This window comes from Rhamphochromis longiceps, linkage group LG3, assembly GCF_057381845.1.
Source record: "Rhamphochromis longiceps isolate RC_006_pf linkage group LG3, R_longiceps_female_GT1.1, whole genome shotgun sequence".
Lineage (NCBI taxonomy): Eukaryota > Metazoa > Chordata > Actinopteri > Cichliformes > Cichlidae > Rhamphochromis > Rhamphochromis longiceps.
The window spans coordinates 34264346-34336048 of NC_140559.1; the positions used below are offsets into that span (position 1 = coordinate 34264346).

General features: G+C 41.3%; 4 protein-coding genes, 2 long non-coding RNA genes and 2 pseudogenes across 7 annotated transcripts; 2 read left to right on the plus strand and 6 right to left on the minus strand.

Moving 5' to 3' along the window:
* Positions 1–6543: 6543 nt before the first annotated feature.
* Positions 6544–8317, plus strand: LOC146674234 (uncharacterized; annotated as a pseudogene). The gene is made up of 2 exons (XR_014910619.1): positions 6544–7267; positions 7667–8317. The product of XR_014910619.1 is annotated as an uncharacterized LOC146674234 (transcript).
* A 3699-nt stretch (positions 8318–12016) lies between these two features.
* Positions 12017–12542, minus strand: LOC146674235 (uncharacterized). The gene is made up of 3 exons (XR_014910620.1): positions 12422–12542; positions 12259–12348; positions 12017–12181 (listed from the first exon to the last, which is right to left on the minus strand). It is a non-coding gene; the product is annotated as an uncharacterized LOC146674235 (long non-coding RNA).
* A 513-nt stretch (positions 12543–13055) lies between these two features.
* LOC146674236 (uncharacterized) lies at positions 13056–13766 on the plus strand (annotated as a pseudogene).
* A 1276-nt stretch (positions 13767–15042) lies between these two features.
* On the minus strand, positions 15043–23645 carry LOC146674237 (uncharacterized). Its single transcript, XR_014909222.1, has 2 exons — positions 22815–23645; positions 15043–17577 (listed from the first exon to the last, which is right to left on the minus strand). It is a non-coding gene; the product is annotated as an uncharacterized LOC146674237 (long non-coding RNA).
* On the minus strand, positions 18564–22219 carry LOC146674238 (histone H1.5-like). The gene has a single exon (XM_085395280.1). It carries the CDS (start codon positions 20634–20636, stop codon positions 20049–20051), a length of 588 nt encoding a protein of 195 aa, XP_085251406.1. The 5' UTR covers positions 20637–22219; the 3' UTR covers positions 18564–20048.
* Positions 23646–25390: 1745 nt separating the features above from the next.
* Positions 25391–26472, minus strand: LOC146674239 (uncharacterized). The gene is made up of 2 exons (XM_085402375.1): positions 25727–26472; positions 25391–25633 (listed from the first exon to the last, which is right to left on the minus strand). Exon 1 carries the CDS (start codon positions 26445–26447, stop codon positions 25761–25763), a length of 687 nt encoding a protein of 228 aa, XP_085258501.1. The 5' UTR covers positions 26448–26472; the 3' UTR covers positions 25391–25633; positions 25727–25760.
* Positions 26473–37661: 11189 nt separating this feature from the next.
* On the minus strand, positions 37662–39787 carry LOC146674240 (uncharacterized). Its single transcript, XM_085402376.1, has 2 exons — positions 38500–39787; positions 37662–38057 (listed from the first exon to the last, which is right to left on the minus strand). The coding sequence occupies exons 1-2, from the start codon at positions 39163–39165 to the stop codon at positions 37938–37940; spliced, it is 786 nt and encodes a 261-aa protein (XP_085258502.1). The 5' UTR covers positions 39166–39787; the 3' UTR covers positions 37662–37937.
* Positions 39788–62458: 22671 nt separating this feature from the next.
* On the minus strand, positions 62459–64264 carry LOC146674241 (uncharacterized). Its single transcript, XM_085402377.1, has 2 exons — positions 63484–64264; positions 62459–63041 (listed from the first exon to the last, which is right to left on the minus strand). The coding sequence occupies exons 1-2, from the start codon at positions 64147–64149 to the stop codon at positions 62922–62924; spliced, it is 786 nt and encodes a 261-aa protein (XP_085258503.1). The 5' UTR covers positions 64150–64264; the 3' UTR covers positions 62459–62921.
* Positions 64265–71703: the final 7439 nt, after the last annotated feature.

Consider the following 71703-nt stretch of genomic DNA (forward strand, 5'->3'; position numbering starts at 1 on the left):
ATTATTGATTAGTCTATTGGAAACATATAAGCACTGTCATGGATAAATCCGTCGAGAGATACCTTCTGTTTTAGTAAGCAAGACGCATCCAAAGATGGACTTTGTAACCAGCTGATTAGGATCTTTTTAGATTTCTGGGTAATATGCTCAAAATTTAGATTTTCTCTATTATTTGTATTCTTTGAGATTTATAATACCCAAATATTTAATTTCACTTTTAATAGCCATGTTAAGAGACATACTGGGTTTACAATCATGGATAGTTAATAATTCGCATTTTCTAATATTCAGGTACAAACCAGAGGCCTTTGAAAATAGTGAAATTTCATTTAGTGTGAGAGGAACCTGTGACATGTTCTTTAAAAACAGTGTAGTATCATCTGCTAATTGACTTATGATCAATGGGGCTCCCATCAAATTCAGTGGTTGAATATTTGGATTGTGTTTCATCAAAATAGCTAAAAGTTCTGTTACAATAATGAAAAGTAACGGAGAAGCTGGACACCCCTGACGGATTCCTCGACTGATGTTAAATTGTTTAGACGTTCCAAAAGGTAAAGAAATAGAACTATTGATGTCAGAGTATAATAAAGAAATTAAATCTATGAATTTTTTTACCAAAACCAAAATACTGTAAAGCTTTTAAAATGAAAGGATGTTCGACCATATCAAATGCTTTATAAAAGTCTAAAAAAAGAATCACACCATCATCTTAAATTAAGTGATTATAATCCAGTAGATCTAAAACCAATCTATTATTATTGTGGATAGAACGATTTTTAAGGAACCCAGATTGTGTTTCACTAATAATCTGATCTAAGCCGTCCTTTAATCTGTTTGCAATAACACGAGCAAGAATTTTATAATCTGTATTCAATAGAGTAATTGGTCGTAGATTATCGATTAATCTTTTATCTTTACCAGGTTTGGGAATAAGGGAGATAAGACCCTGTTTCATTGTCGTTGCTAATGTTTCATTACTAATGATTTCCCTAATAGTTTTGAAGAAAAATTATTTTATTTCTTTTCAGAAGAAATAAAAGATGGCAGTCAAGCCATCCTGACCAGGAGCTTTGTCCATTTTCAGTTTGTTTAAGGCTTGATCTAAGTCATCCAGTGATATATCAGAATCACAAATTTCTCTGAATACAGAATCGATTTTTGGAATGTAAGGTTCAATCTGATCAAAAAAGGTAAATGAATCGGTAATTAAATGTTTAGATGAGTATAAATTTGAATAAAATTTATGTATTTCTTCTGCTAGTCTTATGATTTGTGCATTCCTCCCCATTTACAATTAATGTATTAATAGATTTCTTCTCTTGCGTCCGTTTCTCCTGTAGAAATATGAAGTACTTTTTTCACCTTCTTCTATCCATTTTGTACGAGCTCTAATGTATGCTCCGTGAGCCTTTTTCTTGTATAAATCATCTAATTGAGCCTATAAAGACAAAAGGGAATTTCTTAGCCTCTGACATAAACTGTCTATTACAATAGTTATTTATATTGTAAAGTAATTTACTTTCAAATTCCTTTTGTTGTCTACTTTTCATTTTACTAAACTTTAAATTAAAAAAATTCCCATCTGTGTGTGTAAGTACCAATTGTTCCATCATTGCAAATTTTATGGAGGAGGTCTTTAACCATCTTAACATACCCATCATCAATTAACAGATCTGCATTGAATTTCCAGTAATCTTTTTTAAATTGTGTTTTATTTTCAGGGTTAAGTTTAAGAGTAATAATACTGTGATCTGTCAACGGGGCTGCTGAGATGGAAACATGTGAAACATATCTATATAGTAAAGTCGAGCCCAACCACAGATCTAATCTGGACATATTATTACCATTTGGTTTAATCCAAGAGAATTGAGTAACTCCAGGGTTTCTCTCTCTCCATATATCACTTAAATTGTTTGAATCAATGAACTTTGTTAGAATTGGATTCCACTGATTAATACTGTATCTGGGAGGATTTCTATCCTGCCATTCATTTGGAACAAAATTAAAGTCACCGCCTAGTAATACATGGTCTGTGTGGTATAAAAGTTTATACTCGGAAAGGATATCTGTTATTTTTTCCAACGTGAGCTTATTTAGAGTTACAGAGGAGTACCCATAAACATTTACTAGAATCACAAATGAACCATCAATATTCAATACAACTGCCAGCCAGTGTCCTAAATTATCAGCCTGAAAAGTCATGACCTTCCCTGGACATCGGTAGAAACAGAGAGCTACTCCAGCAGAGTGGTTGGATCCGTGGCTGAAGAGGATTTTTTCACCCCACTGATTTGACCAGAAGGTGGCATCAGCGTCACTTGAATGAGTTTCTTGTAGTAAGGCGCAATTCGCTTTTAGCCCTTTGATAAACATAAATATTGCTTTTCTTTTAACTTTATCCTTGAGACCTCTAACATTCAACAAAGGATAAACACGTGCGTAGCATTAAAAATAAACAAAAATAGAGTTTAAAATATTAAGAATATCAAACTTGAATATAGGGATGGGTACCGGTATCCGATGCCATCGTGGCACCGGATACCGGTACCCAAGTCCGGTCTTGCCGAGAACGTGAGCACGTACTCGCGTACTTAGAATTGAGAAAGGAACCTTGTGTCCTCTCACCAGCATCTCCCGCCAAAAGCATGTGTGCCATAAGCACAATCATAAGTCCACCAGTAGTTGGCAACAACACAACATGAAACCAGTTTAAATACCTCATTTTGAACTTGAAATGTAATTATGTGACTGCAATGCAACATCTAAAAATACTTTAAATTGTATTTTTTATTTTATGAATATTTACGCTGTCAAAAGAAAAGTGTCTTTCAATCAGTGGTTTGTTGTGCTGATTATTGACAAGAGCGTTTGTATATATCTCAAAAGAAAATATTCACAAATCAATCAACAATGACCAAAGAGGATTTCTGATTAAAGCTTTAATTTACTGTTTTTATTTAAACTTCTGGCACAGTGGCACGGTGGTTAGCACTGTTGCCTCACAGCAAGAAGGTCCTGAGTTCAATTCCACCATCAGGCCGGGGTCTTTCTGTGTGGAGTTTGCATGTTCTCCCCGTGTTTGCGTGGGTTCTCTCCGGGTACTCCGGCTTCCTCCCACCGTCCAAATAGGTTAGGGATAGGTTAATTGGATAATCCAAATTGTCACTAGGTGTGAATGTGAGTGCGAATGGTTGTCTGTCCCTGTGTGTTGGCCCTGCGACAGACTGGCGACCTGTCCAGGGTGTACCCCGCCTTTCGCCCTATGACAGCTGGGATAGGCTCCAGCGCCCCCCGCGACCCTGAAAAGGATAAGCGGAAGCGAATGGATGGATGGATATTTAAACTTCTGTCATTTTATGTTTATATTATTAGCATTTATTTGTATGCATGTAAGTGAATAAATAGATTTCTTACAATGCTGGGATGCTCGTTTCTTCTGTCACTACAGCAGCAGTCCACTCCACAGTGAGTCAGGCTGTGACGTTACTGTCAATCCTGAAGCCAAGTAGGTTGAAGGTGAAGATGCTGGGAAACTTTCTGATTCTCTCTGCATTTCTTATCATATCTCTGATTTGTCTGTGAGGGGTTTTCTCTTTGCGTGGCACTCGTTTTGCCATCTTTTGACTTTTTGTCCTTCTTCATTCTTCAGCTGCATGTTTCTGGCCTGCTGTGTGTGACAGTGCTCATCTCTTGGCTTTGTTCTTTGCAAAAATAAAAAATGTCCGCAGTCTAACCAGTTCGTCCACATTCAAGCCACTGTTTGTCTTCACTACAAACAGTGATTTAAAAAAAAGAACAAGTCTTGACATAACTGATGAGGTAAATCCCAGTTTAGCACCAGCTGTGTATGAGAAAACCATCAGTAGCTATGATCTGGCAGCCTGTCACATAGTCCCTTTTATCACCTGAACTCAGTGAACGTGTCTCTGAATAGTTGATGACCTTGAAAATAAAAACTGGACTTCAGACTCGCTTTTCAAAATCCCACAACAAAGGGAACAGAATAATCACTGTGATTGAGACAAAGATTTATTTAACATGACTGTTACTGCGGCTTACTGATTCACTAAAAGATCTTGAATCTTCTCAGTATTATTGACATGGAACTGACACATGTGATGCACTGACCAGGGCAGAATTACAGATGAAGGGTTTGCACTGTGCAAAGCAGCTGATGAGCCACATTTAGCCCTCTCCACCTCAGCCTCTCATTAGCAGATACAGCTCATCTCACAGTTACTGTGTGATACCTGTTATTTTTATCTGAGGTTTTAGATTTTGTCACAGCAGCTGATGAAAGGAAGCAAGGTTGGTTATATCTGACCAAATCTGCACTTCATGTTCTGTGGCTAAACTCACCACCAAGCTGTTATTATACATATTAATGGGTACATCACTTTACCTGTAAATAATAAATAATGAAGTATTTGAGTAAATGTACTCAGTTACATCCCACAGGTGGTTCTGTTCATGCCTGAAGGGGGCCAATCATATTTTGAGGGGCTTGTGGTGCCGCACAGTGTAGCAGCACCTCAGATTTTACATGTTGTTTTATTTCCTGATGCATGCTCAATGCAGTCAAACAATATCTCCAAAAGTTGATTCTGTTCATCTGGACGTAGCGTTTTATAAAGATGAACAGAATCAACTTTTGGAGATATTGTTTGACTAAAACAACACTAACACAATGTTTCCTGTTAGAAATAAAGGTAACTAATACTCCAACTATAAGTTTAATTTCCACCAGTGTTGCTTACCTTCTTTGAAACCCTGACTTCATTTTTCACGGAGCCATCCTACCATCATCATCTGGCTAAGAGCGCGTGCACCTTGGACCAAACCAAAACAGGAAATAAAAAGGTGGATGCGAGGTCAGACAGTCAGAGAGACTTTATTTATCCCCAAGGGGCAATTAAGATAGACGTACATACAATACACAAACATGACATTGGGGAGACAGGCCAGGCTAGGTGGCAGCGACCTGGTCGGCAGAGGATTGGATTTTATTCTTTATTACCAAAAATAAAAACTGATGCTAGCAAACAAACATGTTGTTTGTGAAGCAAACATACAGCGATAAGCTTAAAAAAAGAGTAATTCACTTTTGTTTTGTTTTTTTAGGGTTCCTAGACCATTAGGTCTGACATTTATCTCATATATTCTGTGGTTACTCTTCAGTGGGACTTTAAAAACTTTTAAATCTGAATCATTATTTCAGGAAAAGCGGTTAATAACATTTGAATGATTTGATTTGAATAAAACTATGATCATCAGGCTGGGAATACATATTAGCTGAGCAAAAAAAAGTTCTTGAAAAGTTTTTGAAAGTCACACCAACATGAATTCTGTCATCCCCGTCTGCATTCTCACTCTCAGCACGTTATCTCTGGGAGTGTGTGTGTCTTGAACCTGGCTGAGTTATGAAGTCACCTGAATCTGTCACACCCTGGTGCTAAACCTGGCTGTATTTGTGTGTGACCTGTGATGTGATACACTCTTTGTAGTTTTTGGCATCTCACTCCTTGCTTTGGCCGCACTGACTGTTTCTGTAGGTTATAAGTTTTATAAGATAAAATCAGCTTTTCTGCAAATAAATATCTGAGACTTGAATGTTTGATTATGTTTGTCTCAAGTTTTCGTGTCTTCTAGAAGGTCTCTTTGCTTCTTCTCCTGAAATCTGAAGTACATAAATAAATAAAAAAAAGCTTGTAAAAACAAAAATCAGTCAGGTGGAAATTTGGAAAAACTGATCTAAGAAAGAAATCCGAGAATTTTACTTTCAAGCTAGAAATCAGTGTGACGGCCTGACAACGTTGCTTTGGTCGAGCTGGAGGCAGCCACACCTGCCGCTTGTCACCCACAGCCAGTGGATTTCTCTCATCAGGAGCAACTTGTTTAAGAGTTTGGCTGAGCCCCAGGCAGTGTAGTATTCTTGAGTTAAACCTGTTGTTCACTTATATGTATGAATGAGTAAAGCGCTTGCTTCCAATTGTGGATTACCTGCTGAGCTATGTATTTGTGTGTTTTTGTGTCACCAGAATTGGGGTTTTGAAGTTGCCATCTTTTGCTTTCAGGAATATTTGCACTGTGTGGGATTCATGGAGATATTGCCATGGGAGCCCAAGTTTTGAAGAGAGATGGCACGATACCACTCTTTTATGTCCGATTATGTCATAAATTTGGATATCTGCCGATAAGATGTGAATCCGATTTAGTGTATTTTATAATCAATAAAACTTGTTTAAAAATATCTTGCTGCATTTCGTATAAGTTCATACTCCATTCTAAACACTAAAGCTATTATGTTAAACCTGTAGGCAACAAATGCAATGCACACAAAATATTTCATAGTTCAGCAATACTGATCAACTCCCAGCAAAAAAAAAAAAAAATGCTTTCAGTGTGACGTAACTCCAGACCGCATTCATATTCTAACCCAAACACACACACAGGCACTAACATTAATGAATGACTCATAAGAAGGGCGGCGCACAGAGGCTGCCGTATAAGGCATTAGCAGATAAAAAGAGTCAGCTGCTGTGCGGCTCACTTTGCTGCCACACTGACAAGATGACACGTTTTTCGGTCTCTACGCTCATTCCTCTTCTTTTTATCAGCGGCGTTTCTGGGAAACTGATTCAAGCCGCTGCAGGAGACGATGTAACGTTTCCCCTCACAGAGGAGTGCATGAAAGGAAGAGGCACGCTGAAACGTCGCCTGCAGGACAACAGCCTCCATTCGGTCGGGGATCTCGACGGCAGCTGGAAGCGCTCCAGGTTATATTAGCAGGTTTTTCCAAAGCAGCGACTCTGTGATACTGACAAGTGCAGATATCAGTGATGAAGGCTATTACGAGTTTGACTGCAACAACAAGAAAGAAGAGAGTGCACAGCTGCAGGTATTCATACCTTCTGATGTTTTTGTACACGAGGGCGAGGATGCCATCCTCCCGTGCCGCTCCATCACAGCAGGTCAGTGGGTGAAGTCTGTGCGCTGGAGGAGAGATGGAGAGGTGGTGCTGGATGTCCAGTCGGGGAAAACCACATATGGGAACGGCTTTGATGAAAGCCGGGTCTCAATACCATCAGACTGGGACCAACGAGCAAACCTGTCCCTCATCATAAAGCGAGCCGAGGCGAGAGACGGAGGAGTTTATTACTGTGACATCGACAAAGTGGAGAAACACCGCTCCGCTGTCCGCCTGCACGTCTCCACACCACCAACACCACCGAGCACCACATCACAGCCTACAACCACAGAGAGGGTAAGAACACAGACTGCATTTAAATGGTTCACATTTGACAGTAAGCATTAAAAGTCCACTCAGTTACTCTTCCGCATGCAAAATCCCACATTCAGAGACACACAGTGCAGATAACAGCCCAGATCAGCAAGCACACAGACAACAGTGACTACAAATGTAGTTAGTCACTGCTGAGCTATTATAAGGTTGTAAAGTGGAATGCAGGTGCACAGATCTACTAAGGCGGGCAGGGGGTGGTGGGGTGGAGACACTGTAGGAATGAGGTAATATAGGTTATGAGGGTAGCCGGGTCCCTGTAATTTAGTGGAAGCTTTAGCAGAGCCTCACAGTCCACGTCATAACAGACGCCAGTTAAAACTGCTCACTAACATTTCTGCTCTGTCTTCTTGTCCTCTGCAGCCATCAGAGTGCTCCAACTGGTCATGGAGCACTTTCTCCATAACGGCAGCTGTATTTGTGATCGTTGCCCTGCTTGTTTGGCTCTGCTGGTTTCTGAGGAACAGGATATTCAATGTGTGCTCTCGAGGTTTTCTCTGCAACGGCACAGAGGAGGGAGGAGGAGGGGCTGAAGAGGGCAGACGGGAACCCTTACTTTAACCACCACTGATGAGTGAAAAACAACAACAGCTCATCCCTTTAAGTATTTGAACTCGCCACCTTTATGACGGCACCACTGTGCAACTCCACTTTCTCAGGTTTAGAAATCCTCCGTTTTCCTTCTGCTGAGGCTGACTGCTGTTACAATGTTTGAGATTGTCTTTATTATTTTGTGTTTGTCTTCCAATCAATGAAGTAATGCCTGTAAATCATCTGCTTACATAATCAATGCATAATTTAGCTTCAAGATGGATGAATGAGAGCTCTTCAGTAACAGAATCAGAATCGTGTTTATTGGCCAAGTATATGTGCAGACACATACAGGGAATTTGTATATTGTCCTGCCTGTTTGTACAGATTTAGTCTTTACTGTGTTTACTTTGCTTTTTGTAAAAAGCTCAGGGAAGCTGCTGTGTGCCAATAAAGTTTTAAGTGGATAATAAAGTGACCTGATGCAGATTACAGTCATGATTTTATTCATTTTGCACATGAAATGACTTCAAATGTTTGATGGAATAAACACTGAAAACCTTTAACAAAAGCACATTAACATACAATTAATATACAACAAAGTAAGAAGCATTAATCTGCTGCCATAATCCCAGTTAAACCTGAAGCTTCATCTAAACTCAGTCCAGGTGTTTCTCTGCAGTCGGCTCTGTTATCCTGACAAAACTGTTTCCAGCCAGAAAGGCTGCAGGTATTTGTGTGAAAGAAAGACAGCGAGGGAAAAATTCACACCAAAGACATTTGAATAAATAACAAGTGAGAGAAAACAATGAATCCTTCATTGTTTGTTTGTCTGCCGTGACGTCTGAATAACTCTTTTGCACTAGCAAAAAGAAGGGAGAGGCTGCCATCCCGAGCCAAGAAACTTTCAGGCTGATCGCTTTACAAACTCGTGAATCCTGTGATGTGACATTGTTCATCCTGTCACAGCCTCTTGCCATCCCTCTCATATGTCATTAGCCCTCACTCTTCTGAAGTCGTGTAAACATAAGGTTTATCAGAGCAAAGAGGTGAACGGCGCTGTTTTAAAACATGGTAATTTAAAAAATATATCTACAGGAGATTTTAAAAAAGGGAGAATTAATACATGTTCATCTGATCCCAGTTTTGATAAGTACAATATACAAAACAGACTTATTTACTTTGAATATGACTTTTTTTAGTAACTTGTTCAAATAATGCTAGCGAATTATTTTACCCATATTATTGTAAAATTGCCATACACGTAAAATAATATGGGTACAGGTAATCACAGAATTCTTTTGCATTTTTGTAAAATTCTGTTTTACTGGGTTTTTTTTTTTTTTTTTACTTTTTGATGTATGTATGTACGCACAGCCTTTGTATTGCACATAAGGATGAGAGCGCGATGGTAGAGGGAGATTGCTCCAGGACAGATACAACAGCAGTATAATGTTAACGCAGCTTGCAAGCACCGGCACAGACAGCATGCTAACGCTAAGGTAGCCAGAAATCCAGATTGGTTAAAGCTCAGTAAATGCTGATACCAGAGCAGCAACGAGATAAAGTGATTTGCTGTAAAACCAGACGCTGCTGAACTTCAACAGGTCGAAGAAATGAACTTCTAATGACGTCATCTAGAATTACAAATGACTGCTGAGCTTAAAGACAATCAGCACACGCTGCGTGAGTGATGTTTCACCGCTGAGGCGGATTTTGCGGTGAATCTTAACAAACACAGAGGAGTGTTGTAGTTATGATAACACCCCGAGGCTGTTCTGGAGCTTCAGTGAAGATTATACGGTCTGTCAGCGTATACTTAGTAAAATAATGTGACTTAAAGCATAGGTTAAATATTATAATATGAATCATTCATTCTAATGAGAAATGAAATCAACAACTGAAAAGGGGATTTAAAAGGAAAATCGACATTAAATCGTCTATCCCTCACGCCACTGTTTGTGTGTAGTACAAAGCCGAACACACACAAGAGGACGGAGAGAGCCAAAAAACAAATGTTATCGTTTGGGCTTGATGTCACGCTTTGATAAAGACTGGCATGATGCCCGGTAAGAGAGTCTGACTGAAAACTGATCATGCTCAATGTCATCAGAGGAGGTTTGTGTTGTTGAAAAGTGGCATCCACAAAGCTTTCTATTGAGTTAACCTAAAGTAAGTGAGCCAAGAGAACAAGGACATATTTGGTGTTGTGACAGCGTCATGTTTCCACAAGTTGTGTGATCGTTTTACTGTGGTGGATGAGTAATTTAGAATCTGCACTCCGTCAACATCATTTTCTGTTTGTTTGTTTGTTCAAATGTTTCTCGTCTCTTTGGTGAAAAGTGAGTTTACAAGGACATGATATGTAAACGATAATTTAAACGAACCATGTACCAAACACAGAGAAAGCAGTTTGTGACAAAAGTACTGATAGCTCAGCAGACTGCAACCGGACATTGAACTAAACTTGAGGGAGAAGAAATCCCCCCAACCCTCGGTGAAATTTGTGCTCTGAGTTTATTTCAAGCACAGACAAAAATCCCCCAATCTAAGAGGACAACACTGATGAGAGAGAGGTTATCACAGCCTAACCCACAGCAGAGTGCAGCATGCATCTCTCAGGTTGGTGCGTCCCTTTGCTTTTTCCCTTTGAATCAAGCAAGTGTCGTCAGTCCTCCACGTTTCTCTCTCTCCGTTACTCTGTGACTGTTGGCGACTTGTGGTTGTTTGTCTGCACGGTTTGTTAACCATCAAGCTCTCCGGGATTTGACTCGCACATGCCCAACTTAGTTCAATAAACATTCCAACGTCAGGTATTTGACAGGTAACCTGTCATCTTATCTGGATTAATTACATCAATTACGTTTCATATTTGAATGTGAATAGTTTAGACTGAAGAGGATTAACAGCTAGTTACAACAATATTACCGCCCATCCCTCACTGCTGCTGTTTTTCTATTGTTTTTAATCAGTAACAAGAAAAACTTATTGGAATGTGAGCAAAAGAAAGCGCCAAATGTCATCACTTAGTCTTGGTAAACCTTTGATAATGACTCTGGCAGGCTGCCCAGTGAGGGAGTGGCTTTGACTGAGAACAAGCAATCGTGTGCAGGAGGTCACCGGAGACATGTTGTTTTGTTGTGTTTTATTTATTTAATTTTGTATTTGATTCATTTATACAACACGGACGATACATGTTAACATGACTGCTGCATTGAAAGCTAAGTAGAAGACCTTGTTGCAAGATAGAGCACATGTATTTCTTGAAAAGGGGAGCAATGGATGACCCATGTAGTCACAGAGAAGGTACAGAGTACGACAAATGAAGCAAGCACATTCCTCAGCAGCTCTAACACCGCATGGACTTGCAGGTGTGACCTGCACGTCAATGAATTTAAGTTTGTTGTTGTGGCCAGTGCTGTCGTCTGCATGCTGGGGGACCCGGTTGAGGATTGCTGAAACCAACAGACTCAATCACCTGATCCACAAGGCCAGTAACAATAATAATAATAATAAAGATTGATTGCATTTATATAACGCTTTTCGGAGACCCTTAAAGCACTTGTGGGGATGGAGCTGGACTCCATTAGGATGGTGTCTGAGAGGTGGATGTTGTCCAAGATAAAGACAATGTTGGAAAATACCTCCCATCCACTCCATGATGTGCTGGCTAGCCACAGGAGCACATTCAGTGAGAGACCGAGATTACCAAAAAGCACCACCACGACATACGTAATCATTCCTGTACAACTCCTCCATCTAACACACTGTAAACACTGTGTGACCCGTGGTAGGTACCTATTTAAAATAGGACAGAGCCGTAGGCGCACAGTCAGTTTAAAAGAGTTTAATTTTTAATACAAAATAAAACAGTGTAACAGCAGCACCTAAAAACAATTAAAAACATTACCTTATTAAAAAACGATAAGACTGTACGATTGCCCGTGAGGCAGGACAAGCGCTGCGGAGAACAGTTTAAAAACAAATCGACATAGCACACAGGTTAAAAATGGACGGCAACTCACACATGACCCCAAATGGGTAAAACACTATAGAAAAAAAAAAGGCAAATCTTCGGTGCCGTCTTCACTCGGGCCCCCCGCTGTGCATGCAAGAGCGGGGAGACAAAAAAGGATTTGTTTTCCCTGCAGCGCCTTCACCGCCTGCGAATCAATATCTGTGGTGCCTACTGATACAGAAAAAGTAAAACAAAAAACCAAAACCATCGACAGCCGCAGCAGTCAGTCTGTCGGCTTACACCAGTTTAAAACAAATTAAAACACACTGATGTGTCGGGTCCTTTGCCCGCAGCCAGAAATCCACCTGGCAAAGCAGCAGCTCGGTACTCTGTGAATAAAAGGCAGGAGATCACTAGCTGGACAATAAAACACAGGAATATTCCTCCACTGAATTGGTTTTGTTACCTGTCCACAAGTTCGTGTCACACCCTAATAAATGTGGGTCAGTGGCGATGAAGTCCACTATACCGTTCTCACGGGAGCAATGTTTCCCACCTACAAGGGTGCAAATAACTGTAAACCTCTGCCAACAGCCAGAGCTCAAGTGGTACATTTCTGTGTAACCTACCGTTCTAACAGAAGTTTAGGGGAGGACGCGTATCAGACTTTCATAGTTAAGAAACACCAACTTGCCCAACTCGGACCAAGCACTCGCAGCTTCAGGTTTGCAAAGGAATACCCAATTGCCCACACCTGCGCTTATGAAAGGAGCGAAGACCAGCTCCGCCCACCAGGGGCGGTCCCAAATCTCCAGGTCTCACCTGTCACAACTGCAATAGTTACACCCTTTTTAACATGCTCTTTTCTATTTAGTGCTGCTGTAAATATTTCTGACATTTATATCACATCTGTCAGTTCTTGATATTTATTATAGAACGGTTTGTATATATTATTACTCTTTCTTAAATCTGTAATATATTGTATTGTTAAATAGTCTGTTTCTGTTACTGTACTGGAGCAACTGCAACCCATCATTTCCTTAGAGATTATTAAAGTATTCTGATTCTGATAGATTGAAACTGGGCGTTCACAATCTTGCTCCTGACAAATCCAAGAGCTGCCAGATTCTTACATGAATATTATATGTGGCTGGGAGACCGACAGGATCGATGCAGGACACAGAGAGCACCGTTATGGAACTGCTTCAGCTGCTCTTACCTGCAATCTTCTTCGTGAGTGTTTTCAGTGAGGGGAGTATACCATATGTGAAAGTAATGTTGGGAGACTCTTTTATTCTTCCTGGAAACTGTTAGAATGAAGTAGATGGATAACTTTGTCAAATACAGCTTCAGTCCCGGGATGTCGCTGCGCACCGACACGGAGTTTGGAGACCAGAGGAAAGTTTCAGAGATCGCATGAGTCCCAACTCTTCTCCCGTCTTTAACCGCTCAGTTTACACGGACAGTGGAGTTTATGGGTTCATGTGCGATGGTCGGGAGGTGTCTGCTGTCCATGTGGAGGTTGTCGTGTTCTCTGAAACATCCGTCACAGAGGGAGAAGCGAGCAGCCTGTCCTGCTACTATCCAACTACAGCTGGCACCTGCTGGTCTGTGCGCTGGGTTGAAGACGGGGAAGATGTGTTAAGGAGAGACTCGTGCGGTGGTAACAGTAACTGGGCTGCTGATGGTCGACTGTCTGTCAGCTGATTGGCTCTCACACGGAGACCTGTCCTTAAACTTGCAGTGGGCTCAGAGGGAAGATCCAAGGAAGATCAGGGGGATTATTTCTGTTACATCCAAAAAGAAGTTAGAGGGGAACAGAGGGGGACACCAGCTGCTGCGAGGCTGAAGGTCAGTGAGAGCAGCCCGGATCAGACCACCAGCACTCCTCCCCCTACATCTGTGTCTGCGAGTATTCACACGGACCCGGTCTATGCAAAAGTATCTGACAATTCACCGTCTGAAGAATTTTAAGTTTTAAATACTTTAAATTGTATTTTCTTATTTTATGAATATTTACGTTGTCAAAAGAAAAGTGTATTTCGATCAGTGGTTTGTTCTGCAGATTATTGACAAGAGCGTTTGTATAAATCACAACAGAAAATATTCACAAATCAGTGAACAATGACCAAAGAGGATTTCTGATTAAAGCCAGGGGCAATTCTAGGATCAGAGCTTTGGGGGTGCTGAGCACCCCGAGAGCTGCCCAGCCAGGCAAGATAAAGCTGTCTCTGTCAGTTCCTGCATCCTTAAATGTTGTCCCGAGTTCTCTCTGTCACTTTGGTGCAGTTAAACCCCTGTTCCTCCCTGTCCTCGTCGTCTGTTGTCTTCGTCTCCGTTATCAGTCATCATCATTTTACCATCTCTGTGTAAGTCTGCAAACTTCTTTATTAAATCATAAGATTCTTAAATTCATCAAGTCTCTCTGTGCCTGGGTCCTCGTCTCAAAACATGACATCACTGTTTTGTACATTTTAACACAACTTAACCCCCACATTTGTGAAACAAAAGCAAAACACTTGTTTTGAAAAGTCTGTAACAAAACCATGAAATCTGATCAAGGTTATTTAAATGCTGCAAAAGAAGAATGGATTGGAATAAAAAAATACATATCCTAACCTTAATTACTGGTGAGTAAAAAGTAAACTGACTGCATTTTTTGGACAGAGATTCACTTTTAATTTGTATGTATAATATAATACAGATGCATAAAAAACCCTCCCAAAACAGAATAAATTATTACAAAATATTAATAAAAACTATAAAAATGGAGGCAACTTTGCCTGTGTTAGAATGTATACAATGTATAAAAAAAACTTTATTGCAGTTACTAATTTTACTCATTTAATATTAATAATTTTGTGTTGTAAGATTTATGACTTTCATGCTTTCATAGTGGTACTTAGGAGAGCTTGACATTTTTATCAGGTGGTACACACTGTAAAAAGTTTGAGAAACACTGATAAGTGTATGTGTGCTTTTGGAAAACATTTAAAGCTGCTGTACAGAATCTTTGAAACAAGCTTAAAACATTTTTAGAATATAAACAGAGTGATAGGTTTGTAGCATAAACCTATTCGCTGGAACGTTGAAGGCAATATAATTACACTGCAAAGCAAGACACAAGTAGGCAAGCTTCTTCATGTTTCTCGTGCACGGGAGAGAACCGGACAGGCACCGTTCCTTCGCTTGACCCCAGTTGCTCTCGTCCGTTCTCCCGTACCACTGTTCTTTTATTGAGGTTACATGAATATGCATAAGTTCATTAACATATGACGTCTACATACACACAAAGAGTACCTTGCCTGTGTGTGTGTGTGTGTGTGTGTGTGTGTGTGTGTGTGTGTGTGTGTGTGTGTGTGTGTGTGTGTGTGTGTGTGTGTGTGTGTGTACTGCTGATCAAAGGGTCAAACATCCTTGGTCAGGAAGAGGGTAGCCTCCCCCTCACCCTAGATGGTTCATCCTAGATAACACGGTGAGGAAGTCCTGCAGTTCATCTAAACAAAGAGCACTTAGACTAGAACAGACGCAACTACGTTAATCCTACCATAAAATAATAAGACACGGTATGACCTCTCATGCTCCCAAAGTGCTGTCTAATACACACAAAGTTTGCAGACTATCAAGGATCAAAACCTCTACCAATCTACAACTAATTACAAAACTCTAAGCATATATAAGTAAATATTTCTAAGCATAAATGACAATCAACAATACAAATCTAACATTTCCCCCCTTTTTGACCTTTATGCCTGAAAAGTTCCCAGGTATGAATACCTCATGTCTGACAGTTTCAATGCAAACATTTTTATACTCAGCATATGTCAAATCACCCTAAATTACTGAAAAGGTACACAGTTCAACAAATGTATTAGCAGTTATCCCATTCATTGAGCTCATCTCATGGCAAACTGCATCTTACGAGCAAACAAAGAAATTGTTAATTTAATAGTGAAAATAAGAAGATAACATTTTCAAAAACATCTCAGCTTGGTGATGCTTCCTCTGGGTGTGCAAATCACATGTCTCTCTGCAGAGTGGTTTAAGCTCTGCAGGGCGTCATGAATGTCTCTTCCAGTTGTTTCCATCACTGTCCATAGGACCAGAGTCCAAATGTATGTAGAATAAACATTCAAACATACCAGTTAGTTTTGTTGTTCGTCAACATGGGTCTCAGCTATTTCCAAGCTGCAGACCTCTCAGCACTCTAGTTTTATGGCCTCCACCAACCCCCATCACCTCATTCAAGCCTTCGTCCTGTGAGGGGGATATTTATGACTCCTTAATTGTCCACGCTCTGCAGAGAAACACCTCTGTGGAAAGGGTGCAGGGTTCAGTTGTCTTACTGCTGTTATGATCCCAGCAGCCTTCAGAGTGTCATCGTATGCACAGTACAGTGGCACAGCGTTAGGTGATGTTCATAGGAAACTGCTGTTATCACCACCATAGCTTCTGGTTCCTGTGCTTTTCACAGAATCATGATGTCATCCTCGAACTGCTTCTACGCTGTCGATGGAGCCCTCATCCCTCGAGTTTTCATATCCCAACGCTGCTGAAGATTTAAGGCAGGGCACGTCGTACACCTTAATTGTCTTTCTCAGCGTCAATATTGAATCTTTCATTTTATTTAAAATCTTGCTGTGGGAAGTCTCCTCTTGATCTCCTGGAAGCTCAGTAGCACAGCTCTCTGTGTGATGTCTGCTGTGCTGAAGATGACCGCTGATCCTCCTGAAGCCTCTCTCCTGGCCTCAGCTCCCATCCTGTGGACGATCCTCTCAGGCACTCCTTCTCGTAATGCATAGTCCTGATTTTGGGCCTGCTGGATCTGTCTCTCTTAGGTGAGAGTCATGTGTCCATCTCCTCTGCCTTCCTCCTGGTTCAGCTGTTTCCGGCACCAGCTGGGGTCCTATAAGGATAAGTGTCGTAGTCAAGGTAACCAAGAGGGTCCTGGTCGCACACAGGTCCGTCACGCCTCGCACTTGGTTGCCCTAGAGTTGATCAGAGGCTGGAGGTTGAAGTGCGAGCTTACCCTACGGGGGCTCAATCAGCACTCCCCCCTCACCACTGAAACAACCAAGTGTGAGATTTCTCTATTGTGCTGTCTTGAGGGTGCCGGGGTTTCCTGGGACCTCGACCTCTTGCAGTGGCTCTGATAAATCCAGGAGGGTCTCTCGCTATTTTGCAGGCAGTTAAAATGGTCCTTGCTGTGGCTCCAAGGTCTGATCTCATGATGGGCCCCAACCAGCTTGACCTTTGACCTCAACCACTGCCTGGTCCTGTCAGCTATGCGCTTCTCACTGGGCCTCTGAAGATTTCTCAGGAGATTACTGCTGCACCTGTATTTCCTTGCTAGGAAGACAAACTATTTGGAGAGCATGTCAACAGTCATCAAACCACATTCTTTAGTTCAGTGAACTTCACTTATAGGCCATCAAAGCCTCATCTGAACATGGGTGCACCACTTGCATAGGTTTAATATTTGTAAATAAAACGGCTAATCACACAAATCACTGCAACAATAATAAAAAACATTGTTTAATGTTAATCCTTGGACCCCTCCTCTTGACGCATGGACACACCCATGCGTCAACTCACCAAACCTGGATTCCAGTCTTAAAGAAAAAGATTAGCTAGATCATATCCCAGGCAACATCAGGGCATCTCCTCCCCTGGAGCAGCACCACCCTGGACCTATAATCCTGCAATGAAAATGTTAGTGTGTTTTGCATATTAAGTTTGCTTAACACCTGGCTCTCCCAGGAGCCTGCATACACACCATCATGGCCTGGAAAACAAGATCTGGAAGTAAAATCAAACTCCATACCTGTAAACAATTGTATCATAAGAACAAGAAGCATTCAACATCAGCAAGACAAGTGTCATGTGCAGGTTTTCTCAAATCAGTAAACTACAATTATTTTCATAAGTCGCCTCAGACATGGATCATCCCATGTACTCAGGCAACATTAATGTAATCGGTGACTGCTCTTAAGCAAAGTCACTCCACTCATATATTATTTATGGGCTCAAAAGTGGCCAGCTAATGAGCCCATATTAACTATTCCATAACACCGCATCTCTTATTTGTTTGTCTCATGTCACTTGTCCGCTTCTGCTGAATCTTGTACATGCAGTCTCAAAAAACAAACATTAGCAACACACATTGATTATCCTGGTGGGCAGGCGTCGGCCATCCACATTCCAGAGGTGCCATAAAAACACCATAAAGTTAGCCATCCCTAGCTGTGGAAAGAAGTAACACCAGTTCTCAACACAGGAAATTTCACACATGTTATTCACATTATCAAAGTAACCTTCACATTTTCCCATCAACACAATGCAACAGCATCACCACTCATAACCTATAAACACAGTTTTCCTCACACATAAACCCAGAAATCCTGTAGTAGGAAAAAACATCAACCAGTTGTCCTGGTATAAATCGCATCATCAATTCACATGAAGAACTGGCATGCTGTAAGAAAAGAAAATGCAAATATTAGCGCTTGCGCAGGCGTATGCATACTTTGTCACAGTTATCTCTGTGAGCAACTCAAGCCTATGAATAACACACCTGATAAATGCACAGACACAGAAAATGGCATTTAAAAGGTTAAATCATCATGCAACCTCGAGTGTTGCTGTCATCTTTCTGCTCCTGTAAAAGGAAACACATGGGTTCATCTGCACCTTTGTCAGGTGGGGGTTAACTTCACACAATCATGTTCAGTCAGTCAGTCAGTTATTTTAAAATTCTCACTCATTCACTCAGTGGTTCCTTCTTTTGCTAATTGTGGAAATTATCATCGCATTCGTTTCCACGCTCAGCAAAACGACGTTATTTCAAAAAGAAAAATAATTTAGACTGGATTTCCTCGTTGAATCCTTTTTGGGGGGGACTCTCATTTCCTAATTGTCCCAAATAAGTGGCTTTCTCCTGAACCCATTTTAAATGTGGAGAAACTCACTTGCAACAATTTTCTTGACGACGTGTAACGCTTTTAACTCCCGACTTGCAGATCTGCTCAAAGAAAAGAAATTCACAAGCAAAAATTAGTGCTTGTTCAAAAATGAAAAATAAAAAATAACAGAGATTATCAAACCAAACTCTCAGTGCACTGTGAAAGTATCAAAATAAAAAGGCCTTGTTAAGTCATGACACAAACTCCTCATCATCTTCACAACAGGAGAAGAATCATCAGCTAGATTCACTCCAAACCAACCATCAGCCGCACAACACACCACATAACCCTAATGTCATATTAGCTATGAGTTTAATCACCCGGTCTGTGCTCTTCACTCATTTAAGCCACAGATCTATTTTATTCAATTTTTCCTTTTTCCCTTCATCATAAAACATGTGACATGCTGTCATGCACTTCACAAAAGACGTTTGTTCTGATGTATTCAGAGTTGTGTATCTAAATACAGGATTCACTCGCACATCAAAACAGGAAACTCAGTGTTTTAGAGTCTCCACTCAACACACAACAACTCCAACACATCTCATTCACTCGTGCTAGAATTCAGTCACCTTTCATTAATCTAAGACCGATCAACTAATTTGAATCAGCTATTAACCCACTAGGATGACAGGACGACAGAAATGCATGTTCAAAATGTTATCACTAAAAGAGAATTTCCCTCATACAGTAAATTTAGTAGTAAACTTGTGCTGCATCAATCAAGCAGGAAGCTTCTCCCAATTTACTATATTAACAACTAAATTTATTGTCTGATCACTGGTTGGTCAAACCAGGATCTTTTTTCCCCACAAAAGTTAAACTGCTGTCCTGCAACCTACAGAGTCAATTTTTTTTTATTGGATAAATTCAGTATTTGAGAACAAGTGTCTGCTAAATTGACACTATTTTAACACTGATGAAAGATAACAAGCTAATTTTCATTACATGTGTTTGTGTTATTAGGCAGGTTTAATGCATGTCTGTGGAGCTGCATATCCAGCAGAGCATGTTCTTAAAGCTGCCTTTCCTACACACTTCTCTGCTATTATTTAATCATTTCTTAACTAATGTGCTGTGAGTCCACTGGTCTTTGCATCACACGAGGTGACTTGGACAAGATGATAAACAGACTCACATGCTGAAGATGTTGTCTAATCTTCATAAGCTCTCTTGTGCTTGTGTTAGTAGGGTTAATGCATGTTTTGTGTGATTCTGTATATGTTTGTATATGTTTCAGACTCCTTCACAATTTTCCAACTTAAGCAGTCAGTTTTCTTTTTCCCCAGGTTTGCTAACCCAAATTTTGATTTCCCACATTTAATAACAAAATTTGTGTTCTCACCACTCTCACTATTGTCCTCTGCCACTTCAATAGTCCAATAGCAGGCAGTTTCTCCTTCAGCTTTGTCCTGTCCCTCCTCTGATGCGGTTGACTTTGTGCTAGTGTCTGAAGTGCTGCCGCTGCCTTCTTGGGCGACTTCTTAGCAGCTGCTGCCGGTTTCTTGGCTTTGGCCGCGGCGGGCTTCTTGGCTTTGCTCTCAGTAGCCTTGTTCATCTTGAAGGATCCGGAGGTCCTGGTGCCCTTGGTCTGCACCAGAGTGCCCTTCGCCACCAGGCTCTTGATGGCGGTCTTGACACGGGCCTTGTTCTTGTCCACATCGTAGCCTCCGGCAGCCAGAGCCTTCTTGAGAGCGGCCACGGACAGGCCGTTGCGCTCCTTGGAAGCGGCCACGGCTTTCACAATCAGCTCGCCCACGCTGAGGCCGACCTTCTTGGGCTTGGAAGTCATCGTCTTCTTCTTCTTGGCCTGAACCTTGGTGCAGGGCGTGTTTATGATGGAGCCTTTCCCACCACAGCGCTGGCACGTTGAACGCATCATGAAGGGTCCATTTCTTTCATGTCGCTAGCCAGCATGCTAGCCGCATGTGGCTTGCCCGAGTCACTCAGTCCTTTTTGAGCATTTCAACATGCTGCCACCGCCATCTTGCTCGCCCCTCCGTGGAATTCATCCAATCAGACAGGAAGATGGGTTTGCTTTCTTCTGCTGCTGCTGTTTGTCCACATTGCTGCTGCTTTGCTGGGACTTTTTGTGCTCAGGACTTGCTGCTGTCTCTTTATCATGTTATTGCTTTGGAGCTGCATTCCTTATCTTCAGGGAGGAGTGAGCTCGCTTGTGAGGTTGAGAAACACATGGCACTGTAAATAAGTCAGCCAGAAACTTGGCCTGCATGTTTCCAATGATGTTAAACTATAACTTTCTTCCGACCGCTGCATGTGGAAAATTGATTCAGGTCTGCTTTTCACCTGAAAGTGACAAACTAAGACATTTCATTATTATCATCACTGCTTAATCAACACACATCTCTGTGTGTGTGTGTGTGTTTGTGTGAACAATCCTTTCTTAAAAGCATAAAATGACATTGTAGTTGTTTTTCGGCTGATCAACACGAAACCTTTTTCCCATGATTATTTTTCTTCGTCTACAATGTAATTTTTGTCTCTTTTTCACTCTTTTTTTTTTTTTCGTTACAATAGCTGGTGACCTGCAGAATCACCGCTCTCACTCACAATCAAAGGCAATTACTTTTGCACAGTGCACAAAAACACTGTGATGTCAGACACATTCACACTCACTTTGTCATCTGCATAAATAAATCATATGGCTGGAGATACGTGCCATGGTGATCCATAGGCATGATCACACATTTATTTAATTATTTTCAACCCAACAAAACAAATAAACAAAAACATGATGCTGATGTTATGAACACTCTACACACAAGTCAAGATGCAGGAAAACTGCTCACGGAAACGCTGCACACTCCCTGTTTCCCCCTCTTTGAGTAGTTCCCAGACAGCTCTTGATCTGATAACGTGTAGCTTGCTCATCAGCTCAGAAAAAAACTGCAACGCAACATCACACAGTAGTTGCATGCTCTGCCCACAGCGGCAAAGTCTTACACTTTCATATTCAACACAGCTCCTCCATCATGTACTTTTAGATGTTTCATACAGGGTTCAGCATATTAGTTGTTTTCACAGGTGTGCTCCATATCTCAACAATGGCTCATAACAAGACGACAGTCTTTCACACAGGTCAAGTGCCTCTATGCACTTCATTAGTTTAAATATTTACCTATATCACTTCACCTCACATGTCATTGTACTGAATTTAAGCAACCACAAGCTTAATGTAGATTACTTTTAACAACTATCCACCTCAATTAAATCTATGGTCTGGCACACAGGCTGCTGTCGATCAGGGCAAGCTAAAGAATAAACATTGTGTCAGCAAGGGGTGGGGGGAAAGCCATTCACCAGAGCATATCTTAAGTGCTGCTGATGTGGGCTGGCCTTCTCCACAGCTCTCCAAGGCTGGTGTGTTTTCTGAAAACTTCTAACATTTGAATCTCTTCCATTTATAAGCCTGCGATTAACCGCACGGCTCAGGCCCGCGTGACCGCGCTCGCGTGAACCCGCGCAGCTGTGGAGCCGTCGCTCTCTCTCTCTTTTTTACATAAATACTTTGTGCTGCCAGGAGCAAAGTCCAGCACAAACGTCTGTCTCCCTCCGACTCACTCTTGGTTGCTTAGAAACCCATGATAACAACAACAGTCGGTGTCACAGACCACATGTTCTGCTCCGCACACACTCACACACAACAACAACAACAACGACGACGACAATGACAACAACACAAAATAGGCCTACTGTCCAGCACAATCTGGACCCCGCGGAACTTCTCAACACCCCACTGAGCGGTGGAGAACTCACTACAGTACCCCACACAGCGGTCTGTATTTCGCCCCACTAAGACGGCGAACCAAAAAAAGTTCGAACTGCGCAACTCTGCGACTTAATGCTTCTGTACAAAAAACCCCACTGAGCGGCTTTGTACATCGCCCCACTTAGACGGCGAATTTTAGCCCCACTGAGCGGCCACGGACAACGCCCCACTGAGCGGCGAAGACGTAATTTTAGCCCCACTAAGCGGCCACGGACAACGCCCCACTGAGCGGCGAAGACGTACAGTTATAGAGTTGGACTCTAAACTTACTCGGTGTTGCTTAGCGTGTAATATCAGCCTCGAATCCCGCCAATCGCCATTCATCGAGGAGAAAAGACATACAGCGAATCCACAGGAACTTCCTGGCTGACGTCAGTCTTTCAGCGTGCCTCTCCTCCCCTCGGTGAATGCGATTCCAGGGCTCCGGCATCGAAGGACCAATTAATGATAGGTTTGTAGCTTGAACCCATCCGCTGGAACGTTGAAGGCAATATAATTACACTGCAAAGCAAGACACAAGTAGGCAAGCTTCTTCATGTTTCTCGTGCACGGGAGAGAACCGGACAGGCACCGTTCCTTCGCTTGACCCCAGTTGCTCTCGTCCGTTCTCCCGTACCACTGTTCTTTTATTGAGGTTACATGAATATGCATAAGTTCATTAACATATGACGTCTACATACACACAAAGAGTACCTTGCCTGTGTGTGTGTGTGTGTGTGTGTGTGTGTGTGTGTGTGTGTGTGTGTGTGTGTGTGTGTGTGTGTGTGTACTGCTGATCAAAGGGTCAAACATCCTTGGTCAGGAAGAGGGTAGCCTCCCCCTCACCCTAGATGGTTCATCCTAGATAACACGGTGAGGAAGTCCTGCAGTTCATCTAAACAAAGAGCACTTAGACTAGAACAGACGCAACTACGTTAATCCTACCATAAAATAATAAGACACGGTATGACCTCTCATGCTCCCAAAGTGCTGTCTAATACACACAAAGTTTGCAGACTATCAAGGATCAAAACCTCTACCAATCTACAACTAATTACAAAACTCTAAGCATATATAAGTAAATATTTCTAAGCATAAATGACAATCAACAATACAAATCTAACACAGAGCATCTGCTTCTCTTTACAGCTCCTCGCTCCACCAGGGCTGTTTGGCTCTTTCTGATAGTGTGCAAATGTCGTGCACGTACCGCGGCAGTCATGCAGACAACTGGACGGTCCAAAAGTTGGCCTACCTAGTACTGGCTGAGGTTTTAGTAGAGTTGTGGCTGAACCGCAGAAAAATATATAATTCATTTTAATCTCCCCAATCAATTATAATGTTATGTTGGAATGTTGTTAAAGAGAGTCAAAAATGTTTCAACCCAGTTTGTTTTGCAGTTTCTGTATAGCAGCTTTAATATCGGGAGAACACAACTTCCAGATTGTGTGAGTAAAATTAGTTGTTGTTTTTCTTTGTCAGTTTAACAGTTTCTGTTGTGCCTGTCACTGTTCCCTGTCTGTTTTCTTACCTGCTTCTTCCTGACCTTGTTCTTTCTCTCCCTCTTTGGACTGACAATCATACACAAATAGATTGTACTCAATTAGATGAAAAATTACATTAACATGAAAAAAATTCTATTAAGCTCACTAACAAAAAGTCCACTCTCAGTGAACTTTCAACCAAAAGGCAAATAACCAAACCACGTGAACAACCAATAAAAGATATAAACATTGAAACACTGATCCAACATTATTCTTGATTGACGGATCATTTGATTTTACACTTTTACCTGAATGTGGCTCCTTTTTTGAAAAAACTTCCTTATATCCATTATGAACCTGGCTGTCTCTCTGTACACAAACGCACACACAACAGGAGTTATAAGGTTAATGGGCATTCAGTCAGTTAGCTAGTTAGTATCCATTTCAAGCAGGACAGTGGTAACAACAGCAGGCTACGGACAGTTATAAGTTTTAGATTTTAAATAGGCTGTATACATTTCAATGGGAGCAACAGGACGGTCGCTGATTTTACTACAGAGCAAGACTAAACACAAGCAGCTTCAGTATTTCCCGTTTTTACTTTTTGGCTGAGTCCCAAATACATTTCGGAGAAACAGGGCGACTCACCGTGGGACGAAAGATAATGCAGGAAAAAAAAGAGTAAAGCACAGACAGCTACATGCACATGAACCGGTTTGCTGTAAATTTCCATGCTGTGGTATCATGAAAGTCGGACGTTTAAGTCACGACTGTGTGTTGTGAAACTGACGAAGTCTAACTTCATTTATGCAGAGCTAAAATTCATTATCGAAATGTATTTACTCATTCACAGCATTAGTTAAAGTGAAAACAATTAACGAGAGGTTTTGATGGCAGAGCTCAGCTGGGAGATGTTTTTGTACTTTCTGACCTAATATTTGGTCTGATGACATCATACCAACCAACCTGTTGTCTGGCCTTTTCTCTTATTTTGACAAGAGCTTTTGACTTCTGTTTGTTTATTAAAACAGTTTTCCCACATTTCCATTTAACTATATTCTTGTTTTGTCTATGTAGGGTACTTAGGAAGACACGAAAACATGACACAAACACGATCAAACATTAAAATCTCAGATATTTATTGGCAGAAAAGCTGAGATTTATATCTTATAAAACTTATAAACTACAGGAACAGGAAGTTAGGCTAAAGCAAGGAGCGAGATACTAAAAACCCAAACCCCATTATATATATATATATATATATATATATATATATATATATATATATATATATATATATATATATATATATATAAGAGAGAGAGAGAGAGAGAAAGAGAGAGAGAGTCACAGCAGAGGTTGTGTTTGTGTAGAAACCACACACACACACACACACAGGCTTCAGTTATCCTCCATCAGGGCTCCTCTCAGTGAAAGGTGTCGTCTCCAGGTCTCTGGCAGGTCCTCCATCAGCGCCTCCAGGTGTGGATCCTGATCTTCGGAACTTCCTCCTCCAAACCAACCACACAGCAGCAGCAGCAGCAGAGAGCAGCAGGGTTATGACGGCTGTGATGATGATGGGAGTGTCACAAGCTGTTGTGTGTGTGTGTCTGCTTCACGCGTGGGCTGCAGAGAAACAAACATGAAATAATGTGAGACCCACTGCGCTGACTCAGCAGCTGTGATGTGCTTCAGTGTTTAGCAGAGAGGTGTACTCACAGGAGCAGAGGTGCTGCTGATGATGGTGATCCTCTCATTGACCGTCACTCTCACAGCGGCAGGGCTGCCCCTCTCTCTCCACTTCCCGCTCTTTTTTTTTGCCTTTATTAACACGGCAGAAAAAGTCACCTCGGTCCTCCAGCTGGACCCGCTCCACCGTCAGTGACAGGTCTCCCAGTGCAAACCAGTCAGACCTCACAGACGCTCTGCCCACAAACCCAGTGCCATATATGAGCTCCCCGGAGGAGAGGCTGTGGTTCAGCACCAGTTCCCCGTCTCTTTCCCACACAACAGAGTCCACGGAGTCCCCCTCAGTGTGGAAATAACACGGCAGCGTGAGCGTGTCTCCTTCAGGCACAGAGAGGTTGTTGTTGGAGATGATGAGGACCTCCAGGTGGATGGTGGTGACAACCTGCCCGGCGCAGGTGAACTCGTAGTAGCCTTGATCGTTGTAGTTCACACGGGTTAGCAACAAGCTGAGCGTGGATCTGTGCTCCACAAGCTCTCTGTACCTCTCTCCCGGCATCCAGACACCGTTTACCAGCTGGGCCACAGTCCGTGGACTGTCATTCCTCAGCCGGTAGATTAGACTGAATTCCTGCGCGTCACACTTCACATCAGCTTTTAACTCTACAGACTCTCCCAGAATCGCCGGTTTTCCACAGCAGCCAACAAAAAGTACACAGAGACCAAAAAAGACGAAGACTGCACCACCCGACATCGTATCTCTGTTCGGCGCGTGGTGTGAGCTCTCGCTTGTCTTAGGAGAGGCGTGTCCCTCTGGTCTGACGTTACAGTCTGAGAGGCATAACATGAGTTTGATATTTGGGTTATTTGGATGTGTGTGGGTTTTTGTTAAGATATTCGTTGTGTGTACTCATGTTGTACATTGTTTAACTGCATTATGGTTACTGTGGTTTAACAGAGACAGTGTTTTAGTGCTCACCACAAGGAGGCACTGTTTCATTGTACGTTCCTAAAAACAGAAGAAGAAGAGAAATAGATACGGCACCCATGAGAAAAGTTTTGCCGCGTGTTAATGAGGAATAAAGTTCCCAAAATATTAAGGACATTTTTGCCTCCGTCGTCATTTTCCTTCGAGTTGATCGCTGTCGATGCTGCAATACTCAACAGTTTTAACCAATCACTTCCAGAGGCTTGTGGTAAAAAAAAATAAAAATTAGGACTACACATGATCTGCTTTCAAGCATTGTCTGTGTTGTTTTTTTAATTATTTACTTTTTTGGGTGCTGCCATTTCCGCATTAGGCCTACTGATTTTACACAGACTGTACAAAAGGCCAGCCAGTCGGCAGAACTCACGAACGGAGCCACATCTGCTGAGTAAAGATATCAGCAGGCTGCTGCCGGTTAGCCAATGAGCGGTGAGGCAACCCATTCTCTTCACCAATCAGAAGACACAATTCTACCTCATCATTACGCACACGTCGACCCAGAGTTCGGTCCGAGCTGCAGGTGGGAAGAGTCAGCAGAGTTTTACTCACCGTGTGGATTTTCACTGCGGTCAAGTGAGCCCTCACTTACGAAGTCACAGTCAAGCTAGCCGCCCCGCCAGCCGCACCTAAAATGTGGTTGCACTACTCTTACGCATATTACGGTATAGGTGCCGACTGGCTTAGAAACGCAGTGTTTTGTGTCCTGACACTATTTTACTTCACAATCCACTCCCAGTTTTGGTTTATCTCCACTTTCCCCCCTGTGATCCACAGCCCAAATTACTGTATGATTCAGAGAAAATTAACAATAAAATTTGCCCAATTTACTCTACTGTACTTTTAATATTCTCATCTTTGAGCTCAGATTCCAGGAAAACTATAAGAGGTGACACAGATATTTCACTGGATTATGACTCTGGGTGACCCCCACTCTGCACCCTGTGATCCACAGCCAAAATTACTGTACGGTTTTTGAGAAAATTGATATTAAACTTTGCACAATTTACTCTACTGTACTCTATATATTCTCATCTTTGAGCTCAGATTACAGGAAAACTGTAAGAGGTGACGCAGATATTTCACTGGATTCTGAATCTAGGCTGTCGCCACTCTTCACCCTGTGATCCACAGCCAAAATTACTGTATGGATTTTGAGAAAATTGATATTAAACTTTGCACAATTTACTCTACTGTACTTTTAATATTCTCATCTTTGAGCTCAGATTACAGGAAAACTGTAAGAGGTGACGCAGATATTTTCTCAAAAACCGTACAGTAATTTTTGCTGTGGATCACAGGGTGCAGAGTGGGGGTCACCCAGAGTTATAATCCAGTGAAATATCTGCGTCACCTCTTACAGTTTTCCTGGAATCTGAGCTCAAAGATGAGAATATATAGAGTACAGTAGAGTAAATTGTGCAAAGTTTACTATCAATTTTCTCCAAAACCGTACAGTAATTTTGGCTGTGGATCACAGGGTGAAGAGTGGCGACAGCCTAGAAAACTGGGAGTGGATTGTGAAGTAAAATAGTGTCAGGACACAAAACACTGCGTTTCTAAGCCAGTCTTCACCCATACCGTAATATACGTAAGAGTAGTGCAACCACATTTTAGGTGCGGCTGACGGAGCGGCTAGCTTGACTGTGACTTCGTAAGTGAGGGCTCACTTGACCGCAGTGGATTTTCGTTCCTTCTAATGCTGTTAGCGGTGTGCGTCCATGAGACTAAACCACACCATAACTTCACCACACGCCATATAGCATTTTACAGCCTGTTAAATCCCCTCACTCACATTATGGATGTGTGCTTCGGATTCTTGTTAAATAAATGAGTGAACGACAGATACCTGAGTGGCAGTGGATTTTGTGGATACGTCATCACGTCAAAAAAAACATGACAAAACAGTGTATCACATCATAGATACCACACAAACACACGCACGGACGCACACAAACGCACGCGCGCTCAGACAGAAACGAACTCGGGTTGTTTATTGAACTAGCCTGGGCGTGAAGTCAAATAAAGCGGACACACCTCAGTGTAACTGTCTGACGCGTGTGTTCAAAGGCGCGACACACGCCCTGTGTTGGATTCTGTCCATATGAGCTGACGGACGGATGAGACGCAGTTTTACAGATAATGAAAAGAATTCTCCGCTATTTAAAACAAAAAAAAAAGGCATTCGTTTAAACTTCATAAAGAGTTGACTGCTGAAGCCTTTTACAGCTGCACTAAAATGGAAAATGATGGCATTATCTGTTGAACTGTTATAAGTCTGATGTTTGATCTTCATTTATTCTTGAAGGAAACGGTTTCCAAGGCCTAATCCGTGGATCGGCTTCCTTCGAGGCGTGGACGTCTATCAGCAGAGAATGTACCTTCACCTATCAGCAGAGAATGTCCCTTAGTCTGTAACACAGTCAAATATATTCTCAAGCAATATTCAAGCATGCCATTCAGCGTGTTAGTACGAGCTCGGGAGCAGCTTGGGAGAACAAGAAAACAGAGACTGCTTTAGATTGTCTTCCCAAATTGACTCAACTTTATTCACAAGTACAACAGTTTATATAGAGGGTAAAATTCATGAGACAGCAGATTATCAGTTTAAACCAGTACAGACCAAGATAAGGGAGCGTCTTCCTGCCCTTGGGTGAAGAAGCACCCTTTGTGTAGTGTATCAGTTCAGCTACAATTGTGATTATCTCAGCGACATATTTTCAAGGCACAAAACAAAGAGTTCTTTCATTAGTGAATTCTGAAACAAACCATCTGGCCTTCAACAGGCGTCTCCTAAGAGATTAAGAAACTAATGTAGCTGAGGGAGTGATCTCTGTGGTATTTCAACCTTGTACCAGCCTGTGATTCTCACACATCAATTCTTGGGTCAAAGAGAAAAATAACTAAAACAAAGGGGCCTTATTGAATGACAGAGTTTTCCTGCATAATGTCACTATAAAACAATATCCAGTAAATGCTCCCATGGTACTAAAATACCTAACAATTCTGTTTCATTTTTCTACAGTAGATTTATTCGCAATCGTGCTTATGTTTGAAGATGTTTCTTACTGAAAAAATAAATCGATTATTCTTGGCGGGACACGAAACTCGAGTTGACACTTTGCTACGCACGCTTGTCACATAAAGAAAACATTCCGTAAAACACGATCAAACATTAAAACGTGTAGGCTACTAATGTTTATTAGCGGGAAGAGTCCACGCTCCCCAAAAAAGGAAAACTAAGACTAAGAAGAAAGCAGGCGTGTAATGTCCCACGGAGCATGGTTTCACGGAGGCCTGCGGGGAGAAGGGCCCTGACGTGTGCTGCTCATTTTGCATCATTGTTCTGTTCAAACTGGGTGAAACTTCAGCAGGACCACAGCTCCACCGCACTATTAAAAGATCCAGCAAAGGATGGTGTAATGCTGGCTGCATCATTCCACTAAGTCAGTGATGCGTGATCGATGTCAGCTTCATAATGTCGTTTTTCTCTCCCATGCAGGATAAAGAAGGAGACGAAACACTCACGGAGATGTAATCCTCGATTTTCTACCTGCACATTTTCATCAGTCATGTCCAATAATAACATTTATCCCTCACACAAAAAATATGAGCTTCACACTTTTGTGCACACAACCCTAAAATGTAACAGCACAACAATCTGTGTCAAAACTTCATGGAACAGTTAAATTATTTGTTATTTGTAACATTTTATAGCACTTTTATTCTGCTTATATTATTATATACTCAGTATATTGTCCTGCTTGTTTGTACAGATTTACAATCTTTCCTCTGTTTACTTTTCTCTTTTGTAAAAAGCCAATAAAGTTTTGAGTTGGTAACAAAGTGACGCTGTAACCTGATGCAGATGACAAGTGAGAGAAAACAATGAATCCTCCATTGTTTGTTTGTCTGCCGTGACGTCTATGAATAACTCTTTTGCACTAGCAAAAAGAAGGGAGAGGCTGCCATCCCGAGCCAAGAAACTTTCAGGCTGATAGGTATTTGACAGGTAACCTGTCATCTTATCTGGATTAATTACATCAATTACGTTTCATATTTGAATGTGAATAGTTTAGACTGAAGAGGATTAACAGCTAGTTACAACAATATTACCGCCCATCCCTCACTGCTGCTGTTTTTCTATTGTTTTTAATCAGTAACAAGAAAAACTTATTGGAATGTGAGCAAAAGAAAGCGCCAAATGTCATCACTTAGTCTTGGTAAACCTTTGATAATGACTCTGGCAGGCTGCCCAGTGAGGGAGTGGCTTTGACTGAGAACAAGCAATCGTGTGCAGGAGGTCACCGGAGACATGTTGTTTTGTTGTGTTTTATTTATTTAATTTTGTATTTGATTCATTTATACAACACGGACGATACATGTTAACATGGCCGCTGCATTGAAAGCTAAGTAGAAGACCTTGTTGCATTTAGTGACTCCACAACATCAACAACAATTCACAAAGATAACAGGCGAGGAAACATGAAACCCTCCAGGCAAGTATTCTGAGCAGTCTCAGTCTAACACACTGTTAACACTGAAATAGTTACACATTTTTTTAACATGCTCATTTTTATTTAGTGCTGCTGTAAATATTTCTGACATTTATTTATAATCACATCTGTTAGTTCTTGATATTTATTATAGAACGGTTTGTATATATTATTACTCTTTCTTAAATCTGTAATATATTATATTGTTAAATTGTCTGTTTCGGCAACTGCAACCCATCATTTCCTTAGAGATTATTAAAGTATTCTGATTCTGCTTTCATTTCAAAGCTTTCATTTAGTCTGTTTTTATTTAAACTTCTGTCATTTTGTTTACATCGTTAGCATTTATTTGTATGCATGTAAGTGAATAAATAGATTTCTTACAACGCTGGGATGCTCGTTTCTTCTGTCACTACAGCAGCAGTCCACTCCACAGTGAGTCAGGCTGTGACGTTACTGTCAATCCTGAAGCCAAGTAGGTTGAAGGTGAAGATGCTGGGACTCTTTCTGATTCTCTCTGCATTTCTTATCATATCTCTGATTTGTCTGTGAGGGGTTTCCTCTCGGCGTGGCACTCCTTTTGCCATCTTTTGACTCTTTGTCCTTCTTCATTCCTCAGCTGCATGTTTCTGGCCTGGAGGAGCTCATCTCTTGGCTTTGTTCTTTGCAAAAATAAAAATTAAAAAATGCACAGTCTAACCTGTTTGTCCACATTCAAGGCCCTGCTGCTTAACGCCACACTGCGGAAAAAACACTTGTGTGTGTATAAAGTCAAACAGGAGAAAATCACAGGTATTAACAGATCAGGGGTAACTTTCTTCAATGATATTAATGAAAGCGACATCCAGAAAACCTCATTAAAACCAAAATGTCACATTTCGCAATATCGCCCAGCCAAGTTCAAACATGTAGCCACTCATATGCTTCTGCCTGAAGCAGCCCGAGCAGAACTGTGATGATATCAGAGAAAAAAAAAACACTTTACGAAAATGAATCATCCGAAACAGAACTACGAGGGCCAAGTTCTGGAGTCTCATTGAGGTTACTAAACCAGTGCTTAAACTGTTTAGTACCTTACTGTTTGTGTTCTCTCATCCAGACAAATCAAGCAGGTGACATTGAAAACACAGGCAGGGAGAATAATGTTACACACCAAAGGATTGTTATGTGTAAATCGGTGTTTGTTCAATGAGAAGCTGGAAGATTGCCATCCACCCAAAGGACTTGTATTTTATTGATATCAACCTGTTGGGCCACTTTCTCATTCCTCTCGCATTTGTTATCATATCTCTGAGGCGTGGCACAGTCCCTGCACGCTAAATTTCCGCTCGCAGTTTATTTCAAGCATAGACTAAAAAAAACCCAATCCAGGAGGACAACGCTGATGTGAGAGAGATTATCACAGCATAACCCCCTTGGCCTTACCAGATTAATCAAGCACAACGAATCGTTTTAAAATAAGAAAGCATGAAAACAGCCGCGAGGAAATAGAGACAGGTCATTTTTAGGTTCTTTTCATATTCTTATATGGGTGCCTAAACTCAATTCTTGAGGGGGTGGGGGGAGGGGGGGCTGTTGACAGAATAAACTACAAAGCACGTGTTTCATTTCAAATGATTCATTTCAAATGATTCATTTGAAATGATTCATTTCAAATGATTCATTTGAAATGAATCATTTGAAAGACTGCTGAGCTTAGGCAAACAGCAAACGCGCTGCATGAAATATCAGTTTCACTGCTGACGTGGATTTTGCGGTTAATCGTATAAGTGTTATGAGATTAAGATGTGAATCTAGAAGCTGTTTTGCAGCTGCGGTAAAGATTCGTGGTGCATTCCTGACATCCACGTCTACTGATTACATTAACGTGACTCTGATTGAAAACAAGGGATCGTGTTTGATGCCAGGTCATAAGTTGTTTTGTTGGGTTTTATTTATTTATTTATTTATTTATTTATTTATTTATTTATTTATTTATACAACAGGGACGATACATGAATGTTGTATCGAAGGCTAATTTGAGCACCTTGTTGCATTTAATGACTCCACAACAACAACAACAATAACAATTCACAAAGCTAACAGGTGAGGAAGCATGAAGCACTCCGGGTAAGTATCCTGAGTGTTTGAAACCAGTGAGCCCCACCCGACCAGCTGGTTTAAAAATAAAAATTCCAATATGCGCTCATCAACCAGGATCTATTACAGCAGTGCGACTACATATATTTATTTACAAAAATTTACAGTCAAACCTGGAACATTTGCGACGATTATAAACATCCTTATTTTTTTTTTATCACTGATCGACCTATCGGTCTTTTTCTGTATGGTATCGACGCATACGCTATTGTGCTAATGCATCACACGAACCTAGGGTCCGGATCTCCCTCCTTTCACAACTAAGTTCATTCAATAAACCTTCGCAGTTCAAGTGCATCGTCTGATCGATGTCATCACACCTCAGTTTGAATCAGTGAGCAGATAGCTCAGTCATCCAGAACAGTCAAGCAGAACCTAAGCACAAAGAATAGAGCAGGTTACACAACAAAGGGAAGTGACGCATAAAAGTGGCTCAACAAGATTATATCAGATTATCGTCCACTGAAAGGACTTTTCTATTTGATTTATTTATATAACGGGGACGATACATGTCGTCTGCTTATCCCAGCTGACTTAATGATGGACCCTGCAGTACTGACCTATTCAGTGGATGAATAATAGCAACTCTTTTTACGAGGATGAAAGTCGAGGGAGCACTTAACACTTCAGGTGAGTAGATCATCCTAGATGTCTGTTAACCTGTGAGACCCTGCCGACTGGCTGAACTCCTGGTCACATCATTTTTAACACAAGTACAACATTATTTCATTTCTGACAGAGGAAATTTGTTTGGGTGTTCAGGAACAACAAGGCTCAAGCCTGCCATGAACTGGAAGTTTGTGAGTTTTACATCAAGATCGGCATCTTCATGCTCCCCTGAAGTTTTCAGCTGATCACGTGAACGAGCCAAATGCCTTCAGTAGAAGAAATGTGCAGAGACGAGACAAAGACTGAGCTATTTGGCCACAGTGATAACAGGTGTGTTTGGGAGAGTGAAGGTGAGGCTTTGAGACTTCAGAACGCTGTATCAGCTGTAAAGTATGGTGTGTTGCAATAGTAATTTTACAATGTATGTTGAAGGGATATTACTGCCCTCTGTTGGTGTGTCTGTGCATTACAGCAATAAAAGGTGTTCGTTAAAAATATCAGGTTATGGGCCCAGAGGTCACTAACACGTTTTTTGGGAGTCATAAACAGAGTTATGGGATTCACAATGGAAGATAGACTGTTTAATGACAAGCTGAGTGGACCGGAGAATTGGGCAACATGGAAATTTCAACTGGAGCACGTGTTGAAGGCAAAAGGACTGTGGGGTATGGTACAGGAGACGGAGCAGCTAGCTGCGGATGCTAATGCCCAAGCACGAGCTGAATTTGAATGTAAGAAAGAAAAGGCATTTTCAGTGCTGGTACTGAATGTAAGTACACCCCAATTGTACTTGATAACAAACTGTAAGACCCCCAAAGAAGCATGGGAGATGCTAAAAGCACAGTTTGAAAGAGATACTGTTGCTAACAAGCTATTTCAAGGCTAGGTGTATAAGGACAAAGAGGACTCATATGAGGGAACCTTTGTTGTAAATGAGTCATGTAAAAGTGATGCACAACAAGAAGAATGGTTAATTGATTCAGGAGCGTCAAAACACATGACATGGAATAAAAAAGCACTACAAAACTACCAAGAGTTTTCAGAACCACAAACGGTGAAACTCGGTGATGGCAGAGTGGTTGAGGCTTTAGGTCATAACAATGAAAAAGTTCCAGCAAGTATGTGGCATCTGTCTTCCTTCTCTCACCCCAACCGGTCGCAGCAGATGGCCGCCCCTCCCTGAGCCTGGTTCTGCCGGAGGTTTCTTCCTGTTAAAAGGGAGTTTTTCCTTCCCACTGTCGCCAAAGTGCTTGCTCATAGGGGGTCATATGATTGTTGGGTTTTTCTCTGTATCTATGAAGCGCCTTGAGGCGACTTTTGTTGTGATTTGGCGCTATATAAATAAAATTGAATTGAATTGAATCAGCATCTAGGTCACACTACAAATCTGAAAAAAGTCAAAAACTTGGTAAAAGGAGTTACCTTTACAAAAGAAGAGGAGGACACTTTTTGTTAAGCTTGTGTTGAGGGCAAATTATCAAGAAAACCTTACAAATCAGTGGGAGAAATACGATCAAAACGCAAGTTGCAATTAGTGTATAGTGACGTTTGTGATCCTTTTCAAACTGAGTCACTAGGAGGAAAAAAGTACTTTGTAACTTTCATTGATGACTACTCCAGATGTAGTAAAGTCTATTTTATAAGGGAAAAAACGAAGTCCTGAGTAAGTTCAAAGAGTTTGAAAGAATCTTCTCAAATGAATGTGGACAGGGAGTAATAAGACTCAGAACTGACAATGGTGGGGAATACACATCTAAAGAGTTTCAAGAATATTTGAAAGCTCAAGGCATCCACCATGAAATGACTGTACCACACACACCACAGCAAAATGGTGTTGCAGAGAGAAAAAACAGAACTCTAGTGGAATCAGCTAGAAGCATGCTGTCACATGCAAAGTTGCCAAACACATTCTGGGCAGAAGCTGTTGCTACTGCAGCTTACATACAGAATAGGCTCCCAACATCTGCTTTAAAGAACGAAACACCCTGTCAGAGATGGGATGGGAAAAAAACCCAGACATTAGCCATATGAAAGTATTTGGTTGTGTTGCTTATTCTCATGTTCCAGACACAGAGAGAAAGAAATTGGACAAAAAGGCAGTGAAAGTTCGTTTCCTGGGATATGCAACCAATGCAAAAGGCTACGACTGTGGGATGAGGAAAAAGGAAAAATACTGATTCGACGAGATGTGGTCTTCAATGAAACAGAGTTTAAATGCAAACAAAGTGAAAATGATCTCTGTTTGGGTGACACTACACACGGGTGAAAGACAAACGAGTACTGAGGAGGCTGTCGCCAGTGAGGCAATAAAAGGTGTTCGTTAAAAACATCATAGTGCTGGTAGCATCAGGGTCTGTTTTGCTGGCAGTTCAAAGAAATAATGAAAAGACTAAAATTGTCATGACATTTATGTCCATGATGAGTGGATGTAAAGTCCTGACTCCACAGCTTCAGGTCAGACGTCTGTCTCGCCCTGGTTGTTGCTCTCCTTTTCATTAAAGATGTTTCTGTCTGTGTATAGGTTTGTTGTCCTGCTGCTCCCTCATGGTGCTGATTTTCTTTGAGCAGTTTATTGACTGATTTTGACATTAATTTAACAGGAATATTAATGAACCTAAGTGCTGTACTTTATTGAAGATTTTATTTTATTTTATTTTACAAGAAGCTTCTTGAAGTTTTTATAAAGAACAAAGTAAACAGAGTACAGACTAAAAAACAGAGCAGGACAAGTGCTCACTGTAAATGAATATATTTATTGTTCAAACTCTACAAACATGCAGGAAATATCATGTGGCCAATGAACAAGTTGTTTAAGGACACTAACGGTTCACTCTGGACTCTAAGAATCAGTTTAAAAGCAGTTATTTGGCTCCAGCTTCACCAGAAACCCTATTTGCTGATTGTCTGAGTTTCAGACTCCTCTATTTCTAAAAGATGCTGAGTTAGCCACACATCAAAATCACACAGATTTACTGCGTGGTAGAATTATTAAAAGTGAACTTGATGCAAAAGAATGTATGTGTAACTTCATTATATGGAAAAAGTAAAGTCACAGTTATTAAATAAAAAACAGAATCCCTTAAAGTTCTAGACATAGAAAGAAGTCCAGCTTGAACCTCTGAGGGTGTTTGAAGTTGAACTGTAGTGTTTTCATCGTGCAAGCAAATTCATCACATTTTGTCACTGTGGCCTGTAAACAACCCTAAAGCAAACAAATGAAGGACCCTTAAACTGTAAATCTTTACTGGCTGGTGGTTTATGGTTTCAGCAGCAGCCCTTCATACACTCACTGTAAACCAACTGACCCACAAACCACAGCAGCGCACAGGGTGTCCTCATCAAATAAACTAAGGAACTAAACTAAGCTTGTTGGCATTAAATCATAATAAAAACCTTACCCTACAGCCAATAATCTAAAATGAACATTTATATCTACATTCAGTCTCCTGCTCAGTCACACTTGGTGGCACCTGGAACCTTTAAAAGGTCTTTTGGAGGCCTGAAGACTCTTTTGTCCTCAACACAATGATAATAAATTCAACTACTCAACGCAGACTGTTGCATTCATTAACCATAAGCTCCAGCTTCTTACAGATCAATGAAGAAATCATAAAAATTGATTATTTGCTGTTGCTATAACCAAGCTATACCTTCTTTCTCAGGGCAGACCTTCAACTGTACCAAGTGAAGAGCTGCCAAGAAGAAGAAGACACAAATAAGTCAAAAGTCAGAAAGAAATCTCTGTATGTGTGTATTTTATCTTTACACTGTAAGTTAGCAGTGTGCAGATATCTGCTGTTTATTTTGCCATGAAGACTTTCATTACACAGTGAAATAAAGGTTTGGACTTTGGTACTAAAAGCAATGCACTACAAAAAGCTATTTCTATTCATTTTTATAGGCAGTATAACATCAGAAGGCTTGGCAGGGCAATTTTTAGAGATGTGCTTTTCTCCTGATTATAAATGATTGGTCATTTAGTGGACTGTTTCGGACACTGTCTCCTCTGCTTTCTTCATGCATGTACACCCTTGGTCTTCTCTCTCCAGCCCCAAAAGAACTTGAGAGTAAAAACAATCACAGATGTCACAGCTGCTGTTATGATGATTGTGATCCATATCCAGTGGTAGGACTCCTGCAGACGGCAAGAAAACATGAAACTCGGTGTTAGTCAGTGCAGTTTGTTTAAACTTTAAATGCCTTTCAGTTTACAGCAAATCAAAGATCACACAGTTTACAGCAAAACATCAAGATGAAATGTTCATGTGCAATCTGTGATCTGACTAGAAAAAAAGGGGTTAATCCCAGTTTAAGCCACAAAATCACCTGTAGGTGCCTGTTATCTTGTTAAATTCCTGAATGACATAGTTAAAACCTGAACTGTGAGTCTTTGCTGCCAGGACAGAGATCAGTGTTGTTGTAATCGATGCTGTCACAGCAGAGTCACCCTGACACAGTATGGTAAAGTTATTCACACTCAGAAAGTCATCAAGGCATCAAATGCAGATGTTGTATTTAAAGCGTTTCTGCTGTAAATCAATCGGTTTGCAAGATAGAGCAGGGTGTGGTGCACTTACCGGTGGTTTGCGCACTCTCAGGCGGACAGCAGAGCGGTGTTTCTCGGCCTTCTCTATGTCGCAGTAATAAACTCCTCCATCTTGTTGCTGAGCTCCCTTTATGGTGAGGGACAGGTCTGCCCGTCGGTCCCAGTCAGATGGTATCGATACCCGGCTTCTGTTAAAGTCATCCCCGTATGTGATTTCCCCTGTCCGACCATTCAGCTCCAGCAGTACTTCCCCGTTTCTCCTCCAGCGCGCAGACTTCACCGACTGGCCCGCTGTGACGGAGCGACACGGGAGGATGGCATCCCCACCCTCGGATACAGCAACTTCAGAGGGCACAAATACCTCCAGCTTGTAAGCTTCCAAGTGTTTCCTGTTGCAGGTAAACTCATAATGTCCGTTGTCATTGAAGTTAGCATTTGTTAAGATTAACGAATCGCGTCCTACGACCACGCGGTCAGTGTAATCTCGTCCTGGCTTCCAGTAACCATTTAGAGATGCGATGAGCTGAGTGCTGGCATCATCCAGCCGCTGATACAGTGTGCCCTCTCCCTTCCTGCACTCCTCTGAGAGTGGAAACTCCACATCTGCCCCCACAGTGGTTTGGATCAGTGCTCCCAACCCCTCACAGATAAAAGGAAGAAAGAACACAAACACTGATGAAAGGCTCATCCTGACCATCTGACAGTGAAGTGTTTCCGTTATCAACCTTCTTCTGCGTTATCACGAAGCTCCGTTAGGTTTAGAAACTGAGAGAAAGGCTTGCTACATGCGCATGAACTGATGTGATGTCAGGGTCCGCCCAACCGGCATACACCAGCATTGTAAATGGCGCTAGCCTAAATAGATTTCTGCCCCGTGTAACTGAAGCTGGCAATAAGACGTAACTACATGTACAAGGTGCTGAAATCCAACAAACATGTTCTGATCATCACTTTTTGTTTGGTGGTGCTGTAGCCACAGAACACTCCAGTGTCCATAACATTATTATATTGTTCATAATATTTTATTATCATTAATTTACGTGGGAAAAATCAAAGTGAGCCAAGTTGTGAAATGTGTTGGGGAGAAGCTACATGACAGGAGGCTGTGTGAGAGTGCTGAGCAGTTTAAACAAGTGCTGTGTGGACCTGAGAGGTTTACTGTGAGGTCAAAGGTCAGCTCAGTTTAATTCTGTTTTTTTATACAGCCTACAGTGATGCAGAGAAAACCTCCAACAATCAGGTTTCCCCCCTATGAGCAGGCTCTTTGGCAGCAATGGGAAGGAAGAACCCCCAGCAAGAACCCCAGGCCCGTGGTGGGGAGGCCATCTGCTGTGTCTGACTGGGGTGAGTCAGGACAAAGGCACACTGTTGAAGAGAGACAGATATTAATAGTAACTAATAATTAAATAGAGAGATTTGTACAAACACAAATAAAGGTTAAAAAAAAAAAAAAAAGCCCCAAAGGGGACTGAAGAAGAAACACTCAATGCATCATGGGAATTCCCCAACAGCCTTGGCCTATTACAGTGTAACTAAGGGAGGACTCGGGGTCATCTGATCCAGCCCTGATTATATGCTTTGTCAAAAAGAAAAGTTTTAAGCCTAATCTTAAAGGTAGAGATGCCATGGTCCTAATCCACACTCCAGGTCATGGAAGAGTTCCTGCCTTACATGGAGAAGTTTAAGCTCACGAGTGAGAGGAGAAGGGAGCGTGAGATCGACAGATGGATTAGTGCCGCAACCACAGTGATGTGGACGCTGTACCTTCGATTTACCGGTCAATACGTGGAAGAAAATGGATGGATGGAAGACTGTTTACTACTACACAGGACATAAAATTATTAATTAGGTTACAAAGTAATTCATTTCAGCTATATATGAAATAAATAAAAAAGGAAAGAAAAACATTTTCTGTACTTTTTGTGATTATTGTTTATTTTTTGCTATTAAAGATAACTTTTTGTCATACTTAGTACAACATAATTGGAATATTATTCATTTTTTTTTACATGTAAATGTTAATGTGATTTCATTTTTCGTACTTAACTTTGGACGGAGCCTCTATGATAGAGGCTTCTGCAGCTCTTAATCAGTGTCTCCTCATTAATAGCTGCTAGTCTGTGTGATGTCTGTGTGCAGCTGTTTTATGAAAGCCATTCAAACTTTTAGAAATCTCTAAGAATGATGAAGAAGAAACACTTCCCCACCCAGGGAGGTGGAGGTGGCTGGAGGTGCAAGGTTTTTGGACACCTGCTCAGGGCGGGCTCAAGATGCATCAGTGAAAACGCCTCCATTGTTTTCAATCACGCATTTTGCAGTGATAGTAGTGATTTGTGTTAAGATGTGGCACCCAGAAGATGCATCTCAAAGTTAAAGTTCTGTTTCTCTTTAGCGTAACTGCTGAAGAGGAAGAAAATACCACTCTTCTGTTCCGAGTCTGCTGATGCAGATATCTGTGACAGAGCTTTTGCTTGAACGTGGCACAGGATACAAAGAAAGATGGGGGAGATTATTTTTGTTACATACAGAGTGAAACATCTACAGCTGTAAGCTCCATTATAGTTAACCATCATTTTGTTACGGGGCAGAAACGTTTTTCTAATGTTTCCTTACAATATTTATTTTACAACATCAAGCTGTTATCATTTCAGACCACACGGGGGAGCCCTTTATATATTTTTTGGACTATAAGCAGTTTAGTCTAGCTGTGAACATGTGGGGAGAGAAAACATCATAATCCTTTATTTCTGTAGAGGTTTCTAGTCATCCAGGTCATCTTAGTCTATGGAAAGAAAATCTGGACTTAAGTTTCTTGAAGACGTTTCACCTCACATCTGAGAAGCTTCTTCAATTCTAAGAGGAACTGGTGGAGAGTCCCAGATTTAAGCCCCATGGAAGTGTCCCTAAGAGGGTCATGGACCCCCTATTGATCCTCTGCCTAAGCAAAGGTGTAAAAACGGCTGTGAGTCACAATCAGCCAAGGTTTAGGATGAACCCTTTGTAAGACTGGCATCCCCTGGGTATAGACGATGGTATGTAAGGCGGTCAATGACTTTGTCCTTTTCAAGTTTTTGTAGGCAACTTATACGTTATTTGTGCTTGCTTTTGGGGTCTTGTTTTAAGGCTTCATAGGTATTGAAGTCACTGCAGAGTGTAGTAATGTTTGTGTAATAAGCTGCTGTGCTTAGAACAACAGTGCACCTCCTCTTATCGGCTGGACAGCCTTCTTTTCTTGTATTGTGAGGTTGGACAGAGGAACTTTTTGCACTGTAGAGGGTGGCTAAAACTTTCCTCCTTATTTGCTCTGATCCTGTTTGTGTTAATTTATTAATCGTTATGGTTGTTTCTGTGTCTGTTTTGAAGTCCACTATGGGTAACTGTTGAGGAGAAATGGCAAAATTGAGTTCTGTGGCTAGGACTTCAGTGAGATTCCTGTCTGAAAAGTTCTTCACTCATTTTTCTTGACTGTCTTTGGTTGTGAAGTCCTCCTGTTCTTGTCAATATTGTGTATGTGTTGACTGGGAAGTATAAGTTTTCATTAGCAAAGTAGGGAATTTCTAGAGTTGTCTTTCTTTTCCTTTAGAGTGTTGGGTCCGCTGAGCCCTGGCCACAAACTTAAATAATGAAAACTCTAAAATAGGGTAGGGTAGAAGTTTTTTGAGTTCTAACTAATCTTGTGCATCTATAGTGAAATGGACCCGTCTTATCCTTTCACTTGGAAGTTGATTTTGTGCACTCCATAGAATCGATAAAACTCTGCTCTGAGTTTGTTTCAAACTCTCTGAAACAAGTCTGCTCTGTCTGCATCTTAGATTGAAACTGACATGCTGAAGAGTTGTCCCTGTGGAGCTGTACATCAGAAAACTCCACTTAGTCACATGAATATTCTGGATGAGTTTCAAAAGATTTACTCCTTTTTTTTCCTCATTTTTAACAGAACCAAAGGTCCAACCACCAATTTTGTTCTGCTTATCCGTGGCTTGATAACAGAGGCAGTAGCCGAGGCAAAGACGCCCAGACCTTTTTCTTTCCACTGAGGCATTCCTAGGCCAGCTCAGAGATGTCATTTCTCCTGCACGTCCTGGAGTCAGGTCTTGAGAGTGAACAATACAGAGAGCACCTGGCGGGCTGGCCTGTAATGACAAGATACGTGACAGGATATGTTACACTATTTATACGTGATTCAGTAAGGTCTACAGAATATTGCTGGTCACATGTTCCCAGAGACTTAATACTTTAGCCATTAGCTGCACTAGGTTTTAACCAGCAGCATTTCTTTAACTTCCATTTGTCAAATGATGCATTTGGCAAAGTGCACCACTATTTGGAAAGCTCGTCTTTCCTCCTTGGTGCTGTTCCAATACTAGGTGCAGATATTTCCCATCAGGATGCTCTGGATGGTGCATGAGTAGAAGTTCTTGAGCAACTTCTGAGGTAGGTGGAAGTCTGAGTTGTCTGAGGAAGAAGAAACGCTAGCAGGCTTTTTTCACCAGCGTGTTAGTGTGACGTACTAGTTTCTTTCTAACAATTCTCTCCCTTTGTAAAGGTACATCTTGAACAAACAGCATAAACTGATCTCTGAAGAACTATTCATGATAAGGGACACTAGAAGGATCACTAGCACAACTGCATCAAAACATCTTCTGTATAACTTCCCTTTTCTGTTTACTTTCATAAAACCATTGCTGAAGAGTGAACACTTAATTTCTCTTGTTATACACACACACACACCACCCTATCAGATGCTGTTACACAAGACTGCAATTTATTGCGTACTGGAGATGATCCTCCAGCTATTGGGGAACTAGACCCAGAGGGGGTAAGCTTGCCCTCAAAGATATTCAGCTGCTCAGATGAGCCAAGGCTACTGGAAGTGTTTCTCTCACTACATTTTCTTTAACATCTCTTTTAAATGCATAATTTCTTGTTCAGACATTTAAAAAAAACATTTAAAAAAAATTCATATGACGGTCCAACAAAACTCACTTGGATGGAGAGCACACCTTATAATGGACTTGAGGACGTAGAAACACTGCGAACAGTGAGATCTTAAAATGTGTTTAAATATCAGCTTTTATTGCTGATATTGTTAATAATAATAATAATAATAATAATAATAATAATAATAATAATCTACACCTCTTCATAGTCGATTTTTTTTGAACCCCTATATCTGAAAGTATTTCTATTTTTGTTTATGACAAACAAACACACGATGGAGCATAAGAGTTCACTTAATTACATCAGTTGGATTCTAATAGACTAAATCACTGGGATTTTTACTTCCCAGAATAATTAGTTAGACAGTGAAAAAAAAACCTTTTCATGTATTTTCAAACGGGAATGTGAAAGTGTCTGTCTTTAAACTTTAGCTCTGTCTCTATGCTGGGGGTCTGTGTCTGTCTTGGGCAGTGGCGGTTTTTGATACGGGCGACAAGGGCGTGGGGGGGGGGGGCGGCATCACGGGCGTCGGCAAAAAAAAAAAAAAAAAAAAAAAAAAAAAAAATTGCTCGTACTCATGCTGCCCCGACATCAGCCAGCGCATATTGGGAATGACATGGGCACCGAACGGTTTTCTATCGCCCATTTGCTGGGAGTAAGGGCGCCCTCCGTTTGCGAGGTGCCTGCTGCTTGCGGCACAGGGAGGAGAGGGCGGGGCGGCGGTGGATTCTCTGGGTGGCTTGAGCGGCATCTAATAACCAGCTCACAAAATAAAAACAAACCAACAAACACGAAAACACCAGACATCATGATACAGACTTGTAATTTGCACCGATGTTTTTTCAAATTCTATAAGCGAAAAGTGAGCGCGAGAGCCCTCGGTGCGCCTGCTCGCTGCTGAAGTCAAAGTAAAACTTTGTCATCTCCGCTACATACAGTCCAGTATAGAGAGAGACAAGAGGACGAGGCTCCAGTTACAGCAGAGCAAGAAAACAAACAATAAATATAAGAAGAGTAAAATAAATATAACTTTAGGACTCGGGTTAAAGGGATCAATAACAATTTAAAATTTATAATTTACAGTTTGATGATTTAAAGTCTCACACACAACCTGTCGAAAGGGGAGGAAGACCTGCTGCTTCCAAATAGAGCACATTTCATTCATAATGATGTAAATCCAAGCTCATTGTGTATTCCTGATTTGAATCCTGGGTTGTGCGAAATACCAGAAACAAACCCTAGACAAAGTGAATCTGTGAACTAAGGTGTAGGTCGGAGGGTATGATGGCGCCAGAGTGTTCGCCCAGGGCGCCAAACAGGCTAGGACCGCCACTGGTCTTGGGACATGTAGTGGTGTGAGATACTGCAAGTTCTGGTATCGATTGGACATCAAGTAAATACAGAGCCAGTATTACGAATACCAGTATTGATGCACTTAATCTATAAAGGCAGCTTATATACACATGAGTGGAGTCTTATGGTGAATGTGATGGATTATCAATTTGCCAAATAAAAATACATTTTAATCAGACTGAGATCAGATCACTGAGATTTCCAAGTATTTTGAAAGAGTGTTTTTGTTTTGTTGTAGAATGTAAAAGTGCATATTTTTAAAGCATATTTGGTCAACATCTGTTGTTTAAATGTCCTAAATGAATAAAATAGACAATCCAAAAAACTAACTATTATATTCAATAAATGTCATTGGCAATGGTCAATAACACTTTAAGTTATGCTTAAGAACTGGGATGAGTCATGACTAAAACATGACTTTCTCCACTAAATTGGCTAACTAAATGAGCTGGGACAAAACTCTGTGTTCCCACACAAATCAGTGTAGTCAGTGATTTCATTTACTCACTGTGGCTGCTCTGTGCCACTGAGTCACTAAGTAAACTAAATATAGCAGAGCAGAGTGAAGTGTGCCTCCATGGGAGGAGCGGTGTTTGCACAATCACATCTACTTTCTGACGATTTCGAGCAAGGGAGTGAACTTAGAAGAGAAAACAACAAAGTACAGTGCAGATCTGTTTTCACTAATTAAAATAAATAGTGGTTTGAGCAAAACGATTCCATAAAAATGTGACACCAAAGCTGTTACACCCCAGCCCAGGGAAAACTGGCGTGCAACATAAGAAAAATAAAAGGAGAAATGCCCCCACACTCCCTGCTCTCAAGGAAGACGAACCAACAAAAAACAGCTACCATGGATTTCACAACAGCCAGTCAATTTATCAAGTCCCAAAAGGTAGCAGGCATCAGGGTGAGCATGGCCAAAACAACAAACAAAAACTCGAGAAATGAAATGCAGCTGGCTTACCTTCACAGAAAACCCCAAACGAAAATTATAGGCATCTTACCTGCCTCCCTAACCAAAAACTGGAGAAAAGGTTCCCAAAGAAAAATGGCTTCTCACCCCTACAGCTACCGAGTAAGGAAAAAGCATCGACAACTATTTCCATCTATATACAACAAACCATTTACAACACAGGGGGAGAGCACAACCATGACAAACTGAAACACAGGGCTTAAATACGTAGAGGGAGCAATCAGGGAATGGACAACAGGAGGGAAACACAGCTGGGGCAAATCAGAACTGACGAGACAAGGAAGCGTAATCCGAACACACTGAGATAAGACAGACCTTCAAAGTAAAACAGGAAACACATAACAGTCACGCCTAAAACAAAACACTGACAACATCGAATCATAACATTTCCCCCCACCCAAAAATCAAACATTTAACCCCAAATGAAATGTTTGATTCATGACCTACAGAGGACATCAGCCATGATGTTCTCTAAGCCCTTTTTGTACCGGCTGTCAATGTTGAAGTCCTGGAGGAGTAAGGACCAGCGCATAAGGTAAAACAGGAAACACATAACAGTCACGCCTAAAACAAAACACTAACAACATCGAATCGTAACAAAGCCTTTTCATCTTAGTTAGCTGGCAGAGAGTTCAATGGTATGCAACAGATGCACTACTGACTTGCTCTCACAGTCTTTGAACTTTGTTGTGAGAAACTGTGTTTCTTGGCTTCCTGATTCAGGTTTATGCAGCACAGATGCTTCGTGTGATTTTGCTGAATGAACACTTTAGTCATGGTTTGTAGTGTTTGGCTTTCCATCTCCAATGTGACTCATTACGGTGTGATATTTTTGGTTGCCAAGCTGTGTATGGAGGTGATTTTATAGCTTTGAAATTAGCTGGGAATGTATTGTGTTTTCTTAAGAGCAGAAAACCAAGGGGAAAGTTTAGAATGTGGTGAAGCAGTTAGGCAGGGAGGTTTCTAGTCAAGGTCAAGGTCCCAATGTACCCTCTGCAGTGGTTGCATCACTCAATTTCATGCTATCATCAAGCACATGCAGTCATTTATACCCACCATTAAGGCACAAGAAGCCGCTACAGTAATTTCCTAAATGACAGCTGTCACCACTCAGACAATGTTACATCAGACATGCTGATACGGAGGAGAAGTCAAAATCACAAGTCAAGACTTGTCAAGACAAGTTGCAAAAATCAAGAGGTGCATGACTGGCTCACATGACACAAGTGACGTGGCTAGCATAGTGAAGGGCCTGGGACAGGACCTTTCTGTGAGGAGTGTCACGGTTCTCTCCATTTCTCCCCTTTTCTGCATTGGTACTGTCTGGCTTCTCCGGCTTCCTCCCAAACTCTAAAGACATGCAGTTAGTGGGGTTAAGTTAACTGGTGGTTGTAAATTGCCCATAGGTGTGAATGGTGGTCTGAGGTACCCTGAAGATGATCCAAAAGTCACACAGACGCGATGGGAGTTTAGCAACAATTATATTTACTCGAGACGTTCGTGAGTGTGTTCTGCTCTATTTATATAAATAAATTGCAGCTTAGATGTGTTTTTTCAAAGGTGATCTAAGCCTGAGAGCTGTTTCCACACCATGTGCCCGGAGAGGGAAGAAGGCCTGAAGTTTAGGAGCCATATGGGAATTGATACTTTTCTCTGTCTTACTTACTCCTGTCTATTTCCACATGTATGCGGACCTGGGCCGCTGGCTGATCTTACTCTTGGTCAGTCTGAGGGGTTTTTTTCTTCTTTTGACTTTCTAGAGTAAAAAGGCTGTGAAGGTTAACTGTTTCAGGCAAAAGTGTTGGTGAGGAAATGGCTTCATTCAATAGGAGCATGCTGTCAGTAACTCAGTATTTCAGGCTTGTTGTTATGTATCAAGTCTAAGAAAAGGTGCTGAGGGTGTCATTTGGGGTGTTGTGGAATTTTCTAAATAAAGTCTGCAACACAAAAAAGGCTGTGGTCAAGCTACTTCTTACTACGTGCAGGAGAACACACATACACATCAAAACATAACAGGTTCACAGCAATGAGCGTTCTAACCATGGGGCGTCGCAGCGCCCCTTTCATACCATCGCACAAACTCTGTGTATCTTTTAGTTGCAACAGTCTTTTGTCCAACCCGGGCTATTGCTGAACAAAGAAGACTCCCATTATCTTTTCCCAGGCCAGCACCTGGCACTGACCCTGAGCTTCATCTGTCTGAGCAAAACAGTTAGCAGATAGCATAGTGAACATCATTAGGCAGCTAAGCAGTTTTCACAAGGTCATGCTGACACATACTTACTTCATCTTACGCATGCAAAGGTTATACAGAAATCATACAGTGAAATTCTAACCACCTAAATCTAAATGTGAGGGTTAACTTTAATTTTCCCATTACAGGGTGTTGAGATTTTAAATGGACTAACAATGAGGTGGAGTTGTTTCTGCGAGTAACACAAAAGTACAAAGTTGCAAAAGCGAGTGAGAGTTAAAGAATTTGAGGAAAGTTATCTGGAGCCTGTACAGACTGATGTTAATAGAGCTTTCAAAATTCAGAGGAAACTGCTGTATAATGCCCTTTTATCTTTAGTTAATTGGTCACATGACTAGGGAGTGTCTGCCTCCATGCACGCTGTGCTCACTCTACCAGTTCTACCTCTCTCTCTCTCTATGCTGTGTGTGTGTTAGTATGACCTATTGACCTATGACCTACTTAAATGAATAAAAAGTATAATGCTTTGCTAACGCTTATGCGGCGAAATCCCTAAAGTTATAATAATGTATTCCCACAATGGGCATTTACAGGAGATTGTGGTGGAGCAGGATTCCAGCACAGACGAAGGAAACAAGTCTGCTGATGGTGGACTCTCTGTATCACCTGACCAAGCCTTTTGCTTAAACTTAACACGGGCTAAGAAGCAAGATGGACGAGATTGTTTTTGTTACATCCAGCATTTGTGAGGCTAAAGATCAACAAGACAAGGTCTAGTTCATCCACTCCACTGCCTGTGTCGGTAAGCATCCCTCCCTTTTGCATATGGCATTGAAATGTGAACGCTACCCACCGTTCACCACAGCGAACATTTGTCGTAATTCCCATACACTTGGCACACACACCAGCACAGCACTTCAGGAGCCAACTCACTCTGATATGCGCGTGATATGATTGTTTATGTGTAAGGGGAGCATTTACAGTTAAACATGTTCTGGAAATCCAATTCAGGTTCAACACTTAGGTCACATAGAAACATCTCATTGTATCTTTATGTTGAGCTTTGAACTGTATCATCTTTGGATTTCTGTTCAAAAAAATGCAGGACTGTAACTGAAACTTCCACTCACTAACATGTCTGATTTCCATTTGCTTTCCCTCTGCAGCCATCAGAGTCCTCTCACGAGACATGGATCACAGTTAGGGATGGGTATTGATAAGATTTTCACGATTCCAATTCCATTTTCGATTCTGTTTAACAATTCGATTCTCTTATCGATTCTTTTTTTTAAAAAGGAGAACACTAAGGTCAATTAGCTTAGAACTTTGTTTTAGATCTTCTCTTTGAACAAGATAGAAATTTAGGAGTAACATGGCCTTACAAACCCAGCAGTGAGATCTTAAGAGATCCACAGCTTACGGCTCTTCAATGGGGTGTCACAGGGTCCCCAGAAAAAAAATTCTAAATGTAAAATAATAAATTAAATATTCTTCTGTAGCAATAACAAAGTATAACATAAATTATTCTGTAGCAATTACACAAGAATATCCAGTAATGTCCCTGCCTACAATTAAACACATTCACTTACCGAAAATCGGGGCATCTGCTGTGGCAAATGGGTGCAAGGCAAGGTGTTTTGTGAGCAAATGCTTTTACATATTCGTAGTGTTTCCTCCCTTAAATAAAATATCTACTTTGCAAGTATTGCAAGTTGTCCTGTTGTCATCCGTTCTCGTAAAGTATAACCAAACTTTTGAGCGTTTGAGCCACCATGTTTCCTGCCAAGTAAATGACGCTCCGCAACGTGGTGACGTCATTCGGGGCGACTGAAATCGATAAGGGAATCGTTTGCAAAAATGGCAAACAACTCCAAGGAATTGAAACAGTGGGAACCGGTTCTCAACAAGAACCGGGTTTTGATACCCATCCCTACTCACAGTCCTTAAAATAGCAGCCGTAACATCTGGGATTGCTTTCCTTCTGGGCCGGAAACAGAGTAGAGAACCAGGAGATGAAAAGACCAGAGTAACCAAACAGTTCAATGAGGGAGTCGAACCGGTGCCATACAACTATAAGTGATCACTTATTAAGAGACTGTCTCTACAAATGAAACATGCTTGCTCCAAAGCAGAAACATCTATCAGTGAGTCGTGCCAAACAGCAGATAGATGTCAGAGTTATGAATCTCATGTAAAGTGCAGATTAGAAACGTGAAAGATACCCTTCCACCTCACTGTGAGACCCTCCGGATTATAGAATGCCGCTCGCGGTAACACAGGCTTGGAGCCCCTCCATTCCAGCCCTAACCATAACCTTAACCTCATCAGATATTGTTTTCTAAAGTGATTCATGATAAGAATGTGAAACACATTTCCATGTATAGCCCTGCATGGACTGGCACCAGCCTACATCTTCGATCTCCTACAGCCCTATGTCCCAAGCAGGTCCCTGAGGTCATCTGATCAGGGCTTACTTGCTATAAAACAGACTAAGATGGAAACTAAGGATATTAGAGTTTTTGCCACTGTGGCCCCGAGACTGTGGAACTCTCTGCCCCAAATCTTAAGAAATGTGGACTCAGTAGTTGTTTTTAAAAAACAACTCAAAACTCACCTTTTTAAAACTGCTTTTGATTAAATTTTGCCTCTTTTATATTGTCTGTTTTACCTTTTTATTATTTGTTATCTTATGTCTAGCACGTTGTGACTCTGTCTAGAAAGGTGTAATATAAATAAAGTTTTATTATTTATTTATTTTAACAAGTTCAAAGTGTTTGAAGCAGTGCAAAGGAAAGACGTGGTCTGAGTACACAGTCTATGTTTAGTGGCTGCCTGAGTGATGACGATTACTCGGACGATAGCTCAGATTAGTGCGGTGTGGGAGGATAGTGTTTATTGACATTCCGAAGGTCCAAGGGAAGAAACAAATTTGAAATGAGCTAATTTTGTGCATAAAATTGTCAAATTTTCCAGCTTAAACATTTCCTATGTTATTTATGTTCTGTCGTGAATAAAATGTTGGCTCTTGTTATTTGAAAGTCTTTTCGTTTTTATTTTGTTCACATTTAAAGAACTTTTGGTTTCGGACGTGTTGGCTAAAACAACGCTAACATATTAGAAATGAAGCTAACTAATACTTCAACTATAAGTTTAGTTTCCACCGGTGTTGCTTCTCTTCTTTGAAACCCTGACTTCACTTTTCACGGAGCCATCCTAAAGTCATCAGATGGCTAAGAGCGCGTGCACCTGGACCAAACCAAAACAGGAAACAAAAAAAAAATGGGCGGGGTGGGGTCGGAGGAGGACTGGGTTTTAATCTTTGTTATTCAAAAGACAAACGGATGCTAGCAAACAAACACGTTGTTTTTGAAGCAAACAATATTTTATGGTGATAAGTTCCTCCGCTGCTGGCACGTAATCTCTGCGCCTGTCTCTGCATAGTCCAATAAACAAACCGTGCTCCTTTCTCTGTTAACTATCGTACTCCAAGATGTCAGATTAGGCACCAGTTGTCGACCTTGAGAGAGAGACAGTGAGAGAAAAATAGAAACTCTGTAGAATCAGTCTTTAGTCCATTCAGTAGCGGTTTTTGATACGGGCGACACGGGCGGTTGCCCGGGGCGGCATCGTGGTGGGGGGCGGCATTACGCGCATGGGCAAAAAATTAAAATAAAAAAAAAATTGCTCGTACTCATGCTGCCCTGACATCATGTCAGCGCATATTGGGAGTGGCACAGGCCCATTTGCTGGGAGTAAGGGCGCCCTCCGTTTGCGAGGTGCGCCTGCTGCTTGCGGCACAGGGAGGAGAGGGCGAGGCGGCGGGGGGATTCTCTGGCTGGCTGGAGCAGCATCTAATAACCAGCTCGCAAAATAAAACAAAATAAAACAAACTAACAAACACGAAAACACCAGACATTATGATACAGACTTATAATTTGCACCGATTTTTTTCGAAATTCTATAAGCGAAAAGTGAGCGCGAGAGCCTTCGGTGCGCCTGCTCGCTGCTGAAGTCAAAGTAAACTTTATTGTCATCTCCGCTACAAACAGTCCAGTATATACAGAGACACAACGACGAGGCTCCAGTTACAGCAGAGCAAGAAAACAAACAATAAATATAAGAAGAGTAAGAAAATAAATATACACTTTAGGACTAGGGATAAAGTGTACATTCATTTCCCACGTGTGGGACTAATAAAGGTTATCTTATCTTATCTTATCATACTGGAGTGTAAAATTAAAACCAATGGAAGATGGACAAGAAAAGTTCAAAGCCATCATGTCTTCAGTTTAGAAAAAAGAAAAAAGAGGAGGAGGAGAAACGAGCAAAAGATACAGGTAAGCAGATGTGTGATTGGATCATGGCAAGTCATGTATCCTGAAACAGTCAGAATCAGAATACTTTATTAATCCCTAAGGAAATTATGTGGGTTACAGTTGCTCCAAAAAGAAATGGTAAAAATAGTAACAGTAACAGACTAAACTCCAAACAATACATTATGTTACAGATTTTAATATTAATTAGTCATTGTCAATTGTTGATTTGTTCTGTTCTCATTGTATGACGAATTATGATGGCTGTTTGGTAGCTGTTTGCATACTATGCGCACTCTCTCTCTCTTCATATGTGTGTGTGTGTGTTTCTCTGGTGAAATTCAGTATGGTTCCAACAACAGTTTTATGTTAATGTATAATCCTTAATATGTTTTATGTGTGTGTGTTTGGGGGGGGGGGGGGGGGGGGGGCGCCAGAGGGAGTGTACGCCCAGGGCGCCAAACAGGCTAAGACCGCCACTGAGTCCATTAACACCACACCAGGACTTACAGCATGTTCCCGTAACAATAGAGCTAAATGTAAATGTTTTGTTAAGAGACAGCGCATTTTAACACGTTATTGTGAGGTTGGTTTTTTATGAAAAACCCCCAGCCTGATACTAATTTTTCTCATCTCATACACAGTTACGAGGATTTTAAAAAGCTGTTGAATTTGAATTATTCTTCCCAGGAAGCCAGAAAGTAGATAATAGTAGAAAATAGTTTTATGCAATAAAACTATGATCATCGGGCTGGAAATATATTTCAGCTGAGCAACAAATGTTCTTGAAATTGTTGTAAAAATCACACAAACAACGGTTGTGTCGACCTTGTCTGCATTCTCACGTGTATCCATTGCACCATTTCATCAAAGCCCTCGTTAGTAGGTTCTGTAAAATCGGAAATTCCAGAACTCTTAAAATGAAGCTTTAATGTAACTGAACTAGATGCTATGGGGAAGAAAAGTATCAGAACTTCTATTTTTAAAAAGTGCAGACAAGTCAAAACACCAAAACCTGACACAGTGATTATTGGCATGGCGTGTGATGTAGTAGGAGATGATAATTTGATGTTCACTGAGTTCTTCCTGCCTTTTCCTTCAAAAATGAGACTATCCACATCAGGCTGATAATCATCACTGCTCTGACTGCTTTTCCAACGTTGATGTTCACTATATTCATGCAGTTGATTTTTTTTTCACATCCCAGGATTGGATGACCAATCAGACGCCAGTAAAGATGGGCTAGTGTGTGGAGGAGGGTCACTCTCTTTAGGTTATATTAATCCATCGTTCCCCTGCTCCACTCAGAAGGACAGAGACTCAGGATGGCCCGGCCTCTGCAGCTCTTTGTCGTGGTCTCCTCCTTAATAGCGGCCTCTCTGTGTGATGTCTGTGTGGAAGCTGTTTTAGGAAGGCAGTTCACATTTCCAGAAAACTGCAGCAATGATGGAGGAAAACTGTTCCGGTGTGAGCCGCATGGGGAGGTGGAGGTGGCTGTTCTCCAGCAAGGTGTGTGGACACCTGCTCAAGGCTACGAAGACCGTATCAGTAACAATTCCTCCATTATCTTCTATCACGCATTTTACAATGATACCGGGGATTTTGTGTTAAGGTGTAGAGAAGGCGTGCAAATCAAAATGAAAGTTAAAGTTCTGCTTCCCTTTAACGTAACAGTCAAAGAGGGAGAAAATCCAACCTTCCCGTGCTTTTATCAACGTAACTGCAGCAAGTCCGAGACTGTGCAGTGTGTGAAAAACGGGAAGCAGAATTTCACCACAGACGAAGGAAACACGTGTGCTGATGGCCGAGTCTCTGTGTCCCCTAAACGAGACTGTTGCCGAAACGTAACATGGGCTAAGAAGCAAGACGGAGGAGATTATCTTTGTTACATCCAGTGTGAAGGGAAACGGTTCGCATCTGTTGTGAGGCTAAAGGTCAACGGGACATCCACTCCACCGCCTGCGTCGGTGAGCATCCCTCCCTTTTACACATGAGATTGAAATGTGAACACCACAGTGTCCACTTGTGTCTGAGTTTAACTGAATATATGTTTCATGTTCTCTGAAATCTTGTCATTAGAAACCACAACAAGCCTGAGCTGCTGTCAGCTTGACAGAGGAGCAGTGCTGTGCTGTGCAACATCCACACACGATCCAGTCACACGGACCTCCCTGCTTCTCTTTAGCTCATCAGTGCCACCCGTTACACATATTTCTCATTTTTAGCGTCTAAAAACAACAAGTTAGAAGTGCCAGATTAGCTTGGAAACAATAAAGTTTTTCAGACTTATTATCATAAGAAATGTGTTCTAAGAGGACATTCATATCTCTTTATATTTTGTTCATTTCTTCCTTGATTTTTAGTTTATCATTAGTTTGCATGACTTTTACATTTTATCGATCTGCCTTTGTATTTCTACTCATCCTGTAACTCGTTGGTTTCTCCAGTGTCTTCTTTGGTGCCTTCAGTCTACATACAGTCTTTCTCTTTATATTAATAAATGAGTTTAAAAGCCTAAAGTGTGTACTTGTAGCATTACATAATTACATGTGTGTTTTCTGTAAAACACTATGTGTAACCAGACTTCATTATTATTATTTTTAGTTCCATCAGTTGACCATCATTTTGGTACGAGGCAGAAATGTGTCCTTATATTTATGGAGGCAGGAATATTATTCATTTCGCAATCGATGGTTTGGCATCATGTTCATTTATACAGAGAATCAAGAGCACAACTCAATTATTAGAACATTTCATTTATGCAGTAAAATCAGTTTATCTACAGGACTGAATGTAAACCACAACGGTTCAGCTGCGGAGCCGCATGCAGCTCTTTCATCCTGCGGCTCCGCGTGGCTTGGGAAAATAAATTATAAGTTTATTTTATTTGTGTTAGTTGTTTTTTAAAGTGTAGTTCTAAATTGGAAGATTATGTGATCTTGAAATACTAAGATAAAGTTATATTTTATTATTTTCGTCGTTCAAAATAAGTGTTACACTCGCGGAAAGCGGTATACCGGCCAAAACGCCATGTATTTTTCGAGACTTTCAACCCCAGGTAAGCCAAGTATGGAGAAATATAAGAGAACAAAAGTATCTGAAGAAAACGGATTCCCAGGCATCATTAAATTATCTTTAAAAGGTTAAATGATTCTACCAGTATGCCTAATTTGTGGAGAGAGACTGAGTAACAATAAAAAGTCAAATGTCGCAAGACATTTCCAAAATAAACACACAGCCTTCGCTGAAAAATATCCGGAGGGAGAAGAGGAAAAAAAGTACTTTCAGAACTGATGCGGAAGGCTGATCTGAGAAAAATCAATTCAGTTGGATGAATTCTGCAAATTCAAGTACATATGCAAGTTTTGTGGCCACAAAGGCACGGTAAGCCGTTCACGGACAGAGAATGTATGAAAGAATCACACATTAAGATTTCAGAACACCTACCCTCGGACTTTGAAAGCAACAGTGAAATTGTGCAGAAAATCTGAGAGATGCCTCTGTGCGAAGACTGTCAAAGATGGATATTTTCTGCCGGGGGGAGGGGGCATCTGCAAGGCTATGCTTGATTGTTTAAGAGTAATAAATAAAAACAGTGTCAGTGGCTACTGATGGGGCACCAGTTATGGGTGGAGCTTACAGGGACTTTGTGGCCTTGATGCAGAAGTCACTGGAGCTGCCGACGTTTCATTGCATCCTGCACATAGACACACTGTGCACACAAACCTTCCCTCCAGAATGCACAGAGATCGTGAATGTTGTTCAGATTATCAATAAAATGATGGCAAAAGGTTTAAATTGCTGTCACTACTGTTCGCTAGATGAACTGGAGAGCGCGTACTCTGATCTCCTGCTGCATAACCGAGTCCGGTGGCTGTCCAGAGGAGAGGTGCTGAAATGCATTACTGCATGTCTGGGAGCTGAAACAGTCAGAATGGCTGGAAAAGCTGCATTTTATGGTGGACATGACAGCGAATCTGAACCAGCTGAATACAACATTCAGGGGAGAGGAGGCACATGCTGGAAGACGTGTCAGCGTTTGAGCGCAAACTGATTTACAGAGATTTACAGAGAGGCACAATGTCTTACTTCCCCTCTTTGCGGGAGTTCAAACCCCCTTAAAGAGTTTTGTTTGTTTGTTTGTTTGTTACAGGCTGGTCATTTTTAGGTTCTTTTTTAATTCTTCTACGTGTGCCAATACTGGGCCATCCATCCTTTCCACATTTGCAACAGCTGCATTCTACAAGGACAGAAAACATGCCCATAAGTTCGATGTTTGGGAGATCACCTGTTGACAGAATTAATTTCCAACCATGTCATCTATAATTACAAATGATCGTTGACCTTAAAGGCACACAGCAAACATGCTGCATGACTTCCACGTCTACTGATTAAATTAATGCGACTGTGACTGTTTAATGTCAGAGGTAATCAGAGACATGTTGTTTTGTTGTATTTTATTTATTTATTTTGTATTTCTTTCATTTATACAATAGGGACAGTGCATGTATGTTGCATCGAAAGCTAACTTGAAGACCTTAAGAAATTCAGTGACTCCACAACAACAACAATTCACAAAGCTAACAGGCGAGGAAGTGTGAAACCCTCCGTGTCAGTATTCTGAGCAGTCTAAGTGCTTGGAAACCAGTGAGCACCACCCGACAAGCTGCTTTAACAACCAGCACCTTCTCACTCCTAAAGTGTAACTTTTTACGCTAGGTGACAAATCTTCATTATGTTAAGCGTCGGGAATGAGAACGGTCTCAAAAATCCACATTACTAGATTCAAAATATGCGCTCATCAATCAGGATCTATAACAGCAGTGCATTGCACTTTTTTTTCAAATTCTTTATTGTCCCACAAGGGGAAATTAGTTTAGCAGCAGGATAAAACTAAACAGAACAATAATTTAAAATAACAATGACAATAATAGTGATATTTTTATAACAGGGACGATACATGTCGTCTGCTTGTCCCAGGTGACTTTATGATTAGACCCTGCAGTACTGACTCATTCAGTGGATGAATAACAACAACTCCATTTACGAGGATGAAAGTTGAGGAAGCATTTAACACTTCGGGTGAATAGACCACCCTAGATGTCTGTTAACCTGTGAGCCCCTGCCAACTAGCTGAACTCCTGGCCACATCATTTTTAACTAGAACAAACACAAATACAACATTATTTCTGACAGAGGAAATTTGTTTGAGTGTTCAGGAACAACAAGGCACAAGCCTGCCATGAACTGGAAACTGCTGGAACACCAGCGTCACCGTGGGTGCCCAAAGTGGTCTTTTGTTGGGGCAATTTCTTTAATTAATTTTTTTTTTTAATTTGTGTGTGCGTGCAGAGTCCTGTCTGTGCCCCTCAAGAATAACATTTAACTATTAATCACAGTTTTACTAAATAAAAGGATCTGTCTTGCATCAGTCACATGATAACCATTAACCAATGATCGCCCTTGACGGCAGAACGTGCTGGTTATGAGCTGGGAACAAGGTCAAAAAGACGTACAGGTGCATTTTCTGCTGTGTGCAACAGCGCGACAAACATTATCTGTCATTTTATTAACTGCACAAGTGCTGCTGGTCATAGCTGCTAGCTAGTTTTATAGTAAGGCTTTTCCTGCCTTTCTGGGGGGCTTGTATTTTACAAAAAAAATCTAATATGCATATTCACATAATCATGGATTATTATAATTATGATATCTAAAAAACACAAACTGTATTTTAAAGAATATACATTAAGAAACAGATTATATTTGATTTAGATTTATATTTTAAATGTGACAGAATGCTTATTTTACAGCAGCAAAATTACTGTATCTCTACAGTTACATGTACAGAGTGGAGAGTCACACACGCATTTTTTTTTTTTTTTACTTTGTTGAGGAGTACTTGGTGAGGGCTAGTTCATTTAGGTTCAGCAGCTAACAAGATGGTGAATCGGTCAGGATACAGGAAGGAGGACAAGAGGCTTTCACTTTGCTGGATTGTCAGCGCCAGCTGTTTTATTGCCACCTATATGCTCAGTGTTGTCAGCAGTTTCCAGTCATGAACTTAACACTCTGAGCACCAACGTGAAGGATGGCAACTAGGAACACAGCTTACATGATGAGGTAAAACAGAACTAACATGGAAAAACAATCTCCCCTCCTGGAGTAGCAGCGCTGTACCCCAAACTTATGCCAATGTCATTTCCCACAACTCCACCCCACACAATATTGCAGAACATAGACATAAAATCTCAGAGCCTTTTATACATATTTATTATTTATTTTTGTATTCTTTTTAATGTATTATTATAGCACTAGGAATAAATAATAAGGGGAGGTTCCTTTATCAGCACTGTCCCACATAGCAAAATTGGTAAGGCCCAGATCTGGCCCACACAATGTGCTTACACGTGGCCCACATACCGCAAAGAATGACAGCCCTTTGGTGGCCCAGATCTGATTCGCCAGAGGTCGCCCACACATGGGCCAGCACAAGGCCAGTAGTAGACACGCTGGTGATCCTGTGCTGGCCCATGTGTGGGCCACCAAAGGGCCGTCATTCCCTGCAGTATGTGGGCCATGTGTAAGTTTTGTGTCAGCCTAATGTGTACCATAATCAAGCCACATAATAAAAACATGTGCATAATAGTGCAAAAGTAACATGACAAAACTCTGGCCAGATTCTTGTATACCGCTTTCCTACTCTCCCGGATTACTCAAAGTACTCCGTACAACATGCCACGTTCACCAATCACACACTTTCTCTAAACCGAGTGCTTCCTAACTACATTCATAAACATTCACACTTGACATGCAGACTGTAGGAATCAGTCTGCTTGTCACCTTCCGATCAGTAGGTGACCTGTTCTACCTCCTGATCTACAGCCAACCAGTGGTAAACATGAGTAAAACCTCACTAGGTTTTGGATAAAGTGTACACTCACAAACCTGTCAAACCTGCATTTGAAACGTTGGCTACCATGGCAGTATAGTATTGCAACATGGCATTTGGGTCTTCTAACTAAAATAGGAAAATAGGAACATAAATAGTGAATCATTGCCAGACCTGGCCCACATCTGGTTGACATACACTCAGCCATGACACCAGTCAGTCAGAAGTGCCAGCTTGATGCCAGATCTGGGCAAGACCTGTTTTCTATGAGCCTGGGCCACACACACACCAAACCACAATCGAGCCAGATATGGCATGCCATCGCATAAACAGTGCCATCTACGGCAGGCTTGGCCCATATCTGGATGATATACCACTTATCATTCCAGAAGTCAGCCAGCAGTGCCAGCTTGATACCAGATCCGCGCCAGACCTGCTTGCTATATGAGATGATGCAAACTTGTGCCTACAGTATACAGTTTTCTAAAGAAGGTCTAAAATGTCACTGAGTGTGCGTGCATATGTTTTATGTATATAGATTTATTTTACTTATTACTCATGATTTAACACAGTCCAGACATTCCTCGTATGTCATGGCTGTGTGCAGGTAGGCAGGAAGAGAGGACCCAAAATGCAGGACTCACGGAGGCAAACGTAACTCAAAATCCTCAGCTTTATTACTGGAAAGCAACTAAACAAAAAAAAACTAAACTAAACTGAGAATACACAACAAACTAAACATGCAGGCAGGCTGGCAAAAGGAACACAGTGAAATTTGGAAAAGGAGGAAAAGAGGAAAAAACAGAGCTTATATACACAGGGGAGTAATCATGGAACAGGAAACACGAGGAAGACACAGCTGGGAGAGATTAAGGCTTACGAGACAGAGGGGATGTAAAACTGAACACACTGACATCAGACAGGAACCTTCAAAGTAAAACAGGGAACAAGAAACAATTTACAAAGACGCAGACTGACACTGAACTAAATCTAGAATAATAATCAAAATAGCACAACTAAAGAACCAGAACATAAATCATGATACAGAAATATACCAAAATACAAGAAACTGAAAAAGCTGGGTCAAAATGACCCAGAACCGTGACAGTGTAAGGATGTTTCTATAACATTTTCTATCCTTATTTTATTACGGATGAGGTGCAAGAGTTTTTAAATGTGGGTAATTAAATAATAAATTCATGCAATACCAAATTCTGTGTTGTGGATCAGCACCATGATGGAAACTTGTGGCCATAATATATACAGTATTCTGAAGAAGGTCTAAAATGTCACTGTGTGTGCATGTGTGTGTTTTATGTATATGCATTTTTTAAATTATTACTCATGATATAACATTGTCCAGACATGGCTGGTAAGGACATGAGGAGCAAACAGTGGGAGCTGTGTGAGGCTACTAAAGGCAGTGGATCCCTCAGCAGCTGGCTGCCGGCGGAGCTCCCGGGCACGTCACTGCAACCCCCCCTGGCTTCTGCTCCGCGGCTGCTGAGTGAGCCCTCATCTGGGACTCTCCTCAGCTCTTTCTGGGATAGTGGCGCGAATGCCCCTCTGTTGGTCTTCCTTGGTCTCTTGTGTTCTGAGGGCCTCTGGATGTCTGGAGTTTTGATCTCCTCCATACCTGCTTCATGCCCTGGTGGACGGGGCTGTGGCCCCCCCACACCCTCTAGCAGATCATTACATGAAGGAACCTTTTAAAAACAAGCGCGTTCATGCTCACAGGTGTACACTCTCTTGGCTGCTACCTCAAAGCACATGGTGCGCTGTCGATCTTGTGTACTGCACAATAACATTTAATATTTAGTATCTACTGTTATCTACTGCTAGCTAGTTTATTGTAATGGTGTTGTATTTATTATGTTGGTCTTTTTTTGTTTGTTTTCTCTTCTGTTTTGTTTTTTCTCCATACAGGTGATCCAGGTGTTTTGTTTGCTTTTCTTTCTTTCTTCCCCCCTTTCTCACCGTCTCTTCTCCCCTCAATTTTTTTTCTCTCCCTCTCTTTCTTTCATTCTTTCTCCCTTTCTCCATGTCTGTCCCATCTGTAACAACCGAAAATAAAATAAAATAAATACATAATTATAATAAAGGTCAATCAAATGGACCAATATGGCGAGGCCATGATGATCCACTTGGTAAAGTAAATCCGCTTAGCGTCTTTCTTGGCCTTAAGACAACAATTCTGATGGCTAAAGATCCAAACAGGACAGGCAGAAAAAAAAAAGCAGCTGGATTACAAAGAACACAGATAACATTAACACGCGTACCAGTTGTTGGAGAGGTATTCCAGTATAAAAAAAATAATGATAAGCACAACTGGAATGTTTTGTTTCTATAACATTTTTCTGTCATCATATTATTATAGATTAAGTGCAAGAGTTGTTAAGTGTGGATAATTACATAATAGTTTATTGCAATAGCAAGTTGTGCCTTGTTCTCAGATGTGCAGCAAGTTGAGAGTGAAAGATAAAATGAGGAAATAGAAGGGGAAGAGAGGCAAAGAATGATTCACAGGCAGAGCCGAGTTTATTTCTCACAGTTTTTTGTTGCCTTATGGTTCCAAGCGCTGTTACCAATCTTTGCATCAGAATCAGAATCTGAATCAGAATCAGAAAGGGTTTTATTGCCAAATGTTGAGCGGGTTTACAACATTAGGAAATTGCTGCGGTGCTTCAGTGCAAACATACTGTTATAAATTAAGCTTAAATAGACATGAAAATAAAAATGAGAATAAGAATTAAAAGTGCTAAGTAGATAGATAGATAGATATATATGACATGAGTGCAGGTGGTGATCAGTGCCAAACATGGAATGATGCAGTGAACACAGCGTAGGGTCATGTGTTAGTGGTGGGAACAGTCGTACGTTTATTGTTCATGTGTTCAACAGCAGAGGGGAAGAAACTGTTCTTATGGCGAGAGGTTCTGGTGCGAATGGACCGGAGCCTCCTGCCTGAGGGGAGCAGGTCAAACAGACTGTGTCCAGGGTGAGAAGGGTATATATACATTTTGTTATATATAATTGTCATGACATTTATGCCGATGATGAATGGATGTAAACTCCTGACTCCACATGTAGAGGTCAAAGGTCTATCTCATCCTGGTTGTTGCTCTCTTTTTCATTAAAGATGTTTCTGTCTGTGTATAGGACTCCACTAAGTAGGGGATTGAGTCACTATTTCTCATTCAGTCTCCTGCTCAGTCACACTTGGTGGCACCTGGAACCTTTAAAAGGTTTAAAAGGTCTTTTGGAGGCCTGAAGACTCTTTTGTCCTCAACACAATGATAATAAATTTAACTACTCAACGCAGACTGTTGCATTCATTAACTATAAGCTTCAGCTTCTTACAGATCTATGAAGAAATCAAAAAAATTGATTATTTGCTGTTGCTATAACCAAGCTATACCTTCTTTCTCAGGGCAGACCTTCAACTGTACCAAGTGAAGAGCTGCCAAGAAGAAGAAGACACAAATAAATAAGTCAAAAGTCAGAAAGAAATCTCTGTATGTGTGTATTTTATCTTTACACTGTAAGTTAGCAGTGTGCAGATATCTGCTGTTTATTTTGCCATGAAGACTTTCATTACACAGTGAAATAAAGGTTTGGACTTTGGTACTAAAAGCAATGCACTACAAAAAGCTATTTCTATTCATTTTTATAGGCAGTATAACATCAGAAGGCTTGGCAGGGCAATTTTTAGAGATGTGCTTTTCTCCTGATTATAAATGATTGGTCATTTAGTGGACTGTTTCGGACACTGTCTCCTCTGCTTTCTTCATGCATGTACACCCTTGGTCTTCTCTCTCCAGCCCCAAAAGAACTTGAGAGTAAAAACAATCACAGATGTCACAGCTGCTGTTATGATGATTGTGATCCATATCCAGTGGTAGGACTCCTGCAGACGGCAAGAAAACATGAAACTCGGTGTTAGTCAGTGCAGTTTGTTTAAACTTTAAATGCCTTTCAGTTTACAGCAAATCAAAGATCACACAGTTTACAGCAAAACATCAAGATGAAATGTTCATGTGCAATCTGTGATCTGACTAGAAAAAAAGGGGTTAATCCCAGTTTAAGCCACAAAATCACCTGTAGGTGCCTGTTATCTTGTTAAATTCCTGAATGACATAGTTAAAACCTGAACTGTGAGTCTTTGCTGCCAGGACAGAGATCAGTGTTGTTGTAATCGATGCTGTCACAGCAGAGTCACCCTGACACAGTATGGTAAAGTTATTCACACTCAGAAAGTCATCAAGGCATCAAATGCAGATGTTGTATTTAAAGCGTTTCTGCTGTAAATCAATCGGTTTGCAAGATAGAGCAGGGTGTGGTGAACTTACCGGTGGTTTGCGCACTCGCAGGCGGACAGCAGAGCGGTGTTTCTCGGCCTTCTCTATGTCGCAGTAATAAACTCCTCCGTCTTGTTGCTGAGCTCCCTTTATGGTGAGAGACAGGTCTGCCCGTCGGTCCCAGTCAGATGGTATCGATACCCGGCTTCTGTTAAAGTCATCCCCGTATGTGATTTCCCCTGTCCGACCATTCAGCTCCAGCAGTACTTCCCCGTTTCTCCTCCAGCGCGCAGACTTCACCGACTGGCCCGCTGTGACGGAGCGACACGGGAGGATGGCATCCCCACCCTCGGATACAGCAACTTCAGAGGGCACAAATACCTCCAGCTTGTAAGCTTCCAAGTGTTTCCTGTTGCAGGTAAACTCATAATGTCCGTTGTCATTGAAGTTAGCATTTGTTAAGATTAACGAATCGCGTCCTACGACCACGCGGTCAGTGTAATCTCGTCCTGGCTTCCAGTAACCATTTAGAGATGCGATGAGCTGAGTGCTGGCATCATCCAGCCGCTGATACAGTGTGCCCTCTCCCTTCCTGCACTCCTCTGAGAGCGGAAACTCGACATCTGCCCCCACAGTGGTTTGGATCAGTGCTCCCAACCCCTCACAGATAAAAGGAAGAAAGAACACAAACACTGATGAAAGGCTCATCCTGACCATCTGACAGTGAAGTGTTTCCGTTATCAACCTTCTTCTGCGTTATCGCGAAGCTCCGTTAGGTTTAGAAACTGAGAGAAAGGCTTGCTACATGCGCATGAACTGATGTGATGTCAGGGTCCGCCCAACCGGCATACACCAGCATTGTAAATGGCGCTAGCCTAAATAGATTTCTGCCCCGTGTAACTGAAGCTGGCAATAAGACGTAACTACATGTACAAGGTGCTGAAATCCAATAAACATATTCTGATCATCACTTTCTGTTCAGTGATGCTATAAACACTGTAGACAATACTAGTACTACTACTGCTACTACTACTACTACTACTAATAATAATAATAATAATAATAATAATAATAATAATAATAATAATAATAATAATAATAATAATCGTAATAGTTTGTTATCATTAATTTACGTGGGAAAAATTACGGTGAGCCAACTTTTAAAATGTGTTGGCCAGACTTGACTGGAGGAGCCTGCAGTGCGAGACTTCCGATGCTCTATTGGGGTTTTACAGTACTATGAGGTCATTGATACGACTGGGTCTGATTAATCAAGAACGTTTAACACCCCATCAGAGCAAAAAAAAAAAAAAAAAGGGGGTCATGTGACTTCTGCTAATGTGTTGGTGACTGAGGCTCAGGAGGTCAGCAGATTGTCTACTAATCGGAAAGCAGTAGCGGTTTTTGATATGGGCGATGGCCCAGGGTGGCATCCAGGTGGGGGCGCATTACGAGCAAAAAAAAAGTTGGTCGCACACATGCTGCCCGACATCATGCCAGCGAATTGTGGGGATGGAATAGGCACCGGTCGGTTTTGCGAGGAGTAAGGGCGTCTCCGTGTGCGAGGTGCGCCTGCTGCTTGCGGCACAGGGAGGACAGGGCGGGCACCAGGGGGAGGCTGGGTGGCTGAAGCAGCATCTTATAACTAGCTCGTAAAATAAATAAAAAAAACCCACCAGAAATTATGATAAAGACTTATAATTTGCACTTAATGTGTCCTTGCATTGTATGTTTTTCTAAATTCTTTATGCGTGAGCGGCTCGAGAGCCCTCGGTGCGCCTGCTTGCTGCTGAAGTCAAAGTAAACTTTATTGTCATCTCCGCTACAGTCCAGTATATAGAGAGACGAGACGACGAGGCTCCAGTTACAGCAGTGCAAGTAAACATTAAATATAAGAAGAGTAAGAAAATAAATATACACTTTATGACTAGAGGTAAAGGGATTAAGAACAATTAATAATTTACAGTTTGATGATTTAAAGTCTCACACACAACCCGTCGACAGGGGAGGGGCCCTGCTGCTTCCAAATAGAGCACATTTCATTCATAATGTTGTAAATCCAAGCTCATTGTGTATTCATGATTTGAATCCTGGGTTGTGCGAAATCCCAGAAACACACCTTAGACAAAGTGAATCTGTGAACTAAGGTGTAGGTCTATTAGGTTATGTTGTGGTGATCATCGGGTTGGGGGATGGGTGTTCATACTGGAGTGTAAAACTAAAACCAATGGAAGATGGACAAGAAAAGTTCAAAGTCATCAGGTGCTCAGTTTAGAAAAAAGAGAAAAGAAGAGGAGGAGAAACGAGCAAAAGATACAGGTAAGAAGATGTGTCGTTGGATAATGGCAGGTCATCCTGAAACAATCAGAATCAGAATACTTTATTAATCCCTAAGGAAATAATGTGGGTTACAGTTGCTCCAAAAAGAAATGGTAAAAATAGCAACAGTAACAGATTCAACTCCAAACAATACATTATGTTACAGATTTTAATATTAATGAGTCATTGTCAATTGTTGATTTGTTCTGTTCTCATTGTATGACGAATTATGATGGCTGTTTGGTAGCTGTTTGCATACTATGCATACTCTCTCTAACTTCATATGTGTGTGTTTCTCTGGAGAAATTCAGTATGGTTCCGACAACTCCAAACAATACATTATTATGGCCACAGGCAGGAGTGTTGAGAAGTAATTATTTGAAGTGCCTCAATAATGCTATGCTTTTTATTAATAAGTGCTGTAAAGTTATATAGTGTAGTATTAAGTGGACACAGCCCTGAAAAATAAAGGCATTAGACTACGTGTCCTTGGGGGGTAGAATGCTGTAGACTCTCACTCACACTTGTCTGGGAAAAAGTACATAACACGGGACCATTTTCTAGTGGAAAGTTACTGGATCACTGTTGTTTAGACTAGAATAAGAGAGCTGGTAATAAAACTGTTAAGCGTGCGTCACCATTTTGAGATCCGCGGCACTGTGTCATGCAGGACGCATCTCCCTTCTAGAAGTAAATTTGTGATAGAATAAAGTGTGAAATGGCCTATGAACAGTGTGTCTTCCATCGGATGCCTCTGAGGAATCAAAAGAACTCGGTGAAGTGTTGATATTTAACAAATGACTTCCTGCGTCGGTCAGTGTTGCTTTTTGGTAATCTCAGTCTCTCACTGAACGTGCTCCTGTGCAACACGGGAAAGCCCCTGACAGAAAGTGAGCCTTGAGCGAACAAACAACCTTTATTTGTCACATACACAATCATACAGAGTACAACATGTAGTGAAATGAAATGAACAGGAGAAGCGAGGAGAAAATAAGAACTCCCCTCAGACTGAGCTCCAACAGGGAAATCAGTCTGAGAACAGAAAAAAAACACCTCAGCACATAGCACATGAATCGTCACATCTCACAACATAGCGTTTGGAGGGGGGGAGTGAAGGTCTGTAACAGTGTACACGCGTGTGTGAATTCCATGTTTAGTCGAGAGAAAGTGTCCCTTCAGCTGGTTAGGCAAAAGTCAATCTTTGGTGAATGCAGGTGGCCTGGAAGGAAGATTGTCACAACAACAGTCTTGTTATCTAAGCGAGAATTGTTATTCCTGTCAGCTTTGGCCGCGAGCATCCAGCTGGCGCCAGGGCAGCTGCATGAGACGAAGATGGTAGTTGTTTTGGTTAGTGCAAACAAACTGCATCCAATTTTAACATTGATCTAATGTCCATCACTGGTCATCAGGTCTCTCAATTCCCAATTGCTGTGAGCAGTTGGGTTGAGAGAAGAAAGACAATAAAAGACGTGCTGTGGAAGAGAGCCAGAGATCAATAGCAAGTATGATTCAATGCAGAGAGGTCTGTTAACACATAGTGAGTGAGAAAAGTGACTGAAGAAGAAATACCCAATGCATCATGGGAATCCCTCAGCAATGATCTTAGCAATCTGAGGCCCCACATCAGGTCAAAGCTGTACTGATCTGTTGTTCTCACTGCTTGTTTTCTATGCTTTGGTCCAAAGCTGAGCTCAGCTCTAAGCTGGTTCACATGTCTGTGCTCCCTCTCTGTGCTGTATTCAGCTGACACGATGATGCTGCTCATCTTCATCTTCAGCTATGTAGTTGGAGAGGCAGCAGAGGTGGAGGCTGAGGATGGTGTGGCTCATCAGGTGTGTTTGGCTGCTATAAGAAACAGACATGTATCTCATTCTTGTAGTCTTCAAGGCACCAGTATGAACATTTTCTGTCCAGTTTAAACATGAAAGCAGTTTGTGTTTTATACAGCAGGACGTGTCCCAGAAACGATGTGGGCTTCATAGATAATTGGCAAACCTTCTGGATGAAACCCGGTCTTGTTAGGAGAGACGGCATCCATCCCACTTTGGATGGAGCAGCTCTCATTTCTAGAAATATGGACAAATTTATTAAACCCCCCAAAATATGACTATCCAGAGTTGGGACCAGGAAGCAGAGTTGCAGTCTTACATGCCTCACTGCAGCTTCTCTCCTCCTGCTACCCCCCCCCCCCCCCCCCCCCCCCAAAAACCCATCTCCATAGAGACTGTGTCATCTCCCAAAAGGACAAAAAACAAACTAAAAACCAGCAACAAACAACTTAAACATAAACAATTACAAAGAAAGAACAATACAGTATCCACATCTGAACCAAAGAGTAAAACAGTGAAATGTGGATTATTAAATATTAGGTCTCTCTCCTCCAAGTCTCTGTTAGTACATGACTTAATAATTGATCAACAAATTGATTTACTCTGCCTTACAGAAACCTGGTTGCAGCAGGATGATTATGTTAGTTTAAATGAATCAACACCCCCGAGTCATTCTAACTACCAGAAATCTCGAAGCACAGGCCAAGGGGGCGGTGTGGCAGCAATTTTTCACACCAGCCTATTAATTAATGAAAGACCAAGACATACTTTTAATTCATTTGAAAGCCTGATGCTTAACATTGTCCACCCCAGCTGTGAAACTCAGAAACCAGTCTTACTTGTTATCATCTATCGTCCACCTGGGCCTTACACAGAGTTTCTGTCTGATTTCTCAGACTTTATATCTAATTTAGTTCTGAGCTCAGATAAAATAATTATTGTGGGTGATTTTAACATCCATGTAGATGCTAAAAATGACAGCCTCAACATGGCATTTAATCTGTTATTAGACTCAATTGGCTTCTCTCAAAATGTAAAAGAACCCACCCACCACTTTAATCACACTCTAGATCTTGTTTTACAGTTTTTCTCAGTCGCTTTGGTGCGTTTCTCAGATCAGAATTGAAATTCTCATAACTATTAGTTCAACCTCCACAACACTCAGTCATTTGTGCACATCATAGTAGCAATTTCTCCTCTCTCTGAACAAACTGCAAATGATTTTGGACATGAATCAGTTGCTTCCATACATTTCCCTGCTGCTTTCTGACATTTCCATTTGCTTATGTCATGTCAGTCAAAAGTAATCATACCTATGGATGCTGAATAGTCGTTCCCAATAAAACTAATAGTCATACATCCATTGCTTGAGTCATCACACACAAAATTGTTGAACTAGTTATCACATGCCAAATATTGGCCATCTGTCAAGCAAATCCTATACCTTTCTGTATCATTGTTCCTGGAAATTGAACAATTGATCTCGGGTGAATTACAGCTGTCACTCATGAGGAGGCGTGTGAAAGTTTAGTTGTAACCAATGACAAACAACTTGTTCACTGTCAATTATGGATGAATCCTGTGAATCCCCAATTGGCAAGCATATATAAACTGCGCAGGAGCTAGTGTGTACCATTTCTACACTTCTGTGACACAAAATGGAAGGTCAGCACCGTGGAAGAGGGGTGAGGATGCGGGGAGGAAGGGGAAGAGGGAGAAGAGGCAGATATAGGCGGATTCCTAATGAAATAAGGGCTACAATTGTGGACCATGTTGTCAATCACGGCCTCACCATGGAGGAGGCTGGTCGAAGGGTGCAACCCAATATTGGAAGAACTACTGTCAGTTCAATCATTCAAACATTCCGTAGGGAAAACAGGTATGCAAACAGTAATACACTGTACTGTGCCATCTCAGACACATCACATGTTACTGTACTGTATTTGCAATTTCACAAGAAGTTCACTCTGCACCACATAGGATTGTAAGACAACCTCGCGGAGGCGGAAGAGGGCCCCTTTTTACCCCACAGCAAGAAGAAGCCATTTGTGCAATGGTCATTGCAAACAATGCAATAAAGCTGAGAGACATACAAAGCGCTGTCATAGAGAATTACACGGTATTTGGCAATATTGAATCTGTTCCAATTTCAACAATTGACAGAGTACTCAAGAAAAATGAAATCCACATGAGAAAATGGCCCTGCTAGCAGCCATGGATGCAGCATGTGACGACATCACAGCAGGGTCCTGCAGAGGATGGATTCGCCACTCCAGGAGATACTTTCCTCGCTGCATTGCGAGGGATAACATCTGTTGTGATGTAGATGAAAATATGTGGCCAGACAGACAGGAACGTCTGGATGTGCCAGAATGATTTACTGTACTGTTACATGTGCTGTTTATTGTTCACATTAGTGCACAGCTCTACCAAATGGGTGATTTTATGTTTACATGTATTCTACAGTGAACAAGTGACTGTAGCATATTTTTCTTTTGCACAATTCTGTAGGATTACAAACACTTCTACACAATGGAAATGTGAAACGTACGTATTCAGTGTCTCAGTTACTCCCAAGACTCCCATAACATCTACAGTGACTTTACTGCACATTTCAGATGGCTGTACAGGTAGGCCATAGTGCTGTCGTCAGCATTTTCAGGTGTCACCAATTGTTTTTGAAATGGGAAACACTGAAATTATAAACTGTCATAGTGGAAACATGACAATGCCATTTGACTATCTTGTTCATAAAGATGGTGTCAAGACTTTTCATTTTGATGGCACTGACAGTTTCATTGACATGGATACTTGCTTTTGAGGTATGGATAATCAATTCTGTGCATGTGACGTGCTTTTGCAGGCTATCCACTAGGTTTTGCAGTTTGCACTAATTGTTTTGGGAAATGCACTAACTGCTGTGCAAATGTTAATGGTGTTCTGAGAAACGCACCAAAGCGACTGAGAAAAACTGTAACATATGGCATAGAAACTGAACATTTAACAGTGTTTCCTGAAAACCCTCTCCTGTCTGATCATTTCCTGATAACATTTACATTTACAATAATTGATTACACAGCGGTGGAGAGTAGACTTTATCAGAGTAGATGTCTTTCTGAAAGTGCTGTAACTAAGTTTAAGAATATAATCCACCCACTGTTATCATCTTCAATGCCCTGTACCAACACAGAGCAGAGCAGCTATCTGAACGCTACACCAACAGAGGTCGATTATCTTGTTAATAATAATTTTACCTCCTCACTACGTACGACTCTGGATACTGTAGCTCCTGTGAAAACTAAGGTCTCAGATCAGAAGTACCTGACTCCGTGGTATAATTCTCAAACACGTACCCTAAAGCAAATGACTCGTAATCTGGAGAGGAAATGGCGTGTCACAAATTTAGAGGATCATCATTTAGCCTGGAGAAATAGTTTGCTGCTTTATAAGAAAGCCCTCCGCAAAGCCAGAACATCTTACTATTCATCACTGATTGAAGAAAATAAGAACAACCCCAATGTTCTCTTCAGCACTGTAGCCAGGCTGACAAAACGCCAGAGCTCTTTTGAGCCAACCATCCCTTTAACGTTAACTAGTAATGACTTCATGAACTTCTTCACAAATAAAATTTTTATCATTAGAGAAAAAATTACCAATAATCATCCCACAGATGTAATATTATCTACAGCTACTCTTAGTACCATTGATGTTAAGTTAGACTCTTCTTCTCCATTTGATCTTTCTGAGTTAACTTCAATAATTACTTCCTCCAAACCATCAACGTGTCTTTTAGACCCCATTCCTACAAAACTGCTCAAAGAAGTCCTGCCATTAATTAATTCTTCGATCTTAAATATGATCAACCTATCTCTAATAATCGGCTATGTACCACAGGCCTTCAAGCTGGCTGTAGTTAAACCTTTACTCAAAAAGCCATCTCTAGACCCAGCAGTCTTAGCTAATTACAGGCCAATCTCCAACCTTCCTTTCATATCAAAAATACTTGAAAGAGTAGTTGTCAAACAGCTAACAGATCATCTGCAGAGGAATGGTTTATTTGAAGAGTTTCAGTCAGGTTTCAGAGCTCATCACAGCACAGAAACAGCTTTAGTGAAGGTTACAA

Excerpts from the sequence above, each read along its gene's own strand:
- LOC146674240 (XM_085402376.1), bottom strand. The coding sequence starts at position 39,165 with ATGGTCAGGATGAGCCTTTCATCAGTGTTTGTGTTCTTTCTTCCTTTT. Across the intron at positions 38,058-38,499 it reads TGAGAGTGCGCAAACCACCG|GAGTCCTACCACTGGATATG; the intron begins GTAAGTGCACCA and ends TGCCGTCTGCAG.
- LOC146674239 (XM_085402375.1), bottom strand. The coding sequence starts at position 26,447 with ATGTCGGGTGGTGCAGTCTTCGTCTTTTTTGGTCTCTGTGTACTTTTT.
- LOC146674241 (XM_085402377.1), bottom strand. The coding sequence starts at position 64,149 with ATGGTCAGGATGAGCCTTTCATCAGTGTTTGTGTTCTTTCTTCCTTTT. Across the intron at positions 63,042-63,483 it reads TGCGAGTGCGCAAACCACCG|GAGTCCTACCACTGGATATG; the intron begins GTAAGTTCACCA and ends TGCCGTCTGCAG.
- LOC146674238 (XM_085395280.1), bottom strand. The coding sequence starts at position 20,636 with ATGATGCGTTCAACGTGCCAGCGCTGTGGTGGGAAAGGCTCCATCATA.